General features: G+C 43.5%; 1 long non-coding RNA gene across 1 annotated transcript; it reads left to right on the top strand.

Moving 5' to 3' along the window:
* The first annotated feature begins 32,493 nt into the window (after positions 1-32,493).
* LOC138843487 (uncharacterized) lies at positions 32,494-56,167 on the top strand. The gene is made up of 3 exons (XR_011378245.1): positions 32,494-32,940; positions 35,178-36,515; positions 55,191-56,167. It is a non-coding gene; the product is annotated as an uncharacterized lncRNA (long non-coding RNA).
* The last annotated feature ends 15,922 nt before the right edge of the window (positions 56,168-72,089 follow it).

Here is a 72,089-nt window from a genome sequence, read left to right as displayed (position 1 = left end):
ACTCCCCAAATGACTGCAGCAGCCAGGGCTTGGCCAGGCCAAAGCCAGGAGCCGGGAGCTTCTTCAGGGTCTCCCATGAGTGTGCAGGGTCCCAAGGACCTGGGCTATCCTCCACTGCTTTCCCAGGCACATAAGCAGGGAGCTGGATCCGAAGTGGAGCAGCTGGAACTCGAAATGGTGCCCGTATGGGATGCTGGCATTACATGTGGTGGCCTAACCTGTTATACCACAATGCTGGGTCCAGAATGTATTATTATTATTATTTTTTATTTTTTTATTTATTTTTTGACAGGCAGAGTTAGACAGTGAGAGAGAGAGAGACAGACAGACAGAGAGAAAGGTCTTTCTTCTGTTGGTTCACCCCCTCAAATGGCTGCTACGGCTGGTGTGCTGCAGCTGGTGCGCCGCGCTGATCTGAAGCCAGGAGCCAGGTGCTTCCTCCTGGTCTCCCATGTGGGTGCAGGGCCCAAGCACTTGGGCCATCCTCCACTGCACTCCCAGGCCACAGCAGAGAGCTGGAGTGGAAGAGGAGCAACCGGGACATTATCCGGCGCCCCGACTGGGACTAGAACTGGAGTGCCGGCACCACAAGCAGAGGATTAGCCTAGTGAGCCACTGCACCGGCCAATGTATTATTATTATTAATAATTTTTTAAAAATAAACTTCTCTTGGTCCCACATCCCACTCGTATTTCATTTCTCTCCCTCTCTTTTTCATAATCTTTATTCATTTAAACTGTCTCTACTCTCACATGTCCCATATTTACCTACCCTAAGCTATTCCATGGAGACTTTTTTGTATCCTCCATTCTGCTGAAAAAATCTTATCTGGCTTACTAATAACATCTAATATAATGGTCAATTTTCTGTCCTAATCTCACTCACCATTATCTGACACAGTTGATCTCTTTTGTCATATTTAATGTTTATTGTTTGTCTCACCAATGAAACATGTTATTCAATACTTCAAAAATTAGGATTGTTAATAGATGGTGAAAGATTACTCACAATGCATTTCAATTCTTTCATGATGTAACTTTCCATTTGGAAATTTCTCTGAGATCTCTTAAAAATTTACCCTTGGAAATAATTGAATATAGGACGTGTTTTGAAGGGTAATTGCTGATTTCTGATTCAGTAGCTACATACCTCCTTCCTTCTCGGAGCCCTTTCTTCTCTAGCCACTTTTTCCCTCAGATTTTCTCTCTGTCCCATTGGTTGTCATTTGAAGATGCTTGCTCCTTCCTCCACATCTGTGCTGGAACGCCCCAGCACTGGGAGCACAGACCCTGGAGTCAAATTGTTTTGGGGTTTAAATTCTGATTCTATCACCTTCTAACTGTGTGACCCTGAGAAATTTTACATCATTTCCCTCTTTGAACAATATGGAAAAATCATATAATCTGCTTCCTAAAGATGTTGTAAGGATTAAATGAGTTAATATGTGGAGAACTTCTTCAATAGCGCCTGTTCATCACAGACTATTAATTGTGGCTGTTAATGGCACTATTAATGGTGGCTGCTCCATGGTTTCCAAGGCTTCTTTATTTAGTGGAAGGGGACTTGCCTTTTGGGTCATGGGGCTAGTGACACTTTCACCTTCTATATGGAGAATGTCTGCATGCAAGGCGAATGAGGCCAATGCACAGAAAGAGTCTAGAGGAAGGGAATGGCATAGTCGTCAATAACTTCAGTTATGAACAACAGAATCCACTCCAGACAGTTCAGCCAAATCAAGTAAAATGATTTATTCAAAGATATTAAGTAGCTTGAGGGATTTGTGGAATTGCTGGAAAAGGCTTGATAGTTCATTGCCATGGACACTGCAGCTAAGAACAATGACCAACCTCATTGAAAAAATTATTCCAGCAAAAATACAGCATTCCTTCTACCTATTGCCATGTGACACACTCCTCAACCCTGAAACTGAAGTTGACTCTGTGCCCAGAAGAACAAGGCACCTTGATTATTGTTCTTGACAGAAAGTCAACCTCCCAGTACAGGGTCATCACTGCCTATTGTGCTCCTTCACATTTAAGTCTCATGTGGTTGAATCTGGCAATGCCTAGATCATTTGTTTTACTCTAGTTGCAAAGGAGTCCAGTAAATGCAACTTTTTAATGTTCTATTATTACTATATAAATGTATATAAATTTACTAATGTGATTTATACACTTACTATACAATTTTTTTTTATCTTTTATTTAATGAATATAAATTTCCAAAGTACGACTCATGGGTTACAATGGCTTTCCCCCCCATACCGTCCCTCCCACCCACAACCCTCCCCTTTCCCACTCCCTCTCCCCTTCCATTCACATCAAGATTCATTTTCGATTATCTTAATATACAGAAGATCAGCTTAGTATACCTTAAGTAAGGATTTCAACAGTTTGTTCCCACACAGAAACATAAAGTGAAAAATAATAGATGATTTTTTTTAAATGATGATGAAATCAGATCAGACCTATTGTCATGTTTAATCCCAGTGAGAGTCAAGTTGGGAATTGATAATTTCCTATACAATTTAACTTTTTCTATCTGGAAGGCAGGATGTACAATGTGGAAAACTATAAAAAATGGTTTTGAACAGATGTCTGTGGTGGAGAGGGGCCTCATTGACTTCAATGACTCCCTGGATCTAGCTGCATCTAAGGCCACTTCTTGGAGCTTTCTATATTAGGAGACAATAGAGTTTCTTCCTTTAGCTAAGCTAGTTTTGATTTGGTGTTTTCAAGACTCCTAGTGTTCTTGTGTGTTCTCTTCCAACTCCAGGTCCACTCCTGCAACAATCTCACATCTGGTCTCTCATTGTAGCCCCTTCGTCTGTCCATTTTCTTCTCTGGAGTCAGGAGATCTTTCAGAAAGATGAGTCTGTTTATGTCACTCTTCTAAAATCCCTAATGCTTTCTATTATTCTCAGGTGACAACCAAAGTCTTAGAACTGAGTTTGATTCTCTAAAATGTGTGCCTTGCCATTTGTGTGATGGTCTTAGGTTTTTGCTGATTTTTCTGCTCAAGTTTTAGTGGCCTTCATTCCGTTCCCTAAACAGCACCTTCCCTTCATATCAGAGCCTTTAGACTTGCTATTTCTTGTCCCCTTCCACCCTGTGTCTTTCCTCTTGACTCCCAAGCTCAGCCCCTATAAAATTACTCCTAATCTTTATCTTTCAATTTGGCTGTCACCTCATGAATGCCAATTGAATGGGAGCTCCTTAAGGCTAGGGAGTTTGTCTATTTTTCTCACTGTTCTATCTCCATTTCCTAGAGCAGTGAAAGTTGAATGAATGAACGAGGAAGGGAGTCCTCCAACCTCCCAATCTATATAAGGTTTATTATTATTCATTTCTATTTCCCGTGATCACAATATGCCTGATACTTGTAATTTTTGCTTAAATCTGATCTTACATCAAAGGAAATTATCAATGGAGTGAAAAAGCAATCAATAGGATGGGAGAAAAATATTTTTAAATCACATATCTTATAAGGGATTAATATCTTATAATATAAATAATTCCTAAAACTTAGTAACAAAAAACCCAACTCAAAAGTAGGCAAAAGACTTGAATAGATATTTCTCCAAAGGAGATACACAAGTGAGTCAAAACACTTGATAAGATGTACAGATTACTGGTCATTAGGGAAATGCAAATACCACTTCCCAAACAAAAAAATAAGGATTAATGAGGATGTAGAGAAATCAGAATACTTATGTAAGAATACTTATGGTGGGAACATAAAATTGTGTAGCCACTGTGAAAAACACTATGATGGATGCTCAAAAAATTATAAATAGACTTACCATATGATACAGAAATTTCGCTTCTGAGTATGCCTAAAAGAATTAAAAGCAAGGACTTAAAAAGATAATGGTACTCCAATGTTCATAGCAGTGTTTCTCACAATAGCCAAAAGGTAGAAACAACTCAAACGTCCATTATTGGATGAATGGATAAACGTGCCACAATATGGATGAAATTCGAAGACAAAATGTTAAGTGAAGTAAGCCACACACAAAAAGACAAATGTTGTATGATTCCACTTGCATGAGGTATCTAGAATTATACATCTTCATGGAGACAGGTTTCCAAAGGCTGGGGGGAGAGAGCAATGACAAGTTATTATTTAATGACAACAGGTTTTTTTTTTTTCTCTAAGATGAAAAAAGCTCTGGAAATGGACATGGTGATGGTCACACAAGTATAAATGTACTTGATGTCACTGCATCATACACATAAAAATGGTGAAAATGCTGTGTTTTCTGTTTTGCATATTTTATCACAATAAAACACAAAATCAAAAAGAAAATACATGTTCCCTGCTAACTGTACGCTCAAAGAAGACAGTGCCTTGACTTTCTTTTCCATGGCTATATGCCGAGCATCTAGCCCAGTGTGCGGGACACAGCGGGATCTTTTGTTGGGGCTGAATAAATGAGCACATGAGTTACGGTGAGGTGAAGGAGGAACCACGCCATTCAGAGCCAGGTTTCCATCCAGGGAATTTTGGCCTAAAGTCAATGCAGCATTTTGTGGCACATGTCTGGCTATGCTTCTTTCAACTCATCCAAGCCAAATTATAATTTCTCAGGGTTCAAGTTTCCATGTCTTCAAATCTGGCTAGTGCTTGACCAGCCTTTTGTTGGAATTCTTTTTTTTTTAATTAAACAAAGGAACTATTTTTAATTTTTACTTTAAAAATTTATTTGGAAGGCAAAGTTATGGAGAGAGAGAAGGGAAACAGAGAGAAAGAGATTTCCATCCACTGGTTTATTCCCCAAATGGCCCAGAGGCCTGGGCAGGGCCAAGTGGAAGCCTGGGGTCAGGAACTCCATCGAATCTCTTGGGTAGGTAGCAGGGGTTCAAGCTCTTGAACTATTATCTGCTGCTCTCCCAGGCACATTAGCAGGGAGGTGCCTGAAAGCACAGCAGCCATCACTTGAAACAGTGCTCTGATATGGTATGTCAATGATGTAAGAGGTGGCTTAACCGGCTACACCACAACACTGGCTCCTTTGATGGAAGTTTTGAGAGAACTGAATGATACACTCTGTAAGGGCTCTTCTGTGATAATTACTCAGCTACCTTTCACATGTGTCATAGTCCTGGGTTCCTCCTTGAGGTGATGTCTTTGCTGCTAATGCTAGGAGTGATTTAAATTCATCTCTGTCACCACTACCTCCCTTCCATATCAGATCTACCCCACCTGATATAACTTAGCTGCTGCCATTTTTTTTCCTACTCTGCAGGCAATGGAGCTGCATTAAGGTTTAAAGGGATGGACCATAAAACCTTCGTTAAGTTGCCTGTATATCCTTTATGACTCTACACACATCAGATTGTAAGCTCCCAAAGGAGCAAAGCCAAGTTGTGTTAACTCACATTCATGGTTCTAAATTCAGTGCAGTGAACAGATCAGGTTTATCCTCATGACAATGATGAAGAGAAATTGGAAGATTTTTCTTCCATTATATCGAATGTAACTACAGAAGTTTATGGGGTCCTCTTAGAATTTTCTAGATAGTTTCCTCTTTTTCACTTGAATACCTTATTCCCCTGGAGTGACATGCATAGAGATAGAGCAGTAAATGGTCTGAAAACAAATGTACTGTAATCATTTACGTTGGCTACAAAAATAAAACAACCCAAACCTAGTTTTTCTTTCAGTCTTTAAATCCAGATGGCAGTAAAATTTGACATTTTAATTCTGTTTGTGAAATTCATTTTGTTTTTAAATTGGGAAGAACCATAGAGCTAAAAATTGCCTGAAATACTAGGGAAGCCTGGGGAGATCTATTGAGGAGTGTTATCAATAAGTAGTTGGTATTTTAAAGTGGATTTGAAGGCTTGTACATAGAGTCTACCAACAACTGAATGGATATGAATAAGGACCTTGATCCTGACAAGTGACCTCCTCCTACTCTATACCTAACATGAAAGAGACAAAAGAGAAATCTGAACAAAAATAGGGACTGTTTTTGTAACCACATTTAGTTAATATTTTTAAAGCCAATTCCCAAATGAGTTTGAAATGGAAAATTTAGCATCAGAATTCCATTTGTAGTTGGTACTATTTACATTATCTATGTAGTGTTGCTGAACAATACCACAAACTAGTTGGAGGTGTTGTTGTAGAACCCCTAAACTGGATCCACTCACCTGATTTGCAGAAAGCCAATCACTGACATCAGGGTGGTGGAAGAAAGTAGGTATTCATTGCAAAGTGCAGGGCAAGGAGCCAGGGAGCTATTGCTTAATTCCTGGGCTCCCCAGGGAGTTAGATGCGAAGGTTCTTATAGATTGAAATTGGACCTGAGAGGTGCGTGATCAGCTCTTGTCCAAGTTCCTGGTTGGTGAGTGGTGCTCACGACCTTCCTTTGATCGGTCAATGATGCCGCGCTCTTTAGGGAATTCATGGTGGCCAGGTAAGCTCCAGTTGGTCTGGGGAGTATGTGAAGGTAGTAGTTATGTTGTGCCAAGACCTGGAATTTACCTACACAAACCACCCCAGGACAATACTGAGCATCAAGGTTCTTATCTACTGGAGAAGCAAATGACTCCTTGAATGCAGTGATCAGAACCTTATAAGAGCAGCTGGGTCACTCCCTCAAGTCAGTGAATTCCTTTTGATAAAGGACAGGCAAGAACACCTTGGGCTAAGGGAAACAGACAAGAGGCTGGGTCCTGTTTTGAATTATAGGAGTTCACTTTTTTTTTTTTTTAAAGATTTGTTTATTTATTTGAAAGGCAGAGTTACAGAGAGGCAGAGGTAGAGAGAGAGAGGTCTTCCATCCAATGGTTCACTCCCCAGATGGCCACATGGCCAGGGCTGCACCGATTGGAAGCCAGGAGCCAGGAATTTCCTCTGGGTCTCCCATGTGGGTGCAGAGGTCCAAAGACTTGGGCCATCTTCTACTGCTTTCCCAGGCCACAGCAGAGAGCTGGATCGGAAGTGGAGCAGTTAGAACTCAAACTGGTGCCCATATGGGATGCCAGCACTGCAGGTGTTGGCTTTACCTGCTATGCCACAGCGTTGGCCCCCAGGGATTCATTTTCAATAGTAAAATGTTTATAGTTCTCATTCTATAAGGTCGATAATGATCAAAAAGTCTATTTTTAAATATTTGTAGACTTATTTTTTTATTTATTTGACAAGCAGAAAGAGACAGAGAGAGATCTTCTGTCTGCTAGTTCACTCCACAAATGCCTTTACAGTTAGGGGTGAGGCAGATCGAAGCCAGGAGCTGAGTACCAAAGCTGGGTTTCCTATTTGGGAAGCAGGGACCCAACTACCTGAGACATCACCTGCTTCCTCCCAGGGTGTACAATAGCAGGAAGCTGGATTTGAAAGTAGAGCCAGAACCTGAACCCAGTAACTCCAATATGGGATATGGGTGTTCCAAGCAGTGTCCCAAACACTCTATTAAATGCTCACCCCACAAGTCCAATTTTCCGAAGTCACATAAGGTCTTTTCTTTCTTTCTTTTTAAGATTTATTTATGTATTTGAAACTCAGAGTTACAGAGAGAGAGGGACAGATAGAGGATGAGAGATTCTCAATTCTTAACTCTCCAGATGGATACAATGGTCAGCACTGGGCCAGGCCAAAGCCAGGAGCCAAGAGCCAGGAGCTTTATCTAGGTCTCCCATGTGCAGGAGACCAAACACTAGGACCATCTTCTGCTGCTTTTCACAGGCCACTAACAGGGAGCTGGATCCAAAGTGGAGCAGCCAGGACACAAATAGGCACTGGCCGTTGTGGACAATTGGGGGGAGTGAGCCAGTGGATGAAAGACACCTCTCTCTCTCTCTCTACCTACCTCTCCTTCTCTCTCTGTGTAACTCTGACTTTCAAATAAATAAATAAAATCTTAAAAAAAAAACTATATGGCCTGAGATTGGTGGGAATATGGTGGTTTCTTTAAGGAGTGTTATGATAATAACAGGGACCAACACAACAGACACCAGGTATAAATTATATTTAAGTGCTCAAGATTTTAATAACATTTTTACTAGTATTGACCATTACATGCTAGGACATGGAAAGACAGATAAGAGGGGTCTTTTTCAAGTTTATTGTCATCTGGGACACAGTATAATTCTTTTTAAAAATTTATTTATTTGAAAGTCAGAGTTCCAGAGAGAGAGGCAATTTGAGACAGAGAGAAAAATCTTTCATCCACTGGTTCAGTCCCCAAATGGTCCCAATGGCCAGGAGACAGGGACTCCATCTGGGTCTCTCATTTGGGTGGCAGAGACCCAAGCACTTGGACCATCTTACACTGCTTTCCCAGGTACACTGGCAGGGAGCTGGATTGAAAGTGGAGCATCTGGGATTTGAACTAGTGCCCATATGGAATGCTGGCATCACAGGCAGTGGTTTAACCCGTGGTGCTACAACGCTGGCCCCACAGCATAATTCTTGAAGTTGATGCTGCTGTGGGAGTTTTATGTTCCCTGGCTCTTGTGTATTTAAATATAAGAGATTGAGCATGTGATACATTGATGGATATATCTTTGATTTATTTTAGAAAGATATATAAATGAACTATTTTCTCCACACCTCTCTTCTGGGAAAGACACATTCTCTGGAGATGGAGAGAACAAATTTCTTCAAATCCTCCCCTCCTTTTGCTAACCATACTCTATGTTTAGACCAAAAGGAAAGAGTTATTTCTGGCACTGGGCTGAAGGCAGTTCCTCTGTGTGTGAGTATTGCTACTGTATACAGAAACTGTATACGCGTATTTATGTGGCACTGACAGTTATAGCTTCCTCCACTGGCTCTGGTATGGTTCTTATCTGATTCTTCCCCTGTTTCTTTACATGTCTCTTTCTCTTGCCATAAATACATAATGTATGTGTGTATGTGCACATGTACAAGGCATGCAATTGTATACACAGTTGATACCAAAGAATATAACAAATCATACAGCACATTCATCTGCCAATCACAGTGGATGCCAGCCATAAACCACCAGTGCAACTATACAGGGACATAGGAGCTGAATATGAGCTCTCTGTATAGGCTCGGTATAATGGGAGTAAAATATGATTAGCAGGTGGATTTCCAAAGCTTCTCCCCAGACCGTTCTGGAGGAGATGGGAACGGAAATGAGGGACAGGGGTGTAGCGGGTAAAGCCTCTGCCTGTAGTGCCGGCATTCCATATGAGCGCCGGTTCGAGTCCCAGCTGCTTCACTTCCGATGTAGGTCTCTGCTGTGGCTCAGCTCTCTGCTGTGGCCTGGGAAAGCAGTAGAAAATGGCTCAGGTCCTGGCCCCTGCACCCGCATGGAAGACCTGGAGGAAGCTCCTGGCTCCTGGCTTCGGATCGGTGTAGCTCCCACCATTGCGGTCATCTGGGGAATGAACCAGCGAATGGAATACTACTCTCTCCCTTTTTCTCTCTCTCTCGCTCCCTCTCACTCCCCACCCCACTGCCTCTGTCTTTTTGTAACTCTGCCTTTCAAATAAATAAATATTAAAAAATAAAAAGAAAAGAAAATGAGGGGCAGAGGTAAAGAGGACAAGAATTGGATGAGATGTCCTTGAGAAACAAAAAGCGTGAAAGAGGAAGGAATCCTACACTTCTTAGGAGACTACTCATTATCATATTACATCAGTAATAAACTCAGCAATTTGATTTATGGTAACTTATTTATCACTGCTCACTAGGCATACATATTTTAAATACTTTTGATATACACTGTACCAAAAACATGTGTACTAATAGTTTCATATATTTGTGGAAAAATATAAGGACATTCTATATATTTCCACAAAATATCATTTATAGAAAATCTAAGGACATAACCTACCTATAAAAATCCACCTAATTGACTGCACGTTGCATGCTAGCTGTCTCCTGTAACTGTAAGGCCATAACTCAGCTGTGTCTAAGGAAGAGGGACCTGGATCGCTTGGCTCAAAGTCAGCTTTGTACTGTGTTTTTCAGCCTCGTCCTTGCCCACCCCACTTTGAATGTTTTTAACAGGATGAAGTAAGAGGTGGTGAGAGTTCACAAATTTCATGCCATTGAGAGACCTACTTCATGTATTTTAGGATGACATGGCCCTTCTAGAAAGTTTTCAAACAAACAAAAGCCTTTATTTTAGCCTCTCAGGCTAGATCACCTGGAAAAAGGTTTTTCTTGAGAGGACAAAAAGGGGCACTAACAGTTTAGATACCTCTGTGTAAAAGTTTCACTGAGAAGAAGTTGCACATAGCCCTAGTTCCATTTCTTTCTCAAAGATGCTTTTAGAATTGACCCAGGGTAACCCTCCCGAATTCGATGTCCTTGGTGAAGGTGTACCTAACCTTCTGATTTACTGTTGTGAGAATCAAGCCGGAGTTCCCCAGTAAGCAAAGAAAGCTGTGTGAGTTTTGATACCTTATCACATTCAATGCATTCTTGGGATGGTATTGGCTTGATCGATTGCTTACACACACTTTAGAAAGCACTGTGTTTTGCAGAGTACATGTCGGTGATTTACATTTGATAATCTCTGTGATTGTGGTTTCCACAGAGCTGTTCAGTATACATCAGGTCAGACGTGGAACCATTTCTACAGAAAATAACATCCTACTTACAGTGTTTTGACTTACAGCCCTTTCCCCATTATCTTGACCTGCAATAAACATGTTGGGCATAGGCTTCCTGGCCCAAAGTGAAACTCTTTTCCAATAACATCATTTCTATGGGGAAATTAAAGTCTATCTGTGTTATGCTGATTTAAAATAACTTTACAGGAACTTAACCCACATAAATGAGAGAACTGTTTATCTCCTAAATCATTTTCTCCGTGTGTAAACGTAGAGAATATGTGGTCAAACTATGAATACCATTTAAAATTGCTTCTCAGTAGCATTCCTGCTGTTCAAATTTGAACAGAAGAGGTAGAGTCTGACCCAAGCTAGTCTGAGGAGCTCGAAGCAGGCTATGTGGAGCCTTGCGAAGCTTTTGAGAATTGAACCAAGCCGAACAAATCAGGATTTTTGAGATCATAAATGGGTCTTGTTATGCATTTTGACTGGGGAGAAGACTGGGAGATCTGCCGGAAAACTGGTTTGGGCGTTAGATGACGCAGGCCTGGGTGAATGTGCTGACTGTGGAAGGCAACATAACAGGGAAGAGGGAGACAGGAAAGATCTGCAGAGAAACAGGGTGATGTGGAGTCGAGGGACTGGCAAGAAGTGGTCAGGACTTTGACTTTGGATAAGTAGGGAAGAGACTTTGGCTTTTCTTTTCTTTTTTTTTTTTTTTTTTTTGACAGGCAGAGTGGACAGTGAGAGAGAGACAGAGAGAGAAAGGTCTTCCTTTGCCGTTGGTTCACCCTCCAATGGCCGCCGCTGCAGCCGGCGCACCGCGCTGATCCTGGCAGGAGCCAGGAGCCAGGTGCTTTTTCCTGGTCTCCCATGGGGTGCAGGGCCCAAGCACCTGGGCCATCCTCCACTGCACTCCCTGGCCATAGCAGAGAGCTGGCCTGGAAGAGGGGCAACCGGGACAGAATCCGGCGCCCCAACCGGGACTAGAACCCGGTGTGCCGGGGCTGCAAGGCGGAGGATTAGCCTAGTGAGCCACGGCGCCGGCTGACTTTGGCTTTTCTGACGCTGCATCTTTAGGTCTAAATGAATGTTTGGCATTGAGTGGATGCTCAATAAATACTTAGTGAAAGAGTGGAGGGGGGCACTTCGATAATCACAAATGAGGTTGCCCACATGACTTCTCAAATTGATGCCTCATTTCACGTTTGTGTGTCACACACCTGAAACTCGACATTTGTCAACAAAAGAGTAGGGGATTTTTCTCTCAGTAGACCTTGTTGCACAGACATGGTGTAGGGTGCTAGCCTGTCGTCTTCCTCTAGGAATAAATTTTAGCATGTCCAGAGAGTGACCTTTGTGTGAACCTTCATGTTTAGAGCAATGAAAAGATTTGCTGGTAGACCTGGCTGTCTGTTTACTTCCTTCATAAATTCATGGACAGCATTGTGTTGCATTAGTGTTTGCTTGCTTTGAGTGGTGGACGGGAACTAGAAGGAAAATGTTGACTGGCAGGGAAGAAGCTTAAGGCTCCGGGACTTATGCCTGTGAAATCTCTTATTAAAGCAGATTTATGGAGTACAAGGATCTTTTAGAAGGTTAAAGTCTCTTTCTTCAAGAAACCAAAGTAGAAGAGGTCAAAATACTATGGTGAAGTCTAAACAGGAAATAAAGAAAACTCGTGGGACATTGGGTAGTAATACATTTCCTAGGTCTCACTTCTTCATATGTTAACAGAGACTTGGTTTAGATGATCCATCTTTAGGGTTAATTCCAGCTCTACAGTCTGTAATTCTTTTTTTCTGACCTTAAATGCATTGTTGAAAATATTGTGTTTTTTTTTTTTTTTTTAAACATGCCTTCAATTTAACTTACTTCTGAATACTTACCTGTGTTCCATGTTCCTCCAAGAACTCGCTTTAAGCCCTTATTGACATTCTGATTGTGTTCATAGCAGTGTTAAGATTTAATGACTTAGTTTTCAGGATGGCCATTTGACCCAGCAGTTCAATCACCACATCCCATAGCATGCTAGTCCCAGCTACTCTTGTTACTATCAACTTCCTGCTAATGTGCACCCTGGGAAGCAGCCGGAGATGACTCAAGTATTTAGGTTCCTGCCACCCACATGGGAGACCCGGATTGAATTCCAGGCTCCTGGCTTCAGCTTGGCCCATCCCTGGCTATTGTGAACATTTTTGGAGTGACTGAACCGGTGAGTGGAAAGATCTCTATCTGTTTCTCTCTCTCTCTGTCTTTCAAATAAAATTAAAATAAATAAATAAAACTTTTAGTCTTTTAAACTTGGGGAACACAGCTGTCATATTTGGAATAACTAGTTTGGTGAGGTTGTGAAAGATACCCAGAAATTTATTAGGAGCCTCCTCAGCCACAAATCAACCTGTCTGCTCTTAGGTAGTGTTTATAAACCACATCTTTACACTCCCCACTGTATTTCTCTTGAGTCATTACATTCCACTTAGGAGTTGGTGGCTATAATTTGTCCTTCCAACTCTAGTCCATCGCCTAGAACCATCTTTCTTATCTAATACCACATGGGCACATAATCCTATCATAAGTGTTAATGAGTAAGTAGGTATCTCACTAGGCAGCATTTTCTGCTTGCTGTTAAGTGAGGCCTAAGCTGTTGATCAAATTCTTGCTTCAAAAGATTTGTTATCAGGCCTTTTTCTGTTGTTCTAGAGTTACTACATCATTTTTTCCTCTCTGAGAAAATTTCCTTGGTAAATATGTATAGGATTGTTGGCGTTCGATTCCAATTTATCTATTAAACTTGAGGAGTGGAGATTTACATGGAGGATATGGCTTTAGGCTGACAATTTGGTACTGGCTATAAATTGTAGGTGAATGTAAGACCTGGGTAGAACTTTTAAACTTTGCTTATAAATGTAATAGTGTTGAGTTCTTTCAAAAGACCCTGCCTTGTGGAAATAACATATAAATGTTTAGAGACAGCAAGTACCCAAAGGGAAGTGTAACTCCCTTCGCTGTTGTTTCAGATGGTTGGCTTACTGTCTGGAATTAGTAGCTGTTTCCTCTGGGCATTTTTTGAGTTCCAGTGGGGACTCTGTTGTTAATGAACCTTTCATTCAAATAAGAGACTAACCAAGACTTCCTATTTCAGAGTTTGTTTCTTAAGGAAGCAGATTTACTCCCTTGATACATTTTATAAAGGAAAGTGGAAACTTGACAAGTGCTTCTCTTTGCCTACTTGAAATGAGATTTTACAATGCAAGGAGACTTCAAAAAGCTTGTGGAAAAATGAATTAAAAGATATGTTTATTTTGGTACAAAATTTTTTGAAATCCATGATAGCTTTTTCATACTATGCATCTTCCTTGAACTTTTTGAAATACCCTCATTTAGGGACAAATAAAAGTCCTGAGGTAGATGTTTGGCTTAGTAGTTCAGATGGCCACATCCCATATTGGAGTGCCTGGGATTGAGTCCCAGTTCTACTGTTGACTAGGGCTTCCTGCTAATATAGACCCTGGAAAACAGCAGGTGATAGCTCAAATAGTTGGGTCCCTGTCACCCACATCAGACATCTTGATTGAGTTATTGGCTCCCAGCTTTGGCCTGGCCTAAGCTGCTGCAGGTGTGTGTGTGGAGTAAACCTAAGGAAGGGGGACTGTCTCTGTCTCTTTGTCTCTCTGCCTCCTAAATAAATAAAAACAAATTTAAAAATAATGAGTCTCAGTAACCTTGACCGCCTTGACATATGCCTACTTGGGTGAATCTATAGTCAGACAGAGCCTGCTGAGTCCAGGTGACTAGGGTAGGTTTAACCAGTGTATAATTCACCTGCAGCTGAAGGCTCCCATTAATGCTATGACCCCTTGTTCCTCTGGGTATCATGGACTTAGGAGTTTTCAGGGATGTCTTCAAGGGGAAGTTCATATGGAATTCAGCAAGGTTTGGGGGATGAGTGGACATCCATCTTTCAGATGCTGTAAGGGTGATGTTGCCTTTGTTGATGACAAATTTTCGCTGTATAGCTCCTCATTTATTAGAATGGTACCGGGTGGTTAATGAGTCCTGGTTTAGCTTCCTTGCAATTCCCTAGAATTAATTACCACGTGGTTCCCCCAAGTGCATTTTTCCTATTTATACACAGGTCATCCTCATCACCATTTTCCTATCAGTCCCAGGCCAAATGATCCTCAACCTGGGAGACCTAGAGGGATAATTTCCTCTTGTCTATTCTTTCCAGTTTACTGTCATAAATTCCAGGTCTATTTCCCTTCTTCTTGCTATAACTGTCTTCATTCTCTGTGAGGCAATGTAGGTCCTTCAGATTGAGTAGGATAAACTCACTCCAAGGAATCACAGAAAATAAAATAAACTGTAAATGTTAATAATTCAAAATTTTACTTCACCTTTCTCAATATAACAATAACTGTAAAGGATCCCTTAACTTGAAGTTTTAGGAAGATGTCAAAAATAATGATTGGAACAACTGAACCTAGGTTGTCAAAAGAGGTCCAGTTTTGCAGAGGCCTTCTGGGGGGTTCTGACATCCCTAAGAAGCTGGTGAGAAGCTGCAACTTGAGAGACATAAAGAATTTAGGTAAACATCCTGTTCTTGCTGCTTGTGGCATGGAGAATCCCTTCTAGACACTGAGCATTTATGATTGATTTCTGTCCTTACTTGTGCATTGGCTTGAAGTAAGGCCTTAAGCACTGCATCTATCAGTTGCTTTTCCTGGGATTCTTGACTTCTCTCTGTAATGTTCTACCAGAACTGTCAATGAATATGCAGTCTCCCAGTTCTATTTCTAGAGGTCTCAATGTCTGTGTCTGTATTCTTCTTAGGAGATGAATTATTTTTGCATGATCAGGTGTTTTAGTGATGAAAGAGAAGTTTTAGATTTTTTTTTTTTGGTGGCTTTCTCTCCTGTAGTCCCCTTTGTGGGCAGTGCCATCATGATCTTGAGCAATAACTTTGTACATTAGAGTATCAATGGCTTGGCACTTTGGTATTTCATCACTTCATTCCCACTATCCCATGAGTTACATTTACTCTGAAAAGCTTGGCCTCAGTTATGACTAAGAAGTTAGTCAACCAAAGACTTCTTGGAAAAGACCCCGAGACACAAGCAATCAAAGCCAAAATTAACAAATGGGATTATATCAAATTGAGAAGCTACTGTACTGCAAAAGAAACACTCAGGAAAGTGAAAAGGCAGCTGACAGAATGGGAGAAATTATTTGCAAACTATTCAACTGATAAAATATTAATAAACAGAATATATTAAGAGATCAAGAAACTCAACAACAAAACAAACAATCCAGTGAAGAAATGGGCAAAGGACTTAAACAGACATTTTTCAAAGAGGAAATCCAAACAGCCAACAGGCACATGAAAAAATGCTCAGGATCACTAGCCATCAGGGAAATGCAAATCAAAACCACTGTGAGGTTTCACCTTGCCCCAGTTAGAATGGCTTTCCTACAGAAATTAGCAAACAACAAATGCTGGTGAGGATGTGGGGAAAAAGGTACCCTAATCCACTGTTGGTGGGAACATAAACTGGTAAAGCCACTATGGAAGACAGTGTGGAGATATCTCAGAAATCTGAATATAGACCTACCATATGACCCAGCCATCCCACTCCTAGGAATTTACCCAAAGGAAATGAAATCATCATATGAAAGAATTATCTGCACCCCCCCCCCCCCACCATGTTTGCTGCAGCTCAATTCACAATAGTTAAGACATGGAATCAACCCAAATACCTGTCAACTGAAGACTGGATAAAGAAATTATGGGATATGTACACTATGGATACTACACACTATTTTTTTTACAGCAATGGAAAAATAAGAAATCTGGTCATTTACAACAAAAATGGATGAATCTGGAAAACATTTTACTTAGTGAAATAAGCCAGTCCCAAAGGGACAAATGACATCTATTCTCCCTGACCTGTAATAACTAATAGAGCACCTACAAGGCAATCTGTAGAAGTGAAATTGACACTTTGAGAAGCCATGACTTGAACAGCCCTTATCTTGACTGTTGAGAAACAGTTTTTCTTTTTTTTATTTTTTTTGACAGGCAGAGTGGACAGTGAGGGAGAGAGACAGAGAGAAAGGTCTTCCTTTGCCGTTGGTTCACCCTCCAATGGCCGCTGCGGCTGGCGCGCTGCGGCCGGCGCACCGCGCTGATCCGATGGCAGGAGCCAGGAGCCAGGTGCTTTTCCTGCTCTCCCATGGGGTGCAGGACCCAAGCACCTGGGCCATCCTCCACTGCACTCCCTGGCCACAGCAGAGAGCTGGCCTGGAAGAGGGGCAACCGGGACAGAATCCGGCGCCCCAACCAGGACTAGAACCCGGTGTGCCGGCGCCGCTAGGCGGAGGATTAGCCTAGTGAGCCGCGGCGCCGGCCTCTTTTTCATACTATTTGTTAACTCTTAACATGGAGTTAAATATATGTGTATGAAGACAATTGAAAATAGATCTCAGTAAAAAATAAGAGTAGAAATAAAAGAGGGAGGAGGAAGAGGGATGGGAATATGAGTGGGAGGGTGGACACAATGGGAAGAATCACCATGTTCCTAAAGTTGTAATTATGAAGTATATGATGTTTGTAACTGTAAGGCCATGTAGTTCTGCTTCATTCCTATGGACTTACTTCCAAGGGTACTGTTTAAAAACTTGCCATGGGACCCCAAATCCCCTTAAACTGGGTGGTAAAAATGCCATCCTAAGTGTTAAAGTGAAAATATGGTAGGATTAAGTGTCTGGTAATAATAAATAGAATTAAAAAGGAGAGAATGCTCCAACATGGAAAGCAGTGCACACAACAGACTCATAGAATCACTTTAAGTAGTATGCTGACCTCAGAATCAGCCCTTAATGCATTCTGGTCTGGCTGAAAAGCCTATGAATGGAATGCCAACACACTGTGGCAAAAGATGTTCTACATGAAGGACCTCTGTGGGTAAGACCCCAAAGGAAAGAAGTGGTCATCAAAGAAGGAGGTGCTTTCCTTTGAAGGGAGGAGAGAACTTCCACTTTGCTTATGGCCTTGTCTAAATATTGACGGAGTTTGTGCATCTAAAAGGCTCCTATAGCCTAGGCAGCTCATGTCAAGGGCCTCAGGTAATCATTGATATCATACATAAGAGTGTTAATTGTCAGATTAACAACAAGAGTCACTGTGCACTAACTTCCCATGCAGGACTTCTGTCCTCAAAGAGTTGTATTATAATTATGTCTAAGTGCTTGCAAATGATGTATCATTCTTGAGTGCTTCCTTAAAGTTAATTACGTTTCTAAAAAAAAAGGTGAAATTAATTTCAAGATGCAATGACTTTGAACAGCCCTTGTCTCGACTAATGAGAAACAGTTTTTGCTTGTTTCTTTTTTTCTGTGCAAATTGTTGAACCCTTTACTTAGTATAGAGTTGGTCCTTTCTATATAAAGTTAATAAAAAGTGGATCATAGTGTAGAATGGGACTGGGAATGGGAGAGGGACGAGGAGGAGGGATGGGAGAGTGGGTGGGAGGGCAGGTGTGGTGGGAAGAATCACTATATATTCCTAAAGTTGTACTTAAGAAATGCTTGAAGTTTGTATTCCTTAAATAAAAAATTTCTTTGAGGGAAAAAAAAAGTCACCTGACATCTTTATTTGAGATGTTACTTCCATATATGGAAGGTGAGGCTTTAGTTTCTGTCACTCTTCTCCCTTGTATCTACACAAATGTGTATACATTCCATCCCTCTGTCCTCCTAATATGGATATATAATGATTCTAGTAGAACCAATAGTTCATAATTGCAAGATTATAGCTATGTAAATACTATTCTTTTTTATGTGGGCCATGAAAACCTTTCCTTTTCCATACAACTTTAATTTTTCCAGAAACTAAGAATTTCCATGCTTATATGTTTCTAGAGTATTCTTTTTTTTTTAACTTTTATTTAATGAATGTAGATTTCCAAAGTACAGCTTATGGATTACATTGGCTTCCCCAGCCCCAATGACTTCCCTCCCACCCACAACCCTCCCCTTTCCCGCTCTCTCTCCCCTTCCATTCTTATCAAGATTCATTTTCAATTTTCTTTTTATACAGAAGATCGGTTTAGTATAAATTAAGTAAAGATTTCAACAGTTTGCACCCACATAGAAACACAAAGTGAAAAATACTGTTTGAGTACTCATTATAGCATTAAATCTCAATGTACAGCACACTAAGGACAAAGATCCTACATGAGGAGTAAGTGCACAGTGACTCCTGTTGTTGACTTTACAAATTGACACTCCTGTTTATGGCATCAATATTCCTGGAGTATTCTTTGTGCATGCAACAGGACTCAGAAAACTATGCCTCTTGGACCAAATCCAGCCTGCAACTTTTTTTGTAAATAAAATTTAATTTTATTGAAATACACACATGCCCATTTGTTTGCATGTAATCTATGTCTCCTTTCACCCTACAACAGCAGAGCTAAGTAGTGTGATGGAGGCTGCGGCTTGAGAATCCTAAAAACACTTGCCATCTGGCCCTTTACAGAAAAAATTTGCCTACCTCCAACTTCTATACTTCAATTTCAAACTTCAAATTTTTAATATCTCCTCCTATTATATGCAGAAATAACCAAATTCTATTGACTTCATCTCTTAGGGTATTTTTTTCTGGAGCTTCCTGACCTGGTTTCTGATCTTTCCTTGTGGGCTGTTTTTCCTGGGCCTGGGACATGGCCGTTAGCCTAACACACTCTTTACCATCCGTCTTGTGATTCCCTTCACTATCTTTTGTGATGGACCCTTTGTTAACTGTATCTTCTGTGCTTATTTTTTTCTAGTGTTAGTCCTTTATTTTGGTGGAACATAATATCTTGCCTCCTCAAAAGGGGTGTGTGTATGGAATCAAATTTTTGAGACCTTGCATGTCTAAAGATGCTTTTTATCTTACCTTCATTCTTTTTAAAAAAAAAAAAAAAGATTTATTTTTTATTTATTTGAAAGGAGTGTTACAGAAAGGCAGAGGCAGAGGAGAGAGAGAGAGAGAGAGGTCCTCCATCTGCTGTTTCACTCCCCAAATGACTGCAACCGCCAGAGCTGGGCCAATCTGAAGCCAGGAGCCAGGAGCTTCCTCCAGGTCTTCCGCATGGGTGCAGGGACCCAAGGACTTGGGCCATCATCCATTGCTTTGCCAGGTCACATCAGAGAGCTGTATTGGAAATGGAGCAGCCAGGATTTGAACCAGGACACAGATGGGATACTGATATTACAGGCGTTGGCTTTACCCACTAGCCACAGCACTGGCCCCCTTACCTTTGTTCTTGACTAATAGTTTGGCTGGGTGCAAAATTCTTGGTTGGGGAATCATTTTCTGGACCTTTGAAGCCATTCTTTCTTAATGTTCTAGATTTCAATATTTTTGAGATGTCTAAAGCCAGTCTGATATTATATTCCCTCTCTATGACTTTTTAAAAAATTTATTCAAAGTTCATTGGATATTTCCTCAATGTTCTACCATTTCATAATGGCATGCCTTTCTCCAATGAATTTGGCCAGGCATTTAGTGAGCCTTTTTAATCTGAAAATTCTCTCAGTTCTGGGAAATGCTCATGAATTACATGATTAATATTTTCCACCTGGGGTGTGCTTTGAGGCAAAACTTCTTAAGTAGGAGAGTATAAAAAATTACCTGGGAGCATTTTTAAGCTACACATATCCATTCCCCAGCCCTAAAGTTTTTGACATATATATCACAGTAGGGTTATTTATAATGCAAACACTTTGGAGTAGTTCTGAGAAGTACCTCTGAATTAATGCAGTCACTTCGGGGTAACAACTCTCAGTATAAGTAGTGTGGCAAAATATGGAAAATATAGTCTTTGAAGTCAAACTTGGGTCCCGTGACCTTTTGCCACCATCACCCATAGTTGCCTTGTGGCCTTGGGCAAGTGTTAAATGGGAATGATGCTGGTGAGGATAAACTAGGTTGGATTTTCTTGAGGTTTAAAGGTCATAAAAGTGCCTCTCAAAATGCCTGGCAAGAAGATAAGAAGAAAATAGGTTAATGTTAGGATTGTTTCTAGACTACAGGGGAGCATGTAAACAATGGCCCATGTTGGATCAGAGAAAGACTGTGTCAGAGCTCTGACTGCGAGTAGTTCATACTTCACATCCTCACAGCTTTGTTTAGATTACATCAGCTCATGTGTGTTTAGATTTCATGTCACTTAACAACTGCTCTTAAATAGTTTTTTCCCTTGAACAGTTTTGATGGGCATTTTGCCTACATGGTCAAGTGATAAATTACACAAGGTAGAGCTGTCATTTGTTTGCTTTGAGTCATTCGTTGTGCCTGTTACAGCGTTCTAGGGATCAAATGTTTTCATTCTTGATTGATAACAGCCTGAAATGAGGCATATATCTGCTCTTCTGATTAGTCGAGAAGACATGAATAAAACAGAGCTTAGGGGTTTAAGGGAACATGATTACCAAATCAAACATTCAGCATGATATTTCTTAGCAATTGTGTGCATAGCATCATGGTGATTCCAATTCATTGGTGCTTTGTTTTGAGTATCTCTTAGGGAGATAATTGCAGTAAATTATTTATTTGTATTTATTATTGGTTCTGTTGACCTTGCATTCCTCTACTGTTTTTGGGTGACATGACTGGCATGTGTACAATTGCAGAATGTAAGACATACATGCTTTCTATGTTATTTGTAAGATCCTTCAGGGCAAGCAACCCTGCCTTAGTAACTCGCATTCCCAATATCTAAAACAGTGCCTGATGTACTATGAGGACTAGCATATATTTTGCTGAATGAGCATATTTATACATATTTATATATAAATATTTATATGTATATAAATATGATTCATATTTATACATAATGTTGAGTAATGCTATAGACCGGTAGTTCTTTGGGATGCTGAGCGTTCATTGGTTTTCAAAATACAGGGTTTGTTCTTATACTTCTGAGGGTTTGTGATCTTCTAGGCATTTTATTGTCAATATCTGTAATTATCTTACCTCACCAAGCAACAATGTAAACTTAAGGTTTATGTTGTTTGATGTAGCAAATTTTGCTGTTCTTCAATTCCATTCAAAAATATTCAGGCCGGCGCCGCGGCTCACTAGGCTAATCCTCCGCCTAGCGGCGCCGGCACACCGGGTTCTAGTCCTGGTCAGGGCGCCGGATTCTGTCCCGGTTGCCCCTCTTCCAGGCCAGCCCTCTGCTGTGGCCAGGGAGTGCAGTGGAGGATGGCCCAGGTGCTTGGGCCCTGCACCCCATGGGAGACCAGGAAAAGCACCTGGCTCCTGGATCCTGCCATCGGATCAGCGCGGTGCGCCGGCCACAGCGCGCCGGCCGCGGCGGCCATTGGAGGGTGAACCAACGGCAAAAGGAAGACCTTTCTCTCTGTCTGTCTCTCTCACTGTCCACTCTGCCTGTAAAAAAAAAAAAAAAAAATTCAGCAAACATCTTCTAGTTTGTTTCTCTGAAATTCTATTGTGTGGCAAATTTATTTAGAAATCAAACAATTAAGGTCAATGTTTGATAATTCAAGCAGTTTACAAATGCTTGAATTCATAAGTATACATTAATCAAAAGTATTTTACTGTGGAATATCTTAGAATTGTATCACATCTTTTTTTAAATAAAAGAGTAATTTATTTAAAAGGCAGAGTTACAGAGAGAGGGAACAGACACAAACACACACACACACACACACACACACAGAGAGAGAGAGAGAGAGAGAGAGAGATCAATCTTCCATCTGCTGGTTTACTTCCCAATTTGCTACATAACATTTTCAAGGTTTATCTATGTTGCATCACTTCAATACTTTTTGAGAACTTCAATACTTTTTAAGACTGAGTAGTATTCCATTGTATGGCTATCCTACCTTTTGTTTATCTATTCATAAATTAATTAATATTTACATTTTTCCATGCTCAGCAAGTGTAAATAGTGCTGCTATGAAGTACATTGGTGTACAGATGTCTATTTGAGTCCTCATTCTCATTTCTTTTGGGCATGTACACAGTAGTAACATTACTGGGTCATGTGGTAATTCTGTGTGACTTATTGAAGAACCATCAAGGGCTTCACCCATGTTTTGTTGACCTTGCATGTACTTTTCACCATCAATGAGGGTTCCAATTTCTCCATATCTTTGCCTAGACTTGTTATTTTCTATTTTTTTAAAAAAATTATAGCCACTCTAAAAGTGATTTTATTTCATTTTTTCAAAGACCCATCTATTCATTTGAGAGACAGAGCCACAGAAAAAAGGAGAAGCAGAGAGAGAGGTCTTCCATCTGCTGGTTCACTCCCCAGATGACCACAATGGATGGTGAGTTGGGCCAGCCTTAAGGCAGGAGCTAGGAGCCTCTTCCTGGTCTCCCACGTGGGTGCAGAGGCCCAAGCACTTGGACCATCCTCTGCTGCCTTCCAAGGCCATCAGCAGGGAGCTGGATCAGAAATGGAGCAGCCTGGACTTGAACCAGCACCCATTTGGGATGCCAGTGTTGCCAGTGGTGGCTTAACCTGCTGCACCACAGTGCCAGCCCCCAGTTTTGATTTTTGCTTTACATGTTCTTTTGGCCAAGGTAGCACGGTGCTCTGCATGGTTTCCTGGCCAGTGCTGACTGCACTCTCCAGTCACCCGATACAGTGTGGTTTGTGTGTCTGGCAGAGTCATCAGAATGTTGCTACAGTTGATGGCTGTGGAGTGTTCCTCTTTGTAGGGAAGATTTACAGGTTTATGACTAAAGACTGTTCCTGGAGATCTTTTTCACTTTTTCCAAATAACTCCATGCCAACCAGTGTGAGATGAGTCATCATTCTTGTTTTGATGTCAGAAACATACATTGGTAGTAACGTCACTGTTTTGCTGTTGTAGAAGTGTCTTACTCTGCTAGAAAATGATTTTAGATTGCAGAATTTTGGCAAGTTAAAGAGTTTCACTGTCTATTTTATGATATGATAAAATTTTCTCCTCTGAGAAACAAATGTTCACAGTAAAATATAAAAGGAATTGTAAAAAGCAGCAATGTTGAAATATATTGTTATAGTCAGGCTAAGGATCTTGACCTAAGCTTTTGAATAAATATACAACACAAAGGAGTTACTGGAGTTATGTGAAAAGGTCCAGAGATAAATCTAGAAAGACAGTGATCTATTCTTCTATTGCTTAACAATCTTCCTGAGGTTGTGAGTTAAGTGATTAGGTCATACAAAAAAATTAAAAAATAACTTTGTTTATTTATTGATTAAGTATCAGGTGAAGTATTAGGCTGCCAGGCTGCTATTAACTTTCTCATGTATTCCCCCAAAGAAATCCACTAGGTAGAAGCACAAATGTACATAAATCATTTTAGCACAACCTGATACCATATTATTTGGAAAGAAATTTTTGCTGTGTTGGGAAAGGAACATTCCTTGTATAAAGTATCTCAAAAGACATCAGACAATCCTCAAAGCCCTAATAACTCACCCAATTGGAACGGAAACTACTAAGTTATCTGGGAAAATTAATGAAATACCAGTAGGGAATGAAAGCAAGAAAGTTTACAGCTAATAGACTTTTAGCATATAAACACAGGGTTTCAGGGAGCACTATTATGCGATGACATGCCCAGTAGGCTTTCTTTTTTTTTCTTTCTTTTTTTTTTTTTTGCGAAGTGATAAGGTTTTATTGGGTAAAGTACTTTTTTTTTTTAACTTTTATTTAATGAATATGAATTTCCAAAGTACGACTTATGGATTACAATGGCTTCCCCCCCATACCGTCCCTCCCACCCACAACCCTCCCCTTTCCCACTCCCTCTCCCCTTCCATTCACATCAAGATTCATTTTCGATTATCTTAATATACAGAAGATCAGCTTAGTATACATTAAGTAAGGATTTCAACAGTTTGCTCCCACACAGAAACATAAAGTAAAAAATAATAGATGATTTTTTTAAATGATGATGAAATCAGATCAGACCTATTGTCGTGTTTAATCCCAGTGAGAGTCAAGTTGGGAATTGATAATTTCTTTTTCTTTTTTTTTTTTTTTTACAGAAGATCAGTTTAGTATACATTAAGTAAAGATTTCAACAGTTTGCACCCCCATAGAAACACAAAGTGAAATATACTGTTTGAGTACTCGTTATAGCATTAAGCCTCAATGTACAGCACATTAAGGACAGAGATCCTACATGAGGAGTAAGTGCACCGTGACTCCTGTTGTTGACTTTACAAATTGACACTCCTGTTTATGGCATCAGTAATCTCCCTATGCACCGGTCATGAGTTTCCAAGGCTATGGAAGCCCCTTGAGTTCTCCGACTCTTATCTTGTTTAGACAAGGTCATAGTCAAAGTGGTTCTCTCCTCCCTTCAGAGAAAGGTACCTCCTTCTTTGAAGACCTGTTCTTTCCACTGGGATCTCACTCGCAGAGATCTTTTTGCCAGAGTGTCTTGGCTTTCCATGCCTGAAATACTCTCATGATGCCCAGTAGGCTTTCAGAAAGTGTGTGCAGAATGAACTTGAATACGGTAGGAAGGAGCAAATGCTACAAACTGAATTGAGATACTCAACTTAAAGAACCAGTTAACCCAAAGAAGAATCTTTGTTGCTGTCTCCAAAAGAGTTTAAGTTTCATATTTGCCTTTAGTTCAGTCATGTTTGTGCCAGGCCCTGAGAGGAGGTGGGGAAGGGAGGTAGTGAACAGACAGGGAAGGAGAGGGATGTAAACAAGGATGTGCGGCAGTAGAAGCAGGTACAGAGGTCAGAGGCAGACAGGAGGGGAAAGCACAGGAAGGCATTCACTCTGCCAGTGGGAGCATATTAGAGGAAACTGGCAAAGCAAAGGACTTGAGCTCGGTTCTGAAGGTGAATGCTGTTTTTCAAGAAATCAATGGGACAAGAAAATTCTGGGTAGTCAGAACAGAATGCACTAAGATGAGGTCTCAGAACCATACATCATGCTCAAGAAATCCAAAGAAGTTGGTACTGGAGTTCCTGAAAGTTATAAAGTTGAGGAGGCAGAGTAAAATATGAGACTGAAAAGGTATTTGAGGCCTAGGTCACGGAGACTTTATATCCCATAAGAAGCGGGGCTTGGGGTTTAATATCCAGCCATCACTGATCAGTCATTGAACTGCTTCAAGCAAGACTGATAACAGAGATTGGAGTTTTTACTGAAATTTGTGTGGAGTAGAAGTTCTCCCAGGGTCACACACATTACAGTCATCTGCGGTGCTTGTTAAAAATTCCAAGCCCTGAACTCTGTCCTGCGTTTACTGAATCATAAGGTCTGGGCGGAAACTTGGGCACCTCCAAGTACAGCCAGCTAGGATGTCCTTGCTCCCTGCAGTTTGAAATGCACTGTCCTCAAGGAGTGGGCAGGGCTGCACGCAAGGAGAGCATTCAGGAGGAGATGTGAGACTCCGGGAGGGACAGCTTCAAACACTGACAATGAGACTGCACGGATAAAGAGAAGGCGATGAGCTTGAGAGCCATTTTGGTGATGAAATCAAATGCAGCTGGTGATCGATCAGACTGCATGAAGAGGTCGGTTTCAAGTTAAGCTTCTTGCTTGTCTGAGTGATGCACTGATAGTTTTTATTAATGTTTTAATCATTATACTTTTCCCTTTAAATATATGACTTTAACATTGGATGCACTCCTAAATTTGATGATTAATCCCTTTTGGGACCGACTTCTTGTTTTGTTGTTGAATTTTATGGAAGAAATAAATGTAAAAATTATCAATTTATTGAAATCTGTTAGTGTCAACTTGTCAGGAAAACATTCACTTACTTATTTGTAGCTCCCAAAGTGCCTATTTGCCTCTATGGATAAAATGACTAAACAGATTTATTTCTGATACTTCTGAGATAACTTATACCCACAAAATTTCAGGTCTAATTCATCATACAAATGAAGCTATTGGAAATATCAGTCAATGAACTGGAGATATTTACTGCATGCAAGGTTTAGAAGATTGATATTTCACATCAGGAAAAACCAACAAAATATTTCACTGTGGATGTGTGTCATGTCGCTGTCTCTTTCCCATTTCTTCCTTTCTGATCTTGTCCTGAGGAAAACACTTCTGACAAACTAGTTGTGTGAATTGTTGCAACCAAGTCTTGATTATTTGGGGGAGTGCAGTGGGGATGATCACTCACTCATCCCTGTGCTGCCCCACATTTCCCCGCTCCCTGTGCGGTTCAGTCGCTGTTGAGCTGACTTCAGGCTAAGGAACTGGTGGCGAAAGCGGTGTGTTCCACTTGTGAACTTGCGTGACCTTCCAAGCTCTGAATCTAAACCATGCTGCTCCATCTTCCATGCTGTCCCTATCTCATTCCTGGTCACTTAAAGAGCTCCAAATGGCTTCATCAGACTTGGCTTGTGCCAAAATTTTTTATTATGTTAGGCTACTGAGATGCCAGTTCATTCTGAGGTAGAATATTGGCCACTCTGATCAATGCATAGTGGTAATTATAATTTTGTCAATGAATGGAAGTGATGATGGAATGTCAGGTGCTGGGGTGCCTCTTTGAGGATGACAGGGAACTCTGGGTGTAGCCTGAAGTCACTTCAGGAGGACTATCCTCTTTGAACCCTAAGGACACTGCCTTGACAACAGAACTTGTCTCTTATTTGCTTCGGCCTGCTCCCACTAGACTTTCAGGTTTTTTTTTTTTTTTCCCAGTTTGCAAAATGGGGTGATTAATACTCATGTAATAGAATTAGTATGGAGATTAAAAGAGATGCCATATGTAAAATGTCTAGACCAGCGCCTCACACATAGCAGGTGCCAGAGCCATCCTGGGAGAGCATCAGACATGCGATCCCATAATTAACTTCGTAAATTTCTGATGTGATTCCCAGATGGGTGTTATTTACATTAGTGATATCTAGTAGTTTTAAAATCCATGTTTAAAATTTGAACTCTCTAAATTTCAATGTCCTGGGACTCTACTGGCTATGCCAAAATTAATGCACAGACAAGTGCCCACTAAATGGTAGCTTTTAGCTCTTCGAGAGGAAGTGAGAACAACACAGCCATGGTGAGGCTGGATTATTCTTCACACTTGGGCCAGAGAGGCTGGCCTACTCGGTAAACTGGGCAGCAGTGTACAACTGATCGGACTGGTGCCAGTCTGGCTGATTTGTTCTAAAGGCTGGAAGAACTGGACTGATCCACACGCATAATAACTGTGTGTTCTAATCATATTTACTCTCCAATTATTTCTTCCTGCAAACAATGACAGGAAGAGCATTGAATATGGGCAGGGTGGTAGCTCTCACAAGATGACATCATAGTTCCCAGCTTTACAACTGAGACTTACAAACAATGCAAACTGCCTGGGGCTGTCGCTGCAGCATGGTAGGTTAAGCTTCCACCTGTGCCGCTAGTTCGAGTCCTGGATGCTCCACTTCCTATCCAGCTCTCTGCTGATAGCCTGGGATAGCAGTGGAAGATGGCCCAAGTGCTTGGTCCCTTGCACCTGCATGACAGACCCAGAAGAAGCTCCGGGCTCCTGGCTCAGGCCGTTGAGGCCATTTGGGGAGTGAGCCAGTGGATGGAAGGCTTCTGTCTCTCCCTCTCTCTGCAACTCTACCTCTCAGATAAAAAAATAAATCTTTAAAGAAATAAAAATAAAAAAAAAATGCAAACTTCCTCAGCTTTCCCACCTTTCCAGCTTCATTTCCCCACCTTGGAAATGAGAGAACTGGGCTAGAAGATCTCCATGATCCTTTCTCTTATCTATTACAGCTCAAACATAACTGAAATCCCACATTGGCTTATTCTCTGTATAAGAATGAAGTGAAGGGCCGGTGCTGTGGTGCAGCAGGTTAAAGTCGCTGCCTATAGTGCCAGCATCCCAAGTGGGCGCTGGTTCGAGTCTTGGCTGTTCAACTTCTGATCCAGCTCTCTGCTATGGCCTGGGGAAACAGTACAAGATGGCCCAAGTCCTTGGTCCCCTGCACCCACGTGGGAGACCCGGAAGAAACTCCTGGCTCCTGGCTTCAGATTGGCACAGCTTTGGCTATTGTGTCCAACTGGGGAGTGAACCAGTGGATGGAAGACCTTTCTCTCTCTCTGCCTCTCCTTCTCTCTCTGTGTAACCCTGACTTTCAAATAAATAAATCAATCTTAAAATAAAAAAAGGATGAAGTGAAAGAAATGATCTGGCATTTAAAAAGTAATTTGGGTTCTTCAAATAATTTGCAGTCTCTCAATAAACTGCCAAAGTGGAGTGTGCATTTTCAGGGGGCAGGTATTCTTTTTTTCCAAAACAGCTTTATTGAATATAATTCACTTAGCATAAACCCATCCATTTACAGTGCTACAATTCAACAGATGCTAGGACGGGGTGTGCAGTCTTCATAGAGAAGCGGTGAAAATCTCTTGCTGTTGTCCACAGTCTCTTCCACTTGAAAAAGAATTCACGCTCCTCCAGGAGCTGATTCTCCAGCTGACAGCCTCCCAATCCTCAGATTCAGCCTCTGCACCCCTTTGTTGTGACGCCCTGGTCTCTCCCTCCTTTGTCCTTTTGCTACCTCACTTAGTGCTTTCGTATAAAAATCAGCGGGGACTTGTCCATTGTCAACATTTCTATTTGTTCTTTATTTTGATTCTGGGCAGCAAAGGAGAGTTCAAGAGCAATCTGGACAGGTGGGCAAATTTCCCCTTTAGACATAAAAGGGGACCATGGAGTCTGGGAGGACGGAGAAGGGGACAACGTCTCACATTTGATTGTCCTCCTTCCTGTCGTGCCGGGGTGCACACGACTTGTTCTCTGCTTGTTCTTCCTCTCTGTGGGTCCAGGCAGCTCCACCAACGGGCATGACTGCGCGTACAGTGATGTTTCTGAGGAAGGTCTAGAGTTCCAGGGGGAAAATTGCTGAATTAACTTGAACGAATTGACACAGATTCCACCCGCTTGCCTCACTTGTCCTGTCAAACGGCAAGGCTGTACTTGTGGCATTGGTTTTCACTTCTACCCAAGGCGGGTGCCGCTTGGGATAGCATCTCTGGGGTGACAGGGGTGTGGCCGTGCAGTGGAAGGCCTGCCCTTGCCTGCCGCGGCAGGTCTCCGCCTGATAAGGCCGTGCAGGCCTCACTGCTCCTGGGGAAGTTATCACCATGTGGTGTGAAAATTTCTCCATGACCCAGTTTGTTCACTGTGTTGTTTTATTGAATTTCATACCAATGGAAATCAATTCAGGAATAAATATTTATTAAACACCTGCTGTGTTGAAACCATACCCTATGTATTTCATGTAATAATGCATGGTCCTTAGCCTCATGTAGTTTTAAAATGGAGACCATCTAAGCACTTCAATATTATTGTATTAGAACCATACAGAAGCTTATCTGTCAGGACAAAATTGAGTTCTTTTTTTCAATTGGAATTTTCTTTGTAAAAGATTGATTAATAAACCTTCCAACATTTGTTATATTTTTTGGTGATACAGAGGAGCAGGAAGAAGAAAATATAAAGCATGGTAAATTCTGCTTCCTAGAAATAACTATTGTTTTGATGAACATTCTTTGAGATATCTTGCTACGCCTGCACGCACATATATATTATACCTACATAACTTTACATAAATAGACTTAGAATACACTTACTATTTGTAACTTACTTTTTTCACTCAACAATAAGTAATGAATTGGTTTCTTTACTGATAAGTGTAGACTAACATCATTATAGTTAATCACAGCAGTATATTATATTGCATCAGCACAATTTATTGAATCAACCTCTTACTGCTGGAAATTTAAATGATTTCTAATTATTTAGAGTATTGTAAGCAATCTTCGCTTAAGTCTTCAATCACTCCCTGGAGGTGGAATTGCTGGGCCAAAAAGTGAGCATTTAAAAAGTGCCATCCTTCCCTCAAAACCAAATCCCCATGATCCGAAGGCTGCTGATGCCCTGCCCAGGTCTTCTTGGCCCACTCAGAGACCCCTCAGGTGGAACAAACTCGGGGGTTCTGCCAAGGAGGTTCTGCAGCGGTGGGGCCCATCCACAGTTAGGGAAGCAGGAAGTGGTGGAAGAGCCCTGGGATTTCAAGTGATCCCTAACTAACAAATGGTGGGAATGAGGATAAGCACCCCAATTTCTTTGCTCCTCAGTGGGACTATTCTGAGCTGTCCTCTACACAGTCCCAAGGGAGTTCAATCCAGTTGTCTGTAATGGGTGCCTGCTTTTTCCTTCACTTGTAATTTGCTTTCCACTCCTTTATTGGGTTTCCTGAGACTTTTATTCAAATCCTAGTCCTTTTTTTTTTTTTTTTTAATTTGACAGGTAGAGTTATAGACAGTGAGAGAGAGAGACAGAGAGAGACAGAAAGGTCTTCCCTCTGTTGGTCCACTCCCCAAATGGCCGCCACAGCCAGTGGCCGATCCAAAGCCAGGAGCCATGCGCTTCCCCCTGGTTCCCCATGTGGGTGCAGGGACCCAAGCACTCGGGACATCCTCCACTGCCCTCCCGGACCACAGCAGAGAGCTGGGCTGGAAGAGGAGCAACCAGGACTAGAACCCGGGGTGCCGGCGCTGCAGGCGGAGGATTAGCCAAGTGAGCCACGGCGCCGGCCCAAATCCTAGTCTTGAGGTCTGCTTTTGAGGGAACCTGAATGGCAGAGGCATCGTTCATATTACATAGGAGAGCTGTGGTCGGTAGAGCAATGCCCTGCACCACCATCCCTACGACATCCACATCATAATTCCCGAAACCTGTGGAAGTGGAATCTTAGATCACAAAAGGAACTCTGCAGGTGTTGTCGCATTTGCAACCACATATTCAGAAACTTGAGATGGGAAGGCCATGCCAGATGATCTGGGTGGCCCTAAGATATTCACAAGGCTCCTTAAAACTGGGAGGTAGAAGAAGAGAGGAAGTAGAGATAGGAAAAGTCATCACAGGGATGCAATGTTGCTGGCTTTGAAGATGGAAGATGTGGATCGTGACCTGGGGGAGTGCATGGCCTCTCACAGCCGGAAAAAGACAAGGAAGTGGGTTTTCCCATAAAGCCTCCAGGAATGAACATAGCCTTGCTGACATCTTGATAGTGGGCTCCGGAGATCTGCGTTGGGCTTCTAACCTTTAGAACTGTGAGAGAATAAAATAATCTATTATGGCAGCAATAAAAAACTAATACAAAATGTTAAGCAATACAGGACAACTGATGCCGGCAGCATTCTATGGTAGTGTTTATTATCCTAAAAGAGGGACACGAACAGTGAGGCAGGCAGAAATCACAACACACGTTCCTTCCCCATGAGTGCAGGGTGGTTTGCCTGTGGGTGAATTCTAAATAAATGACTCAATGCCCAGTAAACATAGGCCCGTGGCCAGAGTCTCTCCCAACAAGCACAGGCTTCATGTGACTTCCGATCTACTTGAAAGTCATGTCCAGTTTCTAGAAACTTCAGTATGTATGAAAATTATCTGAGAAAATTAAAATTGAAAAAAAAAATCACCTAAGGAATTAAAAAAAAAATATAGCTTCTTGGATTCTGTTTGCCAGAGAGTGTGATAGAATTAGGGCCCAAGGAGGGACGTTATGGGGGGGAAGCCATTGTAATCCATAAGCTGTACTTTGGAAATTTATATTCATTAAATAAAAGTTTTTTTTAAAAAAAGAATTAGGGCCCAGGAGTTTGCTTTAAAATCAGGTTACCCTGACACATGTTGCTTCAGGGAGCTCTCCCACTAGAAACATCTGCTCCTGGGTGGCAGTGGGTTGAGGTCTCCACGGCTCCTGCTTTGTCAGGCAGGTTGTGCAGGCCAAGTCAAAAGAGAAGGGAGTCACAGGGAACCATTACCATTGTTCTATGAGCAAAAGTCTCTGTTTTGTTTTTCTTTGGGAGACTCAGCTGGACCAACCATTAGGCTCAACCAGAAGCCTAGTCCCTATAGGTGGGGGTGGCCTGTGTCTCCAGAGACAGAGCCTCTGGGCAACAGAGCCTCTGGGCCTCTGAGCCCCTGAGGGTTGTTGGATCTTGGGATGGGCTTGTCCACAGTAGCATTTCCTCATTTGGCTGATGGCCTTATCGCTTCCAGATGGCCTTGGAGACCCAGGGCAGTTCAGCTGTGCTAGCTACAAGCTGCAAATGCAAACATTCGGAATATCTTGAGCATTCCAGATGTGCTGGAGGCTGTCCTGGCTCTCCCCCAGAGAGGGCCATGGAGGTCACCGTGAGAGAAAGCTTGCCTTTGTCTCGGGCCTTTTTGAAGGAGGCCCTGTGCTTGTCTAGCTGCACGCCGTTCTCTGAAATGTCAGAAGATAAGAAATGCCTCTCAGCACGAAGGCTTCCAGACACATATGTGACAAGGAACTTGGCATCGGCTTCACAAGTGTCAGATGTCTAGGATAAAGCAATATGGGTATAGTATTTCTGGTGCTATTTTGGTGCCTTGTGCATGAGCCTGCAGCATTAGAAAAACTGCTTTTCAGCTTTGGGTGATAGCCTTCCTGGCACTCGGCGTGCATGTCTGACAGTGCAGTTGGGTCACGTGCTAGTTAGGGGGCCACAGCAAGTCACCTAGCGCCATGGTCCTGGCATGGAGAGAGTGACCTTGAAGGGTCTGGGCGTTTCACAGCCTGTGACTACTTGGGTGGCACAGCCTCAGAGCCACTCATCAGATGGTGCCACACAAGCTTTAATCACCTCTTGCAACACCCGCGCAAAGTTGGTAAACACTCTTATCCTTGCCTTTCAGACCTGGAGAAGTCCAACCGCCAGGGTCACGGACTCAGGCAGTTTACTTATTGTTGGATGATATCAGGTGAATGAGCCCAGAACATGTTTAGCCTCTATTTAACTCAGGGAATTTGTCTCCTGGCGAGAGAGCATTTTTGGCACTTTGTGACTTGCTGAAAGACTTGAAGTTCCCAGTCGGGCTGTTCATTGGCTGAGAGCAAATGCCTGGGGCACTTGCCTTAATGACTGTCATAAGAGGTGTGAAAAAATGTGTAAGAAAAAACAAAATCTGGTAATGTAGGGAGGTTGTTATGGCAATAATATCCGATAGGAATACTGTATATAAAATCTGATGATAATATCCACCTCTTACCCAATGTATTTGATACTGGTTTTTAATTTTAATTTTTAAAATTTATTTATTTTAAGAAATCTACTGGTACAGCTGTGGACATCCTAGTTTAGGAAAGTGAGAAAGAACTTCACGTGCAGAGTCTGTTGAATAATTCAAATGTGGAATAAGAAGACCTGTGAGAATAGATGAAGGCATAGCTATGGACTTGTAGAAAAGGAGTTGATGGAAAATTATGTGGTCTGTAATTATACCACAAAGTATTATTTTGTACAAGACAATTTAATTTTCTAATGATGGCAGGATTTGAAAAAGGACTCTTGTCCCAGAGCATGAAGAGTCACAGGAGGATTCTGGCGCTGGGGATGATTGAGGACCACAGAAGCCTACTCAAAAAGAAATTTACCTTGTCTTAAGGTCTTGGCTAAACATTCATAAACTAAATCGGCAAAGTATGATTGAGATGAATGGTTTTAGATGATGTCCCCTACACCCTAAGGTGGGTTGCCTGGTGATGAGGGCAGTAAGATTACTATTCTTTCAGTTTTTTTAACTTCCAAATAATTTTAGACTTACAGAATAGTTCCAAAACTAGTGCCTAGAGTTTCCACACATCTTTCACCCAACATGCTCTTTTTATTTTTTGACAGGCAGAGTGGACAGTGAGAGAGAGAGACAGAGAGAAAGGTCTTCCTTTGCCGTTGGTTCACCCTCCAATGGCCGCTGCGGCCAGCATGCTGCGGCCGGCGCACCGCGCTGATCTGAAGGCAGGAGCCAGGTACTTCTGGTCTCCCATGGGGTGCAGGGCCCAAGCACTTGGGCCATCCTCCACTGCACTCCCTGGCCACAGCAGAGAGCTGGCCTGGAAGAGGGGCAACCGGGACAGAATCCGGCGCCCCGACCGGGACTAGAACCCGGTGTGCCGGCGCCGCTAAGCGGGGGATTAGTCTAGTGAGCCGCGGCACTGGCTCCGACATGCTCTTGATGTTGACATGTTACATAGCCCTGGTACAATGATGAAAATGAAGAAACTCACGTTGGGACAGAAGGTGGTGGGAGTTTTGAGGGGAGGCAGAACAGGTAGGACCGAAGACTTCACAAACCCGTCAGCCGAGGAGGCCCCTTCTGTGTATTTGCTATGTTGAAACTCCACATGAGGTTTTTTTTAAACAAAAGGTTCTGTTGAAGTCCACGGATCTAGGAAGGAGAAGAGTTAACCTCTACAACTAGGATTTTGTGTTTTTGATAATTATTTTACTTGTTAAATAATTAGTGAGTAGCTGTTTGGGACAGACATTGATACCACTATAATCATGCATGTGCATTTGTTGTTTCTTGATCTTTCCAGGTTGGAAGGGTCTTGACACTTACTCTCTCCCCAGCAGCAAAAGCAATGACTGGCACATGTTCTATGTGAAATTAGTATTTGTTCAGCGATATCAAATTAGTATGTTTATCTTTTTCTCATTTCTTCACATAGTTTGCTACATATTCAGATATCTCCTGAAGCCTTCCTTGACTGCTATAAAATAACATCTTCTATTTTCTCTCTCTTTTTCTCTCTCCAGCTCCATCTTCTTTTCCCCCATCCTATTTTTTAATTGAGAGTACTTATCACACCTGAAAGGTGATTTGTTCATTTCTGTTTGTTTAAAGTATATGTTTTGCTGTTTTGTTTCTCAACGGTAAGCTTCCTGAGAAAAATGATTTTGTCTTTTTAAAAAAAATCTTTATGCCTACAGTGGTATCTGGTACCATTTGTGGAGTTTGCACAAAATACTTGTTGCAAGAATGAACGCACCTAAACTTCAAAGATAAGTGGTCAGCTTCAGACGGCTTCACATAGGCATCTTTGAACTCACAATTTGCTTATGCAAATGACACAGTGTGATTATTTTTTCAATTATATCACTGTATTCATAAATTTCCTTTTGCCTTTCACTGATGTTGGAAAATTATTTCTCATTTAAATCTCAAATAGTGATCCTGTACCTGGAAACCCCATAGGAATGTTCTTGAAGGGAAAAGGATAAATTCTATGGAACTCTGAGCTATAAGAAAGATAACTACCTTCAAAATAGTTTTATTGTCATTATTAATTAGCGTTATGCAAATGCAAAAGACTCACACGGTCTTGTCGGTGTCATGGGAATCACAGAATCCACCAGATTAATTGGAACTCTGATCTTATTAAATGAATTAAAATCATTGAAAATATTATGCATGTGGGCAATCCCACAGCATGCCAACTGGCTCATTTCTTAGAATCAACCTCATCTGTACACCAAGGACTTAAAATGGTTTGTGTGTGTGTATGTGACTGAAGTACTTGATGTATATCTGATATTTGAACATTGTTTTTCCTTGTGCACATGTAGACAGCTGGGTGGCTTTGCAAAAGTGTACTATGGTCCTAAAAGAATTCTTTATGCATCAAGGCAAATTAAAAAAAGCCTTATCATGACCGAGCCATGCGCAATTTCAGAGGTGATTTCGGGCAGCTCAGTCTGAAGCGCTGCGCTTTCATCATGTCGTTTGAGGCTTAAGAGGAGAACAGTGGCTTCTCATTAACTACTGAGTGTGGAAGGCCGATGTCTTAATCCTTGGGACCTGTGAATGCTAGGTTACCAGGCACAGGAGAATTAAGATTCCGATGAAGCCAATGTCACCACCAGCTGACCTTGAGATGGGAAGCCTATCCTGCATTCCCCGGGTGGACTCCGTATAAATACAAGAGTCCCCAAACTGCAAGGGGAAGGCAGAAACAGTGTTCGCGTGTCGTGATCAGACAGAGGCGTGGCTGGCCGTTGCTGGCTCTGAAGCTGGAAGAGGATCTTGAGCCGAGGAATGAGGGCAGCAGGAAAAGGCCAGGAAATGTTTCCTCCACAGATCCTCCAGGAACAAAGGTAACCATGTCAACACCTTGATTTTATTTTCTTTTTTAAGATTTTATTTATTTGAAAAAGTTAGAGAGAGAGAGAGAGAGAGAGAGAGGTCCTCCATCCGCCGGTTCGCTCCCCAAATGGCCAGAACAGCCGGAGTTGAGCTGATCTGAAGCCATCTGAAGCCAGGAGTCAGGAACTTCTTCCATGGTGCAGGGCCCAAGGTCCTGGGCCGTCCTCCGTTGCTTTCTCAGGCACATTAGCAGGCAGCTAGGTTGGAAGTAGAGCAGCCAGAACTCAAACTGACACCCATATGGGATGCCAGCACTGCAGGCTGGGGCTTTAACCCATTGTGCCACAGCGCCAGCCCCAATACCTTGATTTTAGCCACAGTCTAGCTTCTAAGACTGTAAGCTAATAGATTTTTGTTGTTTATTTAGAGGCAGAGAGACAGAGAAAGGCAGACAGAAAGTTCTCATTTACTGGTTTCTTCCCCAAATGCCCACAGTGGACATGATTGGGCTGGGATCAAAGCCAGGAACTTAATCCTGGCTTCTCACATGACTGGTAGGGGCCCAACTACCTTAGCCATTACCTGTTGCTTCCTGCAATGTCAGGAAGCTGGAGTCAGTATCAGGGACTGATATGTGGGCATCTTAATTCATGTCTTAATAGCCAGGCCAAACACCCACCCAGCTTTTTGTTGTTCCAAGTTTATGGAAATCTGTTATAGAAGCAAGAGGAATCTTGCATCTCATTCACACCCCTCTAAGTGCCTTTGTAATCTGATCCCACCCAATCAACCCAGCTGTACATGCCTTAACCCCCAAGCAATGTCTGCAGCTACAGTCCGATCAGTTTCCTCTCTCCCTCCACATCCATTGTCCTCATTCCTGCTCCCCTAGTTAGTCCCCCTTCTGTGGATTTCTGTGATTGGGGAAGAATTTCTTTTTCTTCTTTTTCTTCTTCTTCTTCTTTTTTCTTTTTTTGACAGGCAGAGTGGACAGTGAGAGAGAGACAGAGAGAAAGGTCTTCCTTTGCCGTTGGTTCACCCTCCAATGGCCGCCGCGGCCGGCGTGCTGCAGCCGGCGCACCGTGCCTATCCAAAGGCAGGAGCCAGGTGCTTCTCCTGGTCTCCCATGGGGTGCAGGGCCCAAGCACTTGGGCCATCCTCCACTGCACTCCCGGGCCACAGCAGAGAGCTGGCCTGGAAGAGGGGTAACCGGGACAGAATCCGGCACCCCAACCGGGACTAGAACCTGGTGTGCCGGCGCCGCTAGGCAGAGGATTAGCCTAGTGAGCCGCGGTGCTGGCCCGGAAGAATTTCTCTTGTGGGAATGAATCTGTGTGAACGTGGTTTCTTCCCATAAACTGTGAAGGCAACCTTGCTTAGCCTGACTCTTCAGATGATCGGATGTTCAAAGATTTCACTCAAAACGAATTTCTGCCACGTGCTAGCAGAGCTGTCGTGAAAATGAGGAAGAAGATTAAAGGGCTTACTGTGATGGACATGGCCATCGACTGCTGAGCAGACACTACACAGAGGCAGTTATGAAGCAACATGACACGTGCTGTAACTGAAACATGCTAGGGAGATGGAGGAGTGAAGAACAAGGCTGCCTGGCTGCTCCCCTCGTAGGGGGCGAGCGTGAGGGTGAAAGAATGGGTTTAGGAAAACTTCTCAGATAAGAGGATACTTGCATTGACTCATGAATGATGAGGAGTTTATCAGGCAGCAAAATGATGGGAAAGGCTATTTCAGGCAGAGAGAGCAGCTGGTTCAAAGAGAAAGGTATCAGATCAATTTTATGTGGGGACTACAAGTTGTTTGGCATAATGATAGGGGATTAAAAGAAGAGTGACAAAAATTAGGTTAGAAATACAGGCAGAGGGGCCGGCACTGTGATGTAGCAGGTAAAACCGCCGCCTGCAGTGCCGGCATCCCATATGGGCGCTGCTTCTAGTCTCGGCTGCTCCTCTTCCAATCCAGCTCTCTGCTATGGCCTGGGATAGCAGTAGAAGATGGCCCAAGTTCTTGGGCCCATGCACCTGCGTGGGAAACCGGGAAGAAGCTCCTGGCTTCTGGCTTCAGAATGGCGCAGCTCTGGCTGTTGCGACCATTTTGGGAGTGAACCAGCAGATGGAAGATCTCTTTCTCTCTCTACCTCTACCTCTCTCTTTCTCTCTCTACCTGTGCCTCTGCCTCTCTGTAACTCTGCTTTTAAAATAAATAAATCAAAAAAGCAATGTATTTATAAAAAATATAGGCAGAAGTCAGATATGAAGCAGTCTTCAAGGTAATGCTAAGTGGTTTGTAAGTAATGGGGAGCCACTGAAAGATTTAAGGGATGGAATGATTTGCATTTTAGAAAGATTCCTGTGGTTGCCAAAGGGAGAATGGATGTGCAAGAGTGGAGGCTAAGGGCAGCAAAGAGAATGTTTGGGGACTATGGTTTAGGGGACAAACCACTAGGACTTGAACTATTGCATCAATAGGAGATTAGGAGAGGAGGAATTGGCATGAGAGCCTTTTTTTTTTTTTTAAAGAGATTTATTTGAGAGGCAGAGCTGGAGAGAGAGAGAGAGGGAGAGGGAGAGAGAGAGAGAAACCTTGCACCTGCTGGTTCACTTCTCAAATGCCTACAATAGCTGGACTGGGCCAGGCTGAAGAAAGGAGCCAGAAATTCCATGTGGGTCTCCTGCTTGGGCGGCAGTGTCCCAAGCACTTGGGTCATCCTCCACTGCTTTCTCAAGAGCATAGTAGGGAGCTGGTTCAGAAGTGGAACACCTGGGACTCGAACTGGTACTTGACTATGGTATGCCAGCTTTGCAAGCAGCAGCTCAATGTGCTGCACCACAATGCCAGTCCCTGCATGAGACATATTTAGAAGGCGAATCAATGGAAAAGAGGCTATGGATTGGACGACTGGGTGAGTGATAGTCTCACACTATGATGCAGGAAATTTGATTTTGTGAGAAAAATAAGGTTTTCAGCTTAATGGTGAATGTGAGGTGCTCATGGTATATGGAGAAGGAGAAGTCCAGAAGGCAGTTTGTATTGACATCAGGCAAAAGATTTAAGCTGCAGACAGTGTTGGGATCATTAGTATGTAGGTGAATGTACAGAGCTATATAAATATGTTGGATGGAAATAAATGGTTCAGGGAGTTTTAGGAGACCCAGGAGTTTTAGGAGACAGGGATGTGTCAGTGTCTTAGTTTGGGCTGTTATAACAAAACACTATAGACTGTTGGCTTACCAGAATTTATCTCTCATGGTTCTTGAGGCTGGGAAGTCAAGATCAAGGTGCCAACAGATCCAATGCCTGGTGAGCTCTCTTCTTTGTTTGCAGATGGCTATATTCTCATTATATCCCCACATGGTAGAGAGAGAGAGAAAGAGAGAGAGAGGGAGAGCGAGCGAGCAAGCTAACTTGTGTTTTTTCATAAGAGATGTAGCAAGTTAAAGGTAGGGAGAAATGGAAAAGTTGGGAGAAATTGGGATGCAGTGCTGAGTGGAAGAGCCTTTGAGCAAAAGCTACTAGAGATAAAGGGCAGAGGTGGAGAAGATTAGCAAGAGGAGGGAGTAGGGCGAGTATTAGAGAAGAAGGTAGATAATCTAGTACTGGTGTAGTCTAGCATTAGTGAGAGGAGGCTCTCTCTTAACTGAGATATGTTCATGGAGTGGAGTTGAATCTAGTAAGTTAAAAGAATTCACAATTAATAGCCACCATAGAGGAATGGTGGGCCATCTGTCCAGGGGGATAGGGTTTGGGGTGCAAAAGCTCTAGGGTTTGGCCATGGCACTGAGTTGGGAAAGGGAAGTGAGGCCCCGAAAGTCCGAGGCATTGAGGAGCTGTGAATTTTCAGGGTTAGGTGGGTATTTCATGGGGATTTTTCTACTTTGCCTAAATGGATGGTCAAGGTGGGAGTAGAGCAGAAATTGGTGAGTCCAGTACTGGAGCTCTCAGCAACTGCATTCTGGTGGTGATTGTGGTCACTTCTGTAATCACTCAAGTTTACTTCTAATAAGGGATTGAACGAAGACAAGCTGGTGGTACAGCAAAGCTCACCTGCTGCTAACAGTAGTGCTTTGGGAACAGTGAGGCGGTTGTTGGAAGAACTGATGGATGTGATCCCCAATTTGGCACATGAGATATAAACTCTGAATTTCTTGTACTTTTCCAGGGAGAAAAAAAATAAATATCAATTCACAGATCATTTCTATGTATTGCCATTGCCTTGAAAACTCAAATCAAAGATAATCCTTATTTGTTAGAAGGCAAGAGTAGAATTTTGAAGGATTGATTTATTGAAGACTGAGATCTTTGTTCCAACCAAAAGACATGAAAATCTTTTGCTTTGTGAACTCTGTATTAGCTTCCTGTTGTTGCTGTAATAAATGATCACAAACTTGTTGGCTTAAAAAAAATTGGGGTGGGGGTTTTGCCTAGTGGTTGGGTCACTTGCATCCCATGTCTGAGTGCCTGAGTCTGAAACCCAGTTCTTCTCCCAGTTCTGGCTTCCTGTCAGTGTACACGCTAGGAGGCAGCAGATGATGGCTCAAGTGATTGGTTTCAGGACACCCTCATGGGAGACTTGAATTGAGTTTCTGGTTTCTTGTTTTAACCTGGCACAGCCCTAGCTACTGTGGGCATCTGGGGAGTGGGAGAGTAGATGGGAGATTTCTCTCTCTCAAAAAAAAATTTTTTTTAAATAAATTGATTCTGTCACAGTTATGGAAGTCCAAATCCAAGGTAAGCAAGGCTAGGGGCACGCTTCCTTTGAAGGTCTAGTGGGGAATCCTTTCTTGCCTTTTCCAGTGTTTGGTGGCTCTGAGAGTCCTTGTCTCGAGGCTTGCATCTGTAATCTCTGTCTCTGTGTTTGCAAGGATTTCTCCTCTGTGCCTGTGTCTTCTTTTCTGTTTCTTATAAGGTCACTTGTTACTGGATTTACAGCCCACTTAGATAATCCAAGATTAGTTCATCTCAAGATTCTTTTTTTAAAGAAAAAGATTTATTTATTTTTATTTGAAGGGCAGAGTTGCAGAGAGAGGGAGAGAAGGAGAGAGGGAGAGAGATAGATCTTCCATCCACTGGTTTCCTAAGGGCCGCCGCAGCAGCCAGAGCTGAGCCAATCTGTGGATGAAGGATGTGGGCTGTCCTCCACTGCCTTTCCAGACCATTAGCAAGGAGCTGGATTGGAAGTGGAGCAGCCAGGACTCAAACCGGCATCCACGTGGGATGCCAGCTTCACAGGTGATGGCTCTACCTACTATGCCACAGTGCTGGCCATGTAGGGAGTGAATGGATGGAAGATCTCTCTCTCTCTCTCTCTCTCTCCCTCCCTCCCTCTCTCCCTCCTCCTCCCCCATCTCTGAAACTCTGCCTTTCAAATAAATAGGTAAATACATAATCTTTTTTTTAAATAAGAAGATTCTTAACCTAATTACATCTGCAAAGATCCTATCTGCAAATAAGATCACATTCACAAGTTCTAGGTAAGACTATCTTTTGGTTGGGACCAGCATTCAATCCACTACAAACTCCAAAAGATTTAAAGATTTTGATCAATGAACCATATTATCTCTGCAATTATATATGGCCTTTTAAAACTCAGAGTTCCTTGGCTGGTGCCGTGGCTCACTTGGCTAATCCTCCGCCTGTGGCGCCAGCACCCTGAGTTCCAGTCCCGGTTGCTTCTCTTCCAGTCCAGCTCTCTGCTGTGGCCTGGGAATGCAGTGGAGGGATGGCCCAAGTGCTTGGGTCCCTGCACCCCATGGGAGACCAGGAGGAAGCACCCAGCTCCTGGCTTTGGATCGGTGCAGCGCTGGTCATAGCGTCCATTAGGGGAGTGAACCAAAAGAAGGAAGACCTTTCTCTCTGTCTTTCTCTCACTGTCTATAACTCTACCTGTCCCCCCCCCCCCAAAAAAAAAAAAAAACCCCTCAGAGTGCCTTGCCTTTTTCCATAAAATAGTGCTCAGTGTTCAGGAATTCGTGTTTGGCTTGATGTGAGAATAATCTAGACCTCATGCTTAGAAAATAAGTGTTGTTTTAATGACAGTATTTGACAATGGCTTCTTTCATCAATGGCAGCTTAATATATGGATTTGTGTTCAAACTTCGCATTTAGGAAGCCAACAGGAAAAGTCCTATAAGGCAAAACATCCAAAGCCTCTGTTTCATTTAAGGCCTGGGCACATGGAAGTTTCAGAGAAGTTTTAAGACCTTTTGCTTTGCCTTTGGATGCAATACTTGGCAAAATCTAACAAAAGTTACAGAATAAAGATTTCAACAGGAGAGAGAGAGAGAGAGAGAGAGAGAGAGAGAGAGAGAGAAACAAGCTGCTGCTTGGGAGTGCTTTTTAGGGGCCACCATTACAACTTGGCCAGTGTCACAGTACCTGAATCGTGTCTGCAGGGGATCAGAGATGGACATGGGCAAATGAAGTGATTCTGACAGCATGAGCACGCTAATTGTAACTTAATGTACTGCTTGTTCAACAACTCTTCTGTAAACTAAAAAATATTTAATTAAAGTAATGGGGAACCAAAAACACTTATTATTCATGGTACTACAGAGATGTTTTTCATGTTTATGATTCTCACACATATCTATTTCTAGTCATTAATTCTTATTTTAACTCCAGTCTCAAATTGAGAACTGCTTATAGGACATTGCTAATTAGAAGCGTGGCCATCTTATCAGTGTTCACATGTCCAAAACCAACTTAATTATCTGAGAATCTGAGGTGTGTCCCCATGAATCTCAATTTCTGTCACTGATGTCATTTATTATTGATATTACAGTCCTTTAGATTTCCCAAGTTGGGAGCAAGTTACAGCAGGAAAAAAGTCTAGAATATTTGTTGGAATTTGGGAGTTTAGATTTTGCCACTCACATAATTTTGGTTAATTCACATAGACTTCAGGATCTGTTTGCTCTCATGTAAAACAACGGGCCTGGGCTAGAGGCTACATGACTCATTATTTACTTAGCACACACATTTCTTACATCTGAGATGTATGGGTCAGTCATTAACAGAGCCAGGTGTGGGGAAACCCTGTTGACGGAACCAGGCCCAGATCAAGACGTCACACGCAGACCTGTAGACCTGTTCTCTACACATCTCCTGCACTGATATTTCACAGGGTGCCGTTGATTCTGTCTTCACAGTATCATCTCTGCTTCAGCTCTTTTTTTTTTTTTTTGGACAGGCAGAGTGGACAGTGAGAGAGACAGAGAGAAAGGTCTTCCTTTGCCGTTGGTTCACCCTCCAATGGCCACCGCGGCCGGCGCGCTGCGGCCGGCGCACTGCGCTGATCCGATGGCAGGAGCCAGGTGTTTCTCCTGGTCTCCCATGGGGTGCAGGGCCCAAGCACTTGGGCCATCCTCCACTGCACTCCTGGGCCACGGGTAGAGAGCTGGCCTGGAAGAGGGGCAACCGGGACAGAATCTGGTGCCCCGACCGGGACTAGAACCCGGTGTGCCGGCGCTGCAAGGCGGAGGATTAGCCTAGTGAGCCGCAGCGCTGGCTCTGCTTCAGCTCTTGCATCTCACTCCTGTTGTTATCATTTTCGTCAAGGTGGGCTCTTGGCTCCACCCTGGGTGCCGGCAGGAGGCTCCTCCCCATCTCCAGTCTCTCCATACCAGGCTGTGTTGCACAATGCACTATTGTCCTCACCCTCCTCCTCCAGAGTCTGATACTTCCAATTGCTTCTTTCAAGTGAAGCCCTGGTGTTTTAGAACATTGTCAATGTCTTCTGTAATCTGTGCTTATCTTCAAGTCTAATTTTATCTCAATTTTCCTACATGAAGTCTATCTGTAGTTAGGACAGTCTCCTCATTATTCCCCAAACGTGCCTCCCATCTACCTCCATGCACTTGCCAAGCCTTCCTCCTGAGATACTTTCCCCTGACTTCACCTCCTGGTTAAACTCCAACCCACAAGGCTCAGCACAAGCCACACATTCTCAAGGAAGGCTCCCCAGAACCTACAGGCTTTATCCCTACTCCTGCATTCATCTTTGAGGCCCCCTCCTGTGTGTTCTGCACAGTTTGGACATTCAGTTACAGACATTTACAAGCATACTTGTTAAATGCGTAGGTCTTACAGCTCTATTTGTTTGAGAGCTCTTTAAGCACAGGCATTTCCTTTAGGGCCTCCTCCAAGTCCAGTTACACTAGAGTGGAGGCTGAGACTGTGAACTGCCAAGTCCAGCTGCCTGAGTTCTTGACATGGCTTCAGGCTTTCCTAGCTGTGTGTTCCTGGGTGATTTCTTAATCCTCTCTAAATTTCCACTTCCTTATTTGCAAAATTGGGGCAACAATATTTTGTGCCCAGGTACTCACTAGTTAATATGCATAAAGTATTTAAAATAGGTCTTTGTATGTAGTGTTTAGCAAGTATTGTGAAAATTAAACGAGATAATTCACATAAAACCCTTAGCCTAGTACCTGGCCTGTAGTAAGCCCTCAGTAAGTATTAGCCATTATTATTTTATTTAACAAATGAGGAGGTTTGACGAAAAGAGAATGACCATAGTCTTAGTTATGACCAAGTATTTACAATTTGTGAGGAAGCATTACAAGGATCTAAGGTTTTTAAAGAGGAGGAAACTGAGGTTTAGCGATGTTAATGAACATGATGAGGCTCCATACCTAGAAACGAATGGAGCAGACTAAACACCAGGAAGACTGACTGTAGAATCAGTGGCTTTTAAACCATCATTTTTTGATTCCTCTGGTCCAGGGCTAATCTGGTAGTGAAAACAAACCTGGGTTTTGGATTCACACAGTCCTGGTTCCCATCCTGGCTTTACCACTTACCTGGGCAGGATATTTGATCTTTAGGAGGTTACATTTCTTTATCTGTGAGAGGCAGACAGTAATACCTCCCTCCTATTTTGTAGTGGGAATTAAAGCGGTAACATAAGTAAAGCTCCCTGTACAAGGCTGACCTTTAGCAGGTACTCAATACATTTTAAGCTCCTCTCTCTTTTCCCTTTAAAAACTTGAGCTAAAGGTTGTATCTCTTCTGGCTTTTAATTAGTCTGTCATATGAATGAAAATATAATGTAATGACTACAAAAGTAGCCTGTAAGAACTGGCATTCCATTGCCTTGACTTTGAGTTATAAATAGCCAACCATGGCTGGTATTAGAGACATGTGAACACCTGGCACAACTCATTCACAATCAATGTCAATGTAGTGTTTCCAGTTAGCTGGAATTCTACAAGTTGTGGCATGTCCTGGTAGGGAAAGTCTTTGGCCAACAGTTGGGGGTGAGTAAAACATTTGAGATTGCAAATAGTCTAAGTGAGGGAATGTTCAGAAGCGCACGTGATGGGCAGAGAATGCTGGGACTTTGAGCAAACATTTCAGTCTTCCGAAGGTCACATCCCTCTTTGATGAGTATGCCACTGGAATTTTCCAAGGATTGTTTTATTTTAGTCATTGGACTGAGTTGGTGGTGACACAATCTGTGGTTGAAAATAGCATGAATAATTAGGTTAGTAGCAGCTTAATGTCCCAAGATGTCAATAAAGCCAACTATTAGAAAACCATAGGAATTTCATTCCCAAATTTGAAGATTCCTAAGTAGGCATGTGTTACATGACAGGTTTGAATGGTTGGTAAGAGAAACATCAGCCTCTAGCACATGTAAGTTTCAAGTAGGCATAACAGAGGCTACACTTTCCTTTTCTTCCTTTTAAAACTTTAATCAAGACGTGTTACCTTACACAGAGGGATGATCCCCTGTGACTTCACTGCTCCCTCTGAGGGACAGTGCTGGACAGAGCAGCCAGCAAAGATGATCAGCACCTTGGGGTTGCCATGTGCTTTCCTGTTGCACTCCCTGAGTCTGCTTTCAGAGATATTTTGTAGTAGAAGTCAATCCCAGCTCATCGGATTTGGGATTGGTTTAGGAACACCATTATTTCCTAGATATGCCCTGCTTAATAATGTGCGTTAATATATTTGGAATGTCTCACTGCTGTGATAGTATGAGAGCATGGACCCTTAAGAATAAAATCCCTAAAGAAAAACAGGGGTGATTTTATTGGATAGATTCGATTAAGCAAGTAGAGCTCTGACATTGGATGTCTGAGTTATATTCTGGCTCTGCTGCTTATCAGCTGTGCCTCTTGAGCAAGCTACTTAACCTGTCCTCGCCTCATGGGGTTGTCATGAGGATTACTTGGGATGATATATGTAAAGCCATAACACAAGGCCCTCAATGAATGTCTTTTTATCATTGTTAACATCAGTATTAAAAGGTTTGCAAGGTTGGACTCCCCAAGCAAGAATGAGATAGCATTTAAAAAGCCCCTGAACTTGAAGCTGGCTGTGCATATGCCTTTTGGGTGACTTGCTTATCTATAAAGAAAATGCTTGGATGGAGGAGGCTTGGACTCTTTCCTGTGCCCATTGAAGGTTAGAAGAACCACAAAGGGAAGAAGGCATAGGAGAAGTTGGTAGATGGTAATGTCTTCTCTGTGATCTCTAAACTTAATTGGAATCAGTTTAAAAAGAGAAATTCAGGTTAGACTTGCACAAAGATCTTGCTCTTCACAAAGTCTCTGGGGGATTCCATCTAATCTATGCATGCAGGCATTCATCCATCCATCCAACCATTCTCAATCTTCCATCCAAACATTTGTCAATCACCTACTATATTTTAGGAACTGAACTTTTTTTTTCTAAGTCTACAAAGATGAATAAAATTCAGTCTAGTCCTTACGGATTTAAGGATATTTTGAGCCAAATATGAAAAAAAAAGTCTTAAAGATAATAATAGAGGAACATGGAAAATACCAAGGGAGCTCAGAAGGTGGTGTTGCTTTTATTTGGCTTTTAGTGAATTCTAAGTAATTCTGCAAATGCAGGTTCATCATTGTAATAACAAGTATTTTTGAGGAAAAGAAGAAGAAGCTAGGTCCATACCAAATATATCTGTGTCTAACACATTCTGGCTTCAGGAATGAGAATGGGAGAACCTTTGTACTCTCCTCTGAAGAAAATGCAGATACTGGAAGAAGGGACTCTAGAGGAGTGTTTTAGAACACACCTTCTGTGTGCCCTTCTGTTAGCACTGGTGGGAAGAGCTTGGAAAGGTCTCTCTGGGATTTAGTGCCCTGAGGGAAAAGGACACTGCTAACGGGGGAGGGACTCAAGAAGGTGGCCCAGGAGAAGGTGTATTTGAGTGCAGAATTGAGAGTAAACAGCCAGTGGGACAGAGGAGTGGGGAGGGAGGGCCACCTTCCTAACCCCAGTCATGACCCATTCCAGAGGCTGAAAGTGTGGGGAGCAACTCGGACTAGACTAAGTTACTGGAATTAAGACTTATTCTATGCATCTGCTCTCCCACAATATGGCGCTGAGAAGGGAGAAACAGCTTCTACACAGCTGCCTCCAGTTCAACCAATAAACTGTAGGACCTGCTCCTGATTGGAGGAGAGCAGCGTACTCGGCGTGTGGGCAGCCGAGTTGGGATTGGTGGAAGAGGACTATAAAGGAGGAGAGAGACAACATGCACCAGGAACATCTATCTGAAGGAACACCCGTGCAGCCCCCGAGAGAGCCGGCCGGCGGTGTGCCACTCTCCTGCGGAAGTGGGGAAAGTGGCTAGGGGGAACCGCCCTTCCACGGAGGTGGAAGGGTCGGTAGCCAACCCAGGAAGAACCAGCAGCAAACCCGGGGAGGGCCGAGCAGACGAAAGAACAGCGCAGGGTACTGTGTCGTTCCTCCGCGAAGAGGGGGAGCGACATAATGGTGCCGTGACTGGGATATGAAGCCTAGGCAGGGTTTAGTGTCATTCCTCCATGAAGAGGGGGAGCGACAGAAAGAAGCAACCTGGACTTTGTTCCAGGTTATCCAAACAAGGAGGCCCCCAACCCCAGAACAGGAAGTCAGCGATCCAGAAAGCATCAACTAAATCAGAGCCTTCCCTGTGGAGAGGCTGGAAGAGCCAGGAGCCCCAAGTCTTTGAGTTAAACCAATCACCAGGGCCCTGCTGGGAGGTCCTCGGTACCTGGAGGTCTCAGCCGTTACTTCTGTAAAGATATCTCCTTTGTTGCCTTCAAGAAAGGTGAAACCTCAAAGGTGACCGCAGCCCAGAAGCTCTGTGGGTGATCGTGTCCTTACAGAACTGTAGGCAGAAGCTGAAATGGGCGGGGGTCAGGGCAAGTTTCTGGACCACAGATTAAACTGATGAGCGCATTGTGGATTTCAAGGTCTCTAGAGTACACATGAGAAGGTCTCAAATCTTCTGAAGCGTGAGCGAGTCATGACTTAGTGGATAAAACACAACAGGGGTTTTAGGCAGCCATTAGCTATTCTTCATGTAGGCAAATTAATTTTGGGCAACTGGTAGGAGCCTCTGAAAGCAGTGACAACCATATTTATGTCAGAGTTTGTGAATATTGAGTTACATGATAGGGTCTGGTACAATGCCTGGTAAAAGTGAATTCACTTGGGGCTGCTGCTGTGGCGTAGTAGGTTAAGATCCTTCCTGCAGCTCTAGCATCCCATGGGGCACTGATTCTAGACCAGGCTGCTCCACTTCTGAGCCAGATCCCTGCTAATGGCCTGGGAAAGCAGTAGAGGAGGACCTGAGTACTTGGGCCTCTGCACTCATGTGGGAGATCCAGAAGAAGCTTCTGGCTCCTGGCTCCTGGCTTCAGATCAGCCCAGCTCTGGCCATTGCAGCCATTTGGGGAGTAAACTAGAAGATGGAAGATCTCTCTCTCTGCCTCTCCCTCTCTCTGTCCGTAACTCTACCTCTCAAATAAATAAATAAATCTTAAAAAAAAAAAAAAAAAGAGGATTCACTCAAAGGGTTTCCCTGCATTAGACAGTCAGCTGTGAACAGACATGCTCAGACACAACTCTTCAGGGATCCATTCTCAGGTCACAACAATGGTAACATTCATTGAGTGCCTTCTATGTGCCAGATACTATGCTAGCTGCTACATACCTTATCCCTATTAACACCTTTCACTCAGCCCATGGGGTGGTAGTATCATTCCTATTTTACAGCTAAGGGAACTGAGGTGGAGACAGGTTCACAGAGTTGTGACGATTAGAGCCAGGATTCTGTCACAGTGATCTGAGTCTGACATTGGAGTGCACATATCTAACCACAATATTCTGACGTATGTGGACATGGTAAGTGAGCATTCCTCCCTGCTCTGAGAGGACCGTGGGGTGTCTGGCATCAAGTGAGCACTGCAGGGAGTGTGCTACCTTTTTGGCATCTTGTAGGCTTATAGGATTCTAGATGCAGAATCTTAGGCAAGGGATTAGGATTTTCACTGATGGTCAGAGGGCTGCCTTCTGTACCTGTAAGGACAGCGTGAACATTGGACAGTGTAAAGCCATTGAAGGGCTGTCTCTGTTCTCTCAAATGGCAGCTACTGTGTAACTAGATATTAAACTATTATGTAACCTGGGCCAGAGTGCCATTGTTGAGATCCTTCCTATTCAAATAGTAAACAGCCAGTTGAGGGTAAAGTGCTATTTAGGATATCTTATGTATACCCACAGGCTGATGAAAGTTGGACATTTAGATTAAATTTTTTATGACTATAATTGTTTGGTTTATATTTATTTATTTATTTGAAAGGCAGAGTTACAGAGAAAGTGGGGGAAGAGAAAGAGAGGGAGGAAGGGAGGGAGAGAGAGGTTTTCCCTCATCTGGTTCACTCCCCAGATGGCCACAATGGCCGGAGCTGTGCCCATCCGAAGCCAGGAGGCAGGAGCTTCTTCCAGGTCTCCTATGTAGGTGCAGGGGCCCAAGGACTTGAGCCATCTTCTGCTGCTTTCCCAGGCCATAGCAGAAAGCTGGATGAGAAGTGGAGCAGCCAGGTCTCGAACTGGTGCCCGTATGGGATGCTGGCACTGCAGGCATCAGCTTTACCCACTATGCCACAGCATCAGCCCCTGTTTTAATTTTTTAAAAGATTTATTTCATTTATTTGAAAGAGTTACAGAGAGAGACACACACAAAGACGTCTTCCATCTGTTGGTTCATTCTCCATGTGGGTACAATGGCTGGGGCTGGGCCAGGCTGAAGCCGGGAGCCAGGAGCTCCTTCTAGGTCTCCCATATGGATGCAGGAGCCCAAGGACTTGGGCCATCTTCCTCTGCTTTCCCAGGTGCATTAACAGGAAGTTGGATCAGAAGTGGAATAGCCAGGACATGAACTGGTGCTCATATAGGATGCAGGGGCTACAGGCAGAGGCTTAACCTGCTGTGACACTATTTATTTATTTATTTATTTTTGACAGAGAGAGATAGAGAGAAAGGTCTTCCTTTTTTCTGTTGGTACATCCCCCAATGGCCATTGCAGCCAGCGCACCCCGCTGATCCGAAGCCAGGAGCCAGGTGCTTCCTCCTGGTCTCCCATGTGGGTGCAGGGCCCAAGCACTTGGGCCATCCTCCACTGCCTTCCTGGGCCACAGCAGAGAGCTGGACTGGAAGAGGAGCAACTGGGACAGAATCCTGCACCCCAACCGGGACTAGAACCTGGGGTACCAGCACCACAGGCAGAAGGTTAGCCTATTGAGCCATGGCGCCGCCGGCCTTATTTATTTATTTATTTTAAAAAAAATTATTTATTTTTTAGAAAACTTTTATTTAATAAATATAAATTTAAAAAGTACAACTTTTAGATTATAGCAATTTTTCCCCCCATAACTACCCTCCCACCTGCAAACCATCCCATCTCCTACTCCCTCTCCCATCCCATTCTTTATTAAGATTCATGTTTAGTTATCTTATATACAGAAGATCAATTTAGTATATACCAAGTAAAGATTTCAACAGATTGTACCCACACAGACACACAAAGTATACAGTACTGTTTGAATACTAGTTATACTGTTAATTCACATAGTACAACACATTAAGGTCAGAGATCCTCCATGGGGAGTAAGTGCACAGTGACACCTGTTGTTGATTTAACAATTGACACTCTTATGATGTCAGTAATCACTTGAGGCTCTTGTCATGAGCTGCCAAGGCTATAGAAGCCTCTTGAGTTCATAAACTCTGACCTTATTTAGACAAGGCCATAATCAAAGTGGAAGTTCTCTCCTTCCTTCAGAGAAAGGTACCTCCTTCTTTGATGGCCCATTCTTTTTGCTAGGATTCACAGAGATCCGTCATTCAGGTCATTCTTTGCCACAGTGTCTTGGCTTTCCATGCCTGAGAAACTCTCATGGGCTTTCCAGCCAGATCCAAATGCCCCAAGGGCTGATTCTGAGGTCAGAGTGCTATTTAGGGCATTTGTCATTCTATGAGTCTGCTGACACTATTTATTTTTAAAATTTATTTATTTATGAAAGGCAGAGTAAGAGAGAGAGAAAGAAAGAGAAACCTTGCATCTGTTGGTTCACATCCCAAATGGCTGCAATAGCTGGACTGGCCCAGGCTGAAGCCAAGAGCAAGGCACTCTATCTGGGTCTCCCATGTGGGTGGCAGGGACCCAAGCACCTGAGCTATCATCTGCTGCCACCCAGGGTATACATTAGCAGGAAGCTGGTTTAGAAGCAGAGTAGTCAGGAGTTGAAACAGGCACTCTGATATGGGATGTGGGCATCCCAAGTGGTGGTTTAACCTATTGTGCCATAATGCTAGCCCCTGAAGTTTACTGAAAACAAGCAAACAACACAACATCACTAGCTGAGCTTAACTTCTATTTTAAGGATTAAGATCACATTTAGCAAAATGGTGTTAATTGAAATGTTTTATTTGGAAACTCATGAAATTTTACTGGAAAAATTACTTCACCATTTACAGGTCTGAACTCTTGACATTTGGATATTAACCTAACTGATTGTTCATGGACAGAGAATGATGATCAATAATTATTTCTCCAAAGAGGTTGAAATGATGAAGAGAGAAGAGGCTTTACAATTTTTTCAGAAATTTTATTTAAAATATAGAGAAATTCTCCATCTGCTGTTTCACTCCCCAAATGCCCACGATAGCCAATGCTGGACCAACCAAAGTCAGGAGCCTGGAACCCAGTCTAGGCCTTCCACATAGGTGGCAGTGACTCAAGTTCTTGAACCATGATCTGCTACCTTCCAGGGAGTGCATTAACAGGAAGCTGAATCAGAAGTGGAGGATCTAGGACTTGAACCAAGCACTTTAATGTGGGATGTGGACGTGTCAAATGGCAACGTAATGACTGCACCAAGCGCTCATCCCAAGGCTCTTTGTACAGTTAGCTCATTTACTCATAGATTAGATGAGGGGAAAAGTAATAAGAATAAAAGCAGTAACTGAAACTGATCCATGGGATGGAGGAGCAAATGCTGCTGGGTTGCCTCTATGTCACCTCAAAGAAATTATTTGAAATATTTGGATCCAGGAAAAGATTTTATTTTTAATATAAAAATATAAAAATAAGATTTTATTGAAATCTTACAATTTATTAGGCATTTCCTAGCATATATAAATATATATACATGTATATATATATGTTTGGGCATATATATATTGTATTTAATTCTTACTATATAACCATGAAGTAGATTTTTTTTTTTTTATTTTTTGACAGGCAGAGTGGACAGTGAGAGAGAGAGAGACAGAGAGGAAGGTCTTCCTTTGCCGTTGGTTCACCCTCCAATGGCCACCATGGCTGGCGTGTTGCGGCCGGCACACCACGCTGATCCGAAGGCAGGAGCCAGGTGCTTCTCCTGGTCTCCCATGGGGTGCAGGGCCCAAGCACTTGGGCCATCCTCCACTGCACTCCTGGGCCACAGCAGAGAGCTGGCCTGGAAGAGGGGCAACCGGGACAGAATCCGGCACCCCAACCGGGACTAGAACCCGGTGTGCCGGCGCCGCAAGATGGAGGATTAGCCTAGTGAGCCACGGCACCGGCCCCAGGAAGTAGATATTATAATCTGCTTTTTAACCCTGAGGAGTTGAAGCTCACAGAAGGCATTAGACTTGCCCAAGTTTCCCTGGCTACTAATTGCAAATCTGGAATTCTTTTAAATTTTCAAACATTTTTTAAGGTGAGCAAATTTCATGTATTTCATATAAACAGATTTAAGAGCATAGTGATACTTCCCACCCTTGCTTCTCTCCCGCCCATATACTTTTTGGATATGGCAGTTGGATATAATGCAGGCTCATTTGCACGCCATAGACTTTAAAAACAGGGTACCAAGGCCGGCGCCGCGGCTCACTAGGCTAATCCTCCGCCTAGCGGCGCCGGCACACCGGGTTCTAGTCCCGGTCGGGGTGCCGGATTCTGTCCCGGTTGCCCCTCTTCCAGGCTAGCCCTCTGCTGTGGCCAGGGAGTGCAGTGGAGGATGGCCCAGGTGCTTGGGCCCTGCACCCCATGGGAGACCAGGAAAAGCACCTGGCTCCTGGCTCCTGCCATCGGATCAGCGCGGTGCGCCGGCCGCAGCGCACCGGCCGCGGCGGCCATTGGAGGGTGAACCAACGGCAAAGGAAGACCTTTCTCTCTGTCTCTCTCTCTCACTGTCCACTCTGCCTGTCAAAAAAAAAAAAAAAAAAAAAAAAAAAAAAAAAAACAGGGTACCAAAATGATAAGCAATGAGAATTTCGTGTCATGTGTGTCAAGGTGAATGATGCTGCTTCTATGGTCAGTGTCAGCCCCTTGCACATGACAGCAGATGCAGATTAAAGCTGACGCCCGAGCTCAGCCAGACGCCGTGGCCTCACAGTTCTGGAAGTGGACCTCAGTGAGGAACTCCGGATGGAGTGCAGCGGCGAGCCACTTTGCCAACCAATCTCTGCCTGTGTGCCGTGGTCTTTCACCTCGGGAGGATTAAATCTTTGGCCAGAAGTGTTTCTCAAGTCCCCAGTATTTCTTAATTTGGAAGAGCATTTCACAAGCTTCAGCGTTAGTCATGATCAACATGTCCTCGAATCAATTCCCTCCTCCAATGGTGTGTTTGCCTTTAGTCTGAGGATTAAGCACCGTTGCAAATAGTTCATGGAATGATTTGTTTCATTCTGTGGTTTTTGTCTCTCTCTGTCCTTCTAATGCATCTTCCATACCCTTGAATGTGCTCCTTTTCTGCTCTTATTTTGGCCTTCGAGACAGGTGACCTCTGAGAAGTGTTGATTGACCTTGTCGGCACCATCTCATAACCCACAGTCCTGTACTGAACGCATTTCCTCATGGCTTTGTGCGCGGCGACGTGCAGGAAATGCTAACTAGCCCACGTGGGTATTTGACTGGGCTTCCTACATTCATACTTGAAACCAGTGGTCCCTGAGTGCTTGGGGTTCACGTTGATATTCAAGCCTGAATACAAATCAGACCTCCGTGTTCCTCAAGGGGTGTCAGCATTCATAGAAGTTGGATATGAGTGAGCTTCTCATATTTTTATAATTTCATTTAAATAATATAATTTATTATCATAAATTTACATGTTACTCTAGGGCAAATTAAACCATACCAGGCTTAGCTCCAAGCACAAAGTATACCCCTTGTGAATATTATTATTTTTGTATCTTTAGGAAGGACATAGATTATATTTAAATATCTTAAGAAGTCATTTATTTTCTGTGGAGTCAGGGTCTTGACCACTGTGATCACTTGTCCAGCTTTCACGAGAGCCTGGATAGCAAACAACGTTGGGCTGCATGGGCTAGTGCAGTTCATTTATTCCCACATCACATGTTTGCTGGGTGTCTTCCTGTTGCAGGTCCTGCTGCGGGTTGGAATCGTGAGAAGAATGGAAATGGACTCAGAATGATGCCCCGACCGCAGGATGTGTCACCTAACTCCTCACACAGAATCCAGGTGTGCAGAAGTCACATCATTTAGCACTGGTCACAGGGAAAATGTCCTCTCACAATGTGACTGTTTTGCCACTGAAGAGAGGCTTGTGATTGAAGCCAAACAGGGCTGCTCTGGGAGCACTCGCCTTGGGCCACCTGCCTGCACAGCCTCCCATGTCCTCCTTGGAACTCGAGGTTCTTCCAGGTGCCACCAACCAGAGGGCCACAAGAGGGTGCTTTGCTCCTTTCAGGTTATGCCTTTTGGAAATGCAGCTCGTCGTTCTTGGAATAGAATTTGCTGAGCCCTCGATGGCAAGTTCGGGACATTCAGCTGCAGGATGATGGACGTGCTTCTGGGCGAGAGGAAGGCGTAATTCCGTGCATATGTTCTGTGTTTACTTATCTGATGTCTGTCTCCTCTGCTGGAGCGCTCAGGACCAGGTCATGTCTTTGTGCTCATCCCTCTGTCCTGTCACTGGCTTAAAGCTTGGTACATAAAAGGCCCTTAATAAATATTTCTGACTAAAAAACTGATCTTGATTTTAAGTCCTGGCTCAGAGGTTTTTGAGTTTTCTGCCCATAGAAATCATCTGGGTTCAGTCTCCCTGGCTGGGAATGTGATGTGGACTGCTGTAGTTTGTCTCTGGTTTGAGCACTGCTGTCCAGCTATGCCTGCCCTGGACATGGCTGCTTAGTCTTGCTCCATTGCTTCTGGGGTCTCTGGGCTCCCAGCACTTGAGGGTGAGAAACAGATCTCTGCTTTCTAGACCTACCACTGAGATCCCTTCCTTGTGACCAGCCTGCTTACCCATGCTGCCCTTCCTGTTCCTTTTCTCCTGAGCCTGTGGTTCTGTCTTCCAGCCCCATGGGAGGAGGGAAACAGTCTTGCTGGTCCTGGGAAGACACCTACAACATAAGAAGGTCTTGGTCACCACCCATGGGGGTCAGCCCGTTCTGCAGGCTGGTACTCGAGGTGCCACCTATCTCGGTTATACCTAAAAGGATACTTACCACAGATGCTGGAATAGAGACCACTCCAAAGTTGAGGAGAATTTTTCCCTTAAAACAGAGGCTTAGGCGTAGTGCAGTGAAAAGATGCCATTTGGGATACCCATATCCCACACTGGGCAGTCTAGGTTTGAGGCCTGACTTCGGTCTGGATTCCAACTTCCTGCTAACATGTACCCTGAGAGGGAGCAGGTGATGGCTCAAGTACTTGGGTCCCAACCACCCACGTGGGAGTCTTGTATTGCTTTCTGGGCTCCTGGCTTCAACCTGACCCATCCCCATCTGTTGCAGGAATTTAAGGAGTGAATCAGTGGACAGAAGATGTCTCTGTCTTTGTCTGCCTGCCTTCCACATTTCAAAAATAGAAATAAAAGCCCAGATGATTCTAATACTGCCTTCTGAGAAAATCGGTTTTCCAGGTGTTTGAGAAGGAAATGCACGGGTTATCATGATGACTTTGGAAGAGAATAACTTTTGGTAAAGAAAGGTCTTTTTGTTATGTGGCGTGGCATTGCTGGAGTAGTATAGGCAGCACAAAGTGTGTGGACTTTGGAGTTAGATGGCCTTGTCCAAGACCTAAGACAGTGTGTCTCTCATGGAGTGTGTCTGGGACAAATCAGTTAACCTCACTGAGTCTTCATTTGCTCATTTCCCAGACTGGAAAATAACAGCCACTTCACAGGGTTGTGTGCAGACATGCTTTTAGTTAGCTGTGAAGTTGCCAGCTTATAATCAGTGTCAACATAGAAATGGCTTTTGAAACTTGCATTTGCATCTCTACTTAAGGATGTTGTAGGGGAAGTTGTTTTGCCCATCATGTGCACTGGAGAAATTTATCTGGTCATATACCAAAGAATAGTTTCTTTTTTTCTCTCTCTCTCTCTCTTTTTTTTTTTTTTTTTTTTTTTGCTGTGCTTTAGTTTGTGGATTTGGTGACTTCTATAACGGACTGCTTTTCCTTCTGTGAACTAGCTCTTAGGAAACCTAGAGCCAAATGTGTAGCCTCTCAGTGTTAAGAGTGCACATCATCACGGCACGCACTTTTGGCCTCACTCATGGCTCCATTTATACACTCAACGTTTACAATTTTTTTTCCCACTTAAGCATTCTTCTACACTGTTCTTTAATCTTTCTGAAGTGGCTCAGAATAAAATAGAAAATGAATTTGTAAAACTAAGTAAATGAATAAACATTTAAAACAGTTTTCATAGTGTCTGGCCAGTAGTAGGTGCGTGACACAGAAGTTGGTTTTATATCTTTCTCATAAATGTGTCTGTTTAACTTCTCCAAAGAGGTTAAACTTGGCCCCTCTGGGGTTATAAGAGAAGGGCGTGGTAATGCCATTCTCACTCTAGACAGTCTTCCCAGCCTGGAAAGGTGTTACTGTCAGGTACTAGGAGGTTCAATTCTAAAATAAGTTGAGAGTCCAAAGACCAATCTCTGCATGGCAGTTCCTATAAATAAGTCCAGCCTAGACCCAAAATAATTCAAAAGTGATTCCAACTTTATATAAGTCTCTCAAAACATATCAAAGGGGAGCTCGCTTTTAATCTGCCACTTGTGCATCATAAAATCATGCTTCTCCTTTTTAATTCTCTCACCCACTACTTCTCAACCTCTCTGCTGACAACTCCGTTTACCCCTTTACCTCTAGTTCGGGATGGTGCAGCCCAGCCTCCCCTCTCTGGCCAGAGCCCCCCACCCCCTGTTTTCTCACACCTCTCAGGACTTGTGTGACTCATTCTCTGATTCTGGTTCATAAAAGATTTATGAACTAAGCTTACAAGGAGAATTCTCCTTCTTAGGGTGTGTTGGGGAATTCTTGCATGCTAATAAATCCTCTCTGTCATCTAGGAAATAAAGAATGATTAATGCTGAAGAAGAGGGGAGAACTCTGGCATGTGGTTTTACCTCAGGAATACTCTCAGGCTGTGGGGTTTGGCAGAGGCATGTTGAGGCAAAGGTTACAGGGTTTCGTTCTTCTGGTCCTGCCTCTACCCAAGTTTCTCTTGCCTTAGGAGAAGAGACTTCATGGCGTCTGTAACCTGCAAGTAGAATCACATAGCCCTTGTATTTATAGATGGGGCTGAGGGCATTGGTGCAGAGTTGGGGACATGGCTGGAGAGCAGATGTTCCAATCTATTCTTGGTTTCCTGTGGACCACATGGGCTGGTCACACTGGTTTGTCCTCCTTCTGGGTGGAGAAAAGATAGACACCTTTTCATTGGATTCATTATGTCCAATTTCCTAGTGGAAATTCATCTACATGTTACATTCTTGTTCTGAGAAATCCAATTGATTGCTAGTCCATGTGCTTATATACTTGTTACATCAATTTGAGGGTCCTTGATCAAGTCTTTGTTCAAGGATCACAGTTGAAGGGAACAGCCATGCCAGATGATTCAGCCATAGAAATATTGATCCAGTTCCATGGGGTTAATGAGTCCGATCATTCAGAATTGAACTGATGGGTCCCCCCCCCCATTTTAGAAACCCATTCTTCATTGAATATTTATTGAGTGTCTCCTATTTGTCAGTTCTGCTGAGCACTAAAAACATTAGTATGATAAGGCATCAACCCCTGTGGTAAAGAGAGTCTGGGAAATAGATATATAAGAAGGATAATTAGAGCACAACTTGCCCAGTGCCATAACTCAGGAATTCAGGGGAATCCAAGGGCAGGAGTGACTTGACCTGCAGGACTCGGGGAGGAGGGAACCCTGGGGCTGGGATTTGAGCCTGAAAGGGAGTTTGCTCCTTTTCTGAGGTTATATTTACCAGATTTCAGTTTGATCACACTACCTCATAATATTAGAAAACATCTTCTGGCCAAATATGGTCTCAGCATTTGGTCTTTTGGTTCTGCAATTAGTGACAGACCATAGGAGCATCCTTGGAATGTTCTTCTAGCTGAAGAATTTCAAAGATGTCACACAGAGAGACAAACCACATCCCTGGGGCTTCACAGCTAAATGCTCTGATTTGTAAATGCATTTTAAGGGGGACTTTCACTGGGCCACCCAGCATTTACTTCCTGCGGCAACAACCCCATGTGACATACACACTGAATGGGAAAGCCTGTCATTCTGAAACGTGGCTATGATGCTCCGGGGATAGATAGAATGGACAGAGTTGCTGTCCTCGAGGGATGGGAGAAACTTGGCTGCTACGCACACCACCAGGATCCCCTTCAAGCAGTGGGAAGGTTGTTTCGGGGCCTAAATCACAGGGCTCGCTTGGTGGCGGTGTCACAGTCACCACCAGGAAAGGCAGTGTGGTGGCACCAACTCTCTGTGGCTTTCCCCTGTTCTCTAACCCATTTCGTTCCATTTTTAAGAAATAAACTCAATTTGGTTTTGGAGCTTTCTTTTCTTTCTTAGTGTTTGTCATAACAGTGACCATTTAAATACAAGGTTTTAGTGACTGAAACAGTTGGAGGCCACAGGCGGGCTGGCAGCTTTGTAGTGAGTTTATTTTCAAATTTTTTCCCCTCCAGCCCTGCTTCGGCTTTAAATTAGATTGTAATGATCATAACAAAGCTTCTCCTGAACCCTGCTGGAAAGCACATTCCAGACCTGAAATCCTTCTGAGATTTGACGGAGGCCAGAATCCCTTTCAACTGTCATAGTATTCCATATTTTATGGGCGTCCATTTTCTGTGGTGTTTCAGAAACTATAGTTCAAAACCAGTGTGAACTTTCTAGGGCACTAGAGAGTCCTTCTCTGGCAATTGTTTGTGTCAGTGTGGATCTCATTGTGAGAACACTGGAACACACAGGAACATGGGTTAGTGAAGGCACCGGCTTTGGAGCCCTGTGATCTGGGCGCATTTCCCATCTGAGTGATTTCCTAGCTGTGTGACCTCAGATACCTTAGGGAACGTTTCTGTGCTATAGTTTTCTCAGCTATGGGGAGAGACCCACCTTAAAGCTTGGTTGGGAGGATTCAGTGGTTGAGAATACCCATACTTTCCCGCCAAAAGTGCTTCACAAATGTTAGTTGTTGACACTAGCTCAGAATTCAGGAAGTTACATAGTATAATTGATGGAATTATGACCACAAAAGAATCACGCTTTGGTTAGTTGGCATATATGTGCTCGCTGAAGGTATGGAGAGAGGGGTTTAAAGTGTTAAACAACCATACTTTTTTTTTTTTAACAGGCAGAGTTAGACAGTGAGAGAGAGACAGAGAGAAAGGTCTTCCTTCTGTTGGTTCACCCCCTAAATGGCCGCTATGGCCGGCACTGCGCTGATCTGGCCAGGAGCCAGGTGCTTCCTCCTGGTCTCCCATGCGGGTGCAGGGCCCAAGCACTTGGGCCATCTTCCACCGCCTTTTCAGGCCACAGCAGAGAGCTGGCCTGGAAGAAGAGCAACCAGGACAGAACTGGTGCCCCAACTGGGACTAGAACTTCGAGCAGTGGCGCCGCAGGTGGAGGATTAGCCTAGTGAGCCGTGGTGCCAGCCTGAACAACTATACTTAATATGTAAATGCTTAGAGTTTCCTGGAAAATAGGAGGCAGTGCAGTTTAGCAGGGAAGAGCATTGGGTTGGGAGGCAGAGAGCTTTATCCAGCAACAGTTCTTTGTTTTTATAATTTTTAAATTTTAAGATTTAAAAAATTATTTATTTGAAAGAGAGAGAGAGAGATCGAGAAATCTTCCATCCTCTTGTTCATTCCCCAGTCAGGGCTGGGATGGGCTGAAACCAAGAGCCAGGAGCTTCTGGGTCTCCCATGTAGGTGTCAGGGGCCCAAGCACTTGGGCCATCTTCTGCTGCTTTCCTAGGCCATTAGCAGGGATCTGGTTCGGAAGTGGAGCGACTGGGACTTGACCCTGAGCCCATATGGGATGCTGACACTGCAGGCGGAGGCTTGATGCGTTATATTGCAGTGTGGGCACCAAGCAATAGTTCTGTCAGTTACACAGCCTCTTGGTCGCTCAGTTGCCGCATCTGTAAAATGCACACGTTTCCTCATGAGGCTACTGCAAGAACGATATATATATATGAGTTGCTGAAACACATGTTGAGTACTCCAAAAAAAGTTGGAGATGGGAGTGTGCTCAGGGCACCTTGGCATCCAACTGTTTAGGGAGAGGCACTCCTTTCCATCATTTTGAACTCTAACAGTATTGAGGGAAATTGCAAAAACAAGAGGGACAAATGGCAATTTGTTGCTGTCAGTATTGTAAACATAAGTGTGAGGGTGGGGGAATTTGGTTTAGCTGAGTCATTTTGGATCTGTCCAGTCCCATCTAAGAACTCTGCTTGCGTAAGATGGGTGACATCGGTGAGAAACAAGAAGCAGGCCTGGGCACAGTCTTTCTTCTTATTGCTGGGCATGGGGCAGAGCTGGGCTGTCCTGGGCTTTGCTCACTGTTACAAGGCTCTCCAACTCTAGGGGGTGGAAAATTCAAACAGGGAGCTTGATAACAGGCCAGTTACCAAAGCTTCATCCACAGAAATTCCAAGTCAGCAGGTGGGCGGTGTGGCCCAGCGACCAGCTTGTTTGCAGACTTTCTCAGCGCTTCTGATGCGGGAGTCTAGAAGCTGCACTTTGAGAAAGATTGCCCTGGTGAGACTGGAAAGGAAAATCCCATTGCTGGAGGCAGGAGCCCCAGCCTTCCCCCAGTGTGATGGTTGCTCTGACAAGACGGAAACGTAAAAGCCAATTTTGCTTTATTGTGAGCTGAAACACTACCAAATAACTCTTGTTAATTGTTTCTCACAACACTGCCTGGAAGACTTAATAGTCATTCTGGTTGATCCAAGAGGAGTCAGGGACACAAGGAAGATTTCTTTAAAGGTACAGTGTGGTTTGGTGCAAGCATGAATTATGGGCAAACATTACATAGGTCCTTCCATTTGTCCCCGACCATCTGGGTATTGCTAAACACATCTGCTCCTTCTCCTCGAGAGATGCTCCAGTGTTGCCACGTGACTCAAATTATGTCAAGAGAGGGGCCTGCATTTGTCCCCTTCTCTGGTCTGCAGGGATGGCTCCGGGGAGCCTGGGTTTGCTGTGATTGGCATTCATTCAGGGCCCGGGTATTTAACTGTGAATTTTGATTTGGGTGTTTGCCTGGTGTGATATTCTGCCAGGGCCTTCCCAGTCTGTTCTCCGCTGTTTTGCTCCTGAAGATTTACAGCTAATGAAGGGATAAAGAAAGGTCGCAGCGAGAGGCAGCAGCATGTGGTGGTGACTCATGGTCTGGGCCTGGTGTGGAGCCAGTTTGGGTGGAACGCGCGCCTGGCTGCTGTGCCTGTTTGCACGTGGCTCTCAGCCATGGCTCTGCAGGAAGCAGTTTCTTGCCTGTTCCTGGTCACGGGGAGGGTCTGGTCATTCTACTGTCCCCTGCTGTTATGGACTCCGGTCAGGGCCATGAAGTCTGGTGGCTGATTGACAAAGAATCCCATAGTCGGGGAGTGAGGCGCTCAGGAACCAATGAGTAGGCCAGTCCTGGGAGGGCTTAGGGTTGGAGACCAGCCAGATTCACCAGAACTGAGGGGCACATGGACAGCAGGGGCTGAAGGAAGCCAGGTGAGGCTGCTGCTGGCAGGGTGGGCTTCTAAACCTCAGCACCATTGCATTTCAGACTGGATAACTTGTGTCGTGGGGGGGCTGTGTGGTGCACCATAGGGTGGTTGCAGCAGCTCTGGGCCCTGCCCACTAGAGGTTGGAAGCCTGCCTGCCCCTTCAGTTAACAGAACCACCAAAACCACTCCTGGTGGAGAACTGCTGTGGTGTGGCTGGGTAATAAATAAATTTAAAGGTTTATTTATTTATTTGCAAGTTGAAAGACAAAGTTACAGAGAGAGAGAGAGAGAGAGAATCTTCCATCTGCTGTTTCACTACCCAAATGGCTGCAGTGAAGAGGGTTGCGCCAGGAGCCAGGAGCTTCTTCCACAACTCCCATGTGGGTGAAGGAGCCTAAGGACTTGGGCCATATTTTGCTGCTTTCCCGGGTGCATTAGCAGAGAACTGGAACAACCAGGACTTGGATAGGCGCCCATATGGGATGTCAGCACTGCAGGCCATGGTTAACCTGCTACACCACTTCTAAGGATATTTTACCATTAACAGGGCAGGAGAGATTTTCAAATGGATGGTTGTTTTGTAGTGAAGCTGACATCGAGAACCAAATGAACTTCAGTCTGAAAAATGACATTAGCAGATTGCACTAGCTTCAATTACATGGACTTCTCCTCTATTCATGTCCAGCCAATCAGCACTTACTCTTGTGAGCTGTGGAGACTGGGGGTACCTGTTCAGAAAAGGGGAATTTCAACAGAGTTGCAAAGGGCTTTTCTGGGACCTCCAAGAGGTGCGGGCTTCTGCTCAGAAGCCTGATAGTCACTGATGTCCGCTTAGTCTCTCTGTGTGACATTTTGTTCAGCACAGTCACGAGGCAGGTTTTAGCATTTCGGCAAGATTCTAAAAGCATCTCTGGGATTCCCCTGTGTTCTTAATCCCTTTTGCCTTGCTCTGGTGATCTTGTCCTTTCTAGAGGATAATGTGCGTGATACCTGTGGGTTCAATGAGGTGTCTTTGAGGGACCATGATGCAACAGCAAGACCACACACTGGGAATGTTTTGTTATGGGTGGAGTGTGGCACAGAAGTTAGATGCAGCTCGGGATGCCAGCACTCTACACCGGAGTGCCTAGGTTTGTGTCTTGGATCCGCCTCTGATTCGTTTCCTGCTAATTTGCACCCTTGGAGGAAGCAGGTGAAGGCTCAAGTACTTGGGTCCTTGCCACCCATTTGGGAGACCCAGACTGAGTTCTGGTCTCCTGGATTCAGTTTGGCCCAGCCCCAGCTATGTGAGCATTTGGGGAGTGAACCAGCAAATGGAAGGAGATCTTTCTATGTGCCTGTCTCTCTGCTTTTCAGATAAACTAAATTAATAAATAAAAGTTAACAATTTTTGTGTGCTTTTACTAACTCTGCCTTTATTTTCAACTTATATTATTTTAAATATTTGAAAAATAACACGTTAGAAAATACAAAGCAACAAAGAAATGAAACAAAAATTCTCCTTGTAATCTCATAACCCAGATATAGCCATTGTGAATATTTTTATTTTATTCTTGTGTTTTTATCTTGCTTTTGACAAAAGGAAGGGACAGGAGAAATTGTCAGAAGACATGGCATTTCCTTAACAGGCTTGTCAAAATGATGGCTTAAAAAGTCTTTGATTTCTTGGCAAATAGGTCCTGAATTTTTTCAATGATACACTCAGTTTTGGAAACGTCTTAAGAAATGCTGCATTGTTTTGCTGTGGATACAGACTATAAGGGAGGTATTGTGTGTGTGGATGTACACATGCCTGTGTATGCATGTATGTGCATGTGTGTCTGTACATGCATGTGTCTGTGTGTGCGTGTATGTAAATGGACTGTCTGTGTCTTCTGAAAAAGAAATTCTGTTGCTGGATTTGCTGACTCACTGCCAAGCTGTGCTGCAGGCAGGGAGCAGATTCTAAGTTATTCAAGCCAAACATTTGGCCCTCATGGTTTATTGGCTACTGTGACAGACTTCTTCTCACACCTCACCTCCTTGTTGGCGCATGGACGTATCAGGCATTTTGTTCATTTTGCCTCCCAATCTCCTCTGATTTCTTTCTTGGCTTTCCTTGAATTTATACCAGTACCACCCAACCCCCAAAGCACAGTGGTATGAATACCCAGACACTTCCTTCCTGAGGTGCCAACAGGGACTCTGAGACCCTGTGTGTTCCTGCATGTGCCTTCTCAGGGCTTCTAAGCTCTCAGGAGGAGTCGTCAGGGATTGAGCACCACTCACTCTCATGGGTTCACAGCCACCCACGATAGCCTCTGCTTCCTTGCTGTGCTCCATGGCAGCTCAGAGCGCACAACAGAACTCAAGCTTCCTCACACTGGGAGGGGGGACGGGGCGGGAGATGAAGAAGAGGAGCTGCCCTGTTTCGCTGGAGAACTTGCTTGCTGCAATGGGTAAGAGACCACTGTACAGCCTACGATGATCAGAAACGCCATTGCTGAGAAAGTGTATCCTAGGGTCATAATTTTTTAGAAATATTTTCTTTCTTTATTTGAGAGGCAGAGCTAGAGACAGAGGGATCTTTCATTCGCTGGTTCACTCCCCAAATGGCCACCAAGGCCTGAGCTGGGCCAATCTGAGGCCAGGAACCAGGAGTTTCTTCCAGGTCTCACATGTGGGTGCAGAGGCCCAAGGACTTGGGCCATCTTTTTCTGCTTTCCCAGGTCATAGCAGACAGCTGGATTGGAAGTATAGCAGCTGGGACTCGAACTGGTGCCCATATGGGATGCCAGAACTGAATTGGAGGCTTAGTCTACTATGCCATAGCACCAGCCAAATAGGGTCATAATTTTAAAGTGCTGAAAAAAGAAGTGTTTAGCCTACCTGGGAAAACCCAGACACACAGGAAGATATCGCAGCCTGCCCTAAAAGATCAAGAGGTGTGAAGTAGACTTTGAGGGCAGAGGTGTTATAGGCTGAATTCCCATCTGCATTCAGTTTTCTGGTTTGCTGTCTGAAAAGTTTGGAATGGATCCTGAGTTAAAATGAGGCTAGCAATGCTTGTTTTCTAAGTTCTAGGCACTGTGGCAAGAACTGATCACATAGTCACTCATTTAAAGCTTACAAGGCTGGCGCCACAGCTCAATAGGCTAATCCTCCACCTGCAGCGCTGGCACCCCGAGTTCTAGTCCCGGTCGGGGTGCTGGATTCTGTCCCGGTTGCCCCTCTTCCAGTCCAGCTCTCTGCTCTCTGCTGTGGCCCTGGAGTGCAGCAGAGGATGGCCCAAGTCCTTGGACCCTGCACCCACATGGGAGACCAGGAGAAGCACCTGGCTCCTGGTTTGGATCAGTGCGGTGCGCTGGCTGCAGCGTGTGCGGCCGCAGCGGCCATTGTGGGGTGAACCAATGGAAAAGGAAGACCTTTCTCTCTGTCTCTCTCTCTCACTGTCCACTCTGCCTGTCAAAAAAAAAAAAATAAATAAAAAAATAAAAAAAAACAACAAAACAAAACAAAAACCTTACAATAATCATTCACCCCTCTTTTACAGATGTGAAAACAGTACAGATTTTAAGAAACCTCTTCAAGGTCATATAGGTGGCCAGAATTCAGGCCAAGAGTCTGGCTTTGGAGACCCCAGTCTCTGCTTTGCCTCCTCTTGCAGGGAAGGTGGTCATAGACCCAGCATTCCAGTCGGAGCTCTGCTAATAGTTGACTCAGATCACTCATGTTACTGGGCCTCAGTGTTATCATTTAACTAGAACACTGTTCCTCTCCCCAGCCCTACAATTTTTGGATACATCTGGCAAGAGGATCACAATTTGCCTCAAAGGAATTTCAGGCTGGATTTTGCATCTAACTCTTTCTTCGATCTTGATTCTACTTTCTCTGCAAAACTAAATTGTTGTTTGACAGCAAGGTCTTTGTTATAAGCAGAGATAATGCCCTTGGACGAGCTGATCTCATGAGCCTGTTCTGCTGAACGAGAAAGACAGGTTCGCTAGAGCTTTCTCAAGAAAAGATTAAGCAGGAAAAAGAGATGCTCATCTGTTAAGAAGTGCGCTATTCTATGTCTCCAAGAAGATTTTTACTCCACATAGTAGAGACATGTTTAAAGAAGAGACAATATGATTTGGGGGACTGAGCACAAAACTGGCCGAGGGAATCTTTGTCCTACTGATTTGCCACATGTTCCAAGCAAGTCATTTGGCCATTTAGGTTTTTGTTTCCTTGGTGAGGTTGCTATGGCAAGGCCTGGAGAATCACCTGTAAAACTCCTAGCAAATATTGACTTCTGATGCTCTTGTTCAACCACGTGGGGTGAGGCATCTTTGCACCCTATTTGGCCAACAGGAGTCCTGCAGCTCTGGCCCCCCTACAGAGAAAGCAGGAGATTTCTGACCCATGTTGGTGGCCGATGCTGATGCCAGCAGCAGCTGAGAGGCGTTTGGGTTTGCAGAGGCTGCTCCAGGCAGCAAAACTGCTGTTAACCTGAGCATCGCAGATTCCCCCATGTTCTTTGTACTATATGATGATATGGGCTCAATTAAGACCAGGTATTTTTTATTTAAAAAAAATAAAATTTTGGGGGCCAGTGCTGTGGCACAGCGGGTTAAAGACCTGGCCTGAAGTGCTGGTATCCCATATGGGCGCCGGTTCGAGTCCTGGCTGCTCCACTTCCCATCCAGCTCTCTGCTATGGCCTGGGAAAGCAGTAGTGGATGGCTCAAGTCCTTGGGCCCCTGCACCCATATGGAGACCTGGAAGAAGCTCCTGGCTCCTGGCTTCAGATTGGCACAGCTCCAGCCATTGCGGCCATCTAGGGAGTGAACCAATGGATGGAAGACCTCTCTCTCTGTCTCTACCTCTCTGTAACCCTGTCTTTCAAATAAATAAAAATAAATCTAAAAAAAAATATTTTTTTTTATTTGAGAAGTAGAGTTACAGACAGAGAGTGGGAGAGACATAGACAGATCTTCAATCCGCTGGTTCATCCTCAAATGGCCGCAATGGCTGGAGCTAAGCCAATCTGAAGCCAGGAGCTGGGTCTCCTACATGGGTTTAGGGGCCAAAGTGCTTGGGCCATCTTTACTGATTTCTTAGGCCACAGCAGAGAGCTGGATTGGAAGGGGCGCATCCAGGACGTGAACTGGTGCCCATATGGGATGCTGTCATCACAGGCAGAGGCTTAGCCTCCTGCGCCAGAGTGTTGACCTCAAGACCAGGTTTTTTATGACAATGGTGATAGCAAACACGGTAGATGGGACAGTAATGGTGGATTTGTGCTGAGATATCATCATCAATAAAATATGAGTAAACATCGTCCACAGCCATGTTTTAGTCTTTAGAAAAAATTCAAATTTTGTCTCGCATTCTTTTACAGTGTCTTTGTTTTTTGATTTTTGCTCCCTTGTAAACCACATCTCACTCTTGCTTTTGCTTCTGACCTTTAAGAGTATTACCTTAAGACTCAGCTTTCATTAAGTGTGACCATTCACCCCATAAATATTTAAATGAATATGTATTCTGACCTAGGCAGTGTGCCTAGGAAGAGAGCACATCTTTGCCCTGACATCAGAGAGGCAGAGTACAGTTAAGGTGCTGGGTTGACGGAGCAGCGGCTGGCACTGGAGAAGAAGATTGGAGTCAGATTGCAAAAAGTCCCATATGTCACATTGAGGGGCTTAGCTTTTATATTGTAAACAGCAGGAGGCTCACAGAAGATTTATATTCACACAAGATTTAGGTCTCTCTCTTTGTAAGTCTCAGTTCATAGTTCAACACAAACATTTGACAAGCCCCGCTTTTGTGCTGGGTTGTGTGGTAGGTGCTTGGGGCTACAAAGATGGGTAAAATAGGTCTGGCTCTTAAGAAGGAGACTGAACCACAACATGAGAGATAATAAAGGAGGAGGTATGGTCAATGGCATGCTTTGCATGCTAACAGAGGTTTATTTAGCAAGAGTAAGGGCAGTTGTATTTTTAGAAACTTTTAGTTATTTATTTGAAAGGCAGAGAGACAGAGATCGCCCGCCTCTTGTTTCACTCCCTCAGATGCCCATTAACAGGTTTGGGCCAGGCCAAACCCAGGAGCCAGGAACTTAATCTGTGACACCCATGGAGGTTGCAGGAAACCGACCAGTTGAGTCATCATTTGCTTCCTCCCAAAGTGCTCATTAACAGGATGCTGGAACCAGAAGCAGAACCAACACTAAGCACTCAGAAGTGAGAAGCGGACCTCCCGAGGGGAGGCTTAGCCACTGTGCCAAAAGCCCTGCTCTGAAGTACAGTCTTAAAATTAAATAAAAATAACTGTGGATGTGAAGGGTAAGCTAGAGGGTAGACATTGGGAAAGAATTGACTGTGCATTTCTATTAGTGTTAGTTGTCTTCATCATGAAGAGTCTCATCAGTTTTGTTCCTTCTGACTTGTGAAATCACTCTTTGGAAAATGCTACCTAATATGTTTTATTCTAGGATTTAGTAGCCAGCACCCACTTGGACAGATAAAACAAAATGATGATACCAGTAGAACAAGTCTGTGGGTCCACAGCCAGATTTGCCTGCTGTCCGGAGTCCTTGCCTGTTTCCAATTGTTCTGGGTAGCTGCAGATTATTTGGAGAGTGTCCAGCTAAGACGTCTTAGGAATAAAAAATGTTGCTATAATTAAAATCTTTCAGGCCCAAGTTACCTTTTTCCAGTAATTCACTTGTGATTTATGCTTGGAGACATAATAATATCAAATTACCTAAGTGGGGGTGTGGGACGGAGGGAGAGAAAACTAAGCTCTGTTGTAAGGATCAGTTGTCAGAAAATTGCTGACTTCATAAACCACTCAGGCTTTCTTCCAGGCAACAGTTGATGTATTTATAGCCTTGTAATTTGGTTACCTATCACTTAGCTTATATGTGAGTCACCCATGAAATATATGCAGAGAGACCAAATGTACTAATTACAAAGGCAGAGTGCAGGTGGGAGGGCCCTGTTAAGACCCCTGTTTGACAACAGTGGCAAATTGTTAGGAAAGGATCATTTATCACTACATAACGTGAAGATTCAAATGACTTTAGAGAGTTAAACAGCTTTGCTCCTGTCAAGCGGGGCTCCCTATCTTGCAGTCACAGTTTTCTGGTGCAATGTGGTGTGTTTCTTGATGGAGTAGAGGGGATAGTGAGCTGCAGGGAGGGGACAGTGGTGGGAACCACCACCAAGGAGGTTAGGGGAGGCAATGGATGAGCTATTCGAGCTGAGTCATGACATGCTGGGGCAGGCATTTAGCTTAGGGAATGCAATACTGGTCCCACTTTGGAGCACCTGGGTTCAATTCCTGGCTCCAACTTCCTGCTAATGCTGACTCCGGGAGGCAGCTATGATGCCTCAGATATTTAGGTCCTGCTGTCCATGTGAGAGATCTGAATTGAGTTCCCAACTCCCAGCTTCAGTCCTGGCCCAAACCTGGCTGTTGTAGACATTTGGGGAAGTGAACCAGTGGATGGAAGTTCTCTGTTATCTTTTTTTTTTTTTTATCTCTCTCTCCTGCCTCTCAAATAACATTTTTTTAAAGATATAATATTTTGACATACTGTCATAAATTACTATTTATTTATATAATTTTAAGCCTCAGTATTATTTTCTTTTCCTGGAATGATTTTCTATGACAGATTCTACCCAGTGAAATCTTGTCCATTTCTCATAACTCATTTCAAAACAACTTCTGCATAGAATCTCAAGCTTTCAATTCTTTTTTTTTTCAAACATATTAAATTCAATCTGAAGGTGTTATATTTAGGAGAAAGAAAATTTTCAATTTAAAAGTGAACACATTGTTCTGAGTCAAACAAAGGTATATTTAAGGTCATTACATAAATTATTTCTAAAGCTTGCTTCTGTGACTTGTAAAACGGTGGCTTCACCTAGTGTTAGGAGGAAAATTAGTTACTTTCAGGACAGATGGCATACTTTCTTCTCTCTATGCTTGTCCTTATACAGAAGGAAAAAAGAACCAGATGTTGGGGAAATTTCTCAAGCAAAGTTATATATTCAAGAGCCAGCTAGATCTGGAAAATTAATTCACTCTGCTCTGAATTTTGATGCAGTGTTTTATCTCTCAACTTAACTGTCTGAGGAGTCCATTTCAGCTGCGGAAACCTATCTTCGAGATGTTTTGGCAGCAAAGACTCTCAAAGCCAGATTAATTGCTAAATTACAAACAGGGAGCCACAGTGTTTAAAAGCAAGCTCGACACAAAATAATGTTTTCATGCTGTTTAAAAGACTCGCTCCAAGCCTCTTCCGGAGGTTGGGTGGTTAGATGCATCCTAGCGTGTACAGAGGGGAAAATCTCCCCTCTGAGTTTGGGGTTCTTTTGTGGAGCTGGAGCAAATCTGGGCACGGGGAGGATGAAGTAACTGAGGCCAGCACTGAGCATGGCTGCTGGCAGGTTTTGGTCTGAGTGATTAAGAGGCTGCTGTTGGTTACAGGGAGAGATCTGGAATTGTGGCCAATGTCTGACTTCAGGGCTTTTGGACTAGAAAAACTCAGCCATAGCCAAACAACTGTACCCTCCTCCACCCACATTCCTTCATTGTACAAACAAAGACTTCATTTGAGACTTAATGACTGGGATTGAGATATCATTTATTCATTCATTCACTCATTCTCCAAGGAGTTGTTGGATGTGAGGGTACTTCCAAAAGGTCACAGAAAATGAAATGAAAAAATTCAGTTTATTTTGGTACAAAAATTTTTTGAAATCCATGCATACTTTTTCATAATACGAAATTCCTAGCAATTTTGTGAAGACCCCTTACAGGCATAGATTTCAAGCTTGTTTTTTTTTTTCCATTAAAATAAACTTATCTTTTAATTATATTTTCCATGACCTTTTGGAAATCCCCTTGAATATTCTGGTCTCTGTGTGAGGGGGAAAGAGATAAATAAGATCCATAGCCACCACACTGAGGGCTAAGGTGGGATGACTGTGATCTGATTTGTCCTTATAGGGGATCCTAGAGACTAACAGCAACTTTTCCAGAACTACTCATGTGACAGGAGCTATCATTATTTGTTCCCACTCCTTACCTTTAATCACTGCTGCTTTTAGTTCTTTAGGTGACCACATGCATCTCTCTAAAAACAGGCGTCCTATGAATTCATGACTTACTCACGGTCAACATTTTTTTTAAAATAATTTTTATTAATATAAATAGAACAGATTTTATATATTCCATAGGTACAACTCCAAGAAGACAGTCATACTTCCTTCACTCCCCTGCTCCCCTCATACCCCTTTTTCCCTCCCC

Source organism: Oryctolagus cuniculus, chromosome 8 (assembly GCF_964237555.1).
Source record: "Oryctolagus cuniculus chromosome 8, mOryCun1.1, whole genome shotgun sequence".
In the NCBI taxonomy this organism is placed as follows: domain Eukaryota; kingdom Metazoa; phylum Chordata; class Mammalia; order Lagomorpha; family Leporidae; genus Oryctolagus; species Oryctolagus cuniculus.
This window is presented reverse-complemented; position numbering and strand designations above follow the sequence as displayed.